We start from the raw sequence: 72089 nt of genomic DNA, 5'->3' as shown, positions 1-72089 counted from the left end.
AGTTCCAACGATTGCATTTTCATTACTTTTATACAAGATCTTTTGTTGATTTCCAAATACTTTTCATATTACCTTTAGCTTCATCAAATATCCTATTTCAATAATCTCTTGCAGCCTGTAGTATCCTCATGGTTACATAATTCAGACATTTTTAAACACTTCATATCGATACAAAATGCCATGCGCAAATAATGAATTCCGCTCTGTATTGTATAATTATATAAACAGGTCTCTTTTTTAAAGCAGGCCTTTTGGCTCTGAAAAGACAAACCAGTTTCTTAGATAAGACTTAGTGAATAAATTAATTAATAGAGCCAGGTAAAATGGTAACAATCAGCAAGTGATCACTGAAGTCATTAACAAGAATACATGATTGTATAGGGTAGTAACATTGGTAAAGATAATTATCATCTAACATGGAAGCAGATGCTCGGGTAACACGCGTAGGACAATCGATGACTGGTTACAGATGAAAACCTGACAACAGATCTGAAAATAGATTAACCTTAAAACTAACATTCAGTTGTGTTACATTTACATTGAAATTACCCAAAATAAAACAAGAACATGATGTCAGGTCTATCTTAAAACAATGTTCACGCCCAGAAATTGTGGTTGCCCGATGGATCCGAACCACCAACATATATCATTTCTTCAAAGATGTAGGCCCTAGTGTAGCTTAACAGAGAGAAAGTCTTCACGTTCCCAACCAATGCAATACGTGCACTTTTTTAAAGAACCGTAATCTCATAATGTATATTCATGACACATGTTCAATCTTACCTCTGCATTTAAGTCTCACAGCCTCTTTCCAGGGACACTTAGTTTCCTGTAATAGACAACCCTGTACTCTTGCACGCTGACAACCTGTGCATTGATATTGCGAAAATGACGTAGGAACTGTTCCAATTTTTATAATATCTGCGATATGGTAAAACGTTTTGCCATTTAGTATCTATGTAAATTCTGCACGTTCCCAATGGAATCGGAAATTTGTGGGCAAAATTAAAACAACAGATTGGCAGCAATGTTATTGCACTGGCCATGATCTAAAGAATTGCATTCAATTGTTTCGGACCTTGGTTGGTTTACTTCAGTGTACAAAAGACGTCAGTTAAATTTCTTTCAATCTCAATTAACTAATGTAACATAGTGAAAACACCAATACACGCAAAATATTGCAGTTACCTTGGGAATATGCACGCCATTGCATACTGTTGGATTTTGCTGATCTTGGAATAGGTTGAGGCGAATAACTTTTTACCGCTGGGAAACCGAGCTCTCTGCAGACTGAATCAGCAGCTCTGACGTCAAATCCATCGTCAGAGCACACATATCTGTCTGACTCCAGGACCACTAAGCCATCCAGGGGAGAGGGTCCGCCAACCAACTTTACCGACGGTATTTCTTGAAATTCTATGAATATAGATATAGAAAAAAAATAATTCTAGTTTCAGACACTCTAGAGAAAATGTGCATGCAGGATCATCCAATCTTGAACTAGATAACGTACTTACGGTGTATTTCCATTGCTGTATGAACACCACATATATAAAGACTCTCTTTGGTCCACACAAAAATATTGTTCTATATTGTGAAACATAACATAACGGAAATCCAATTACACTAATAGTAGAAACTTTCTAATAGATTTGGTTTATTAGCCAAATGCTATCATAAAGCATAATGGTAATGATGATAAAAATGACACGACCAATATGACAGACGTTGCAAAATCATTAGGAATTGCACTTTTTACAAACTACTCGGTTTATCTTCACTTAATTACTCGCTTTTATACGACTTAATATATTGTCTTCTATCTGAAAAGTTCTTTCACACGTGCTGCAGGACAAAAAAAAAAGTTAGAGAAAGTATACAATATGGACACTAATATCTATCTGTTAAAGGCAATAAACACTTACCCTTGTAACACTCCACTTTCATTGTGAAATTAGCCTTAAATGTATTTTGATCCATTATACGCAGATTCACCTCATGCGCCAGTGATAAAAAAGGAAACGACAATATGTCGTTCAAAGGCAGAGGCTGAGTATGAATCTGAAATGTTCTCTTAGATGCTATATCCAATACAAGAAATACCACCCGCACATCGTTGCCAGTCTGAATTTCAATGAAAAATCGCCGTCCTAGAGGTGCCTGAATGACCCAACTGTTGTAAGCGATGCATGCTGCATCACACCATATGTCGAGGTCTGGTGGCTTCCCCAAGCAATTGAGAGTAAAATCTGCAGGCGCATGGTACGAGAGCCAAGGAAGAATAGCATGCAAATGGTAATGCTTGTGTCAGGTGAACAGAAACTAAAATATGAACATTTTTGCATGGCCATTCATAATTGGAGAGTGTTTTGCCATTCACAGTCACTACGTAAGAAAGAAATGATTTCTATCAATCATGCTTTTTCTTTATATGTTCGTTATCTTTACATAATCCAAGGTTTGAAAGGGGACGAATACATCTAAATGGTCATCCAGAGTAATCTAAGATATGAGAAAAAACAGTACTTTCGTTACTACGAAAATGAAGAAAAATTATTAGTAGAACAGAAAAATCAAATTTGCAAGCTCTTATGTATTTTTTTTCCTTCTCTCGCAAATGCATGCCTCAGCAAATTAAAGATAATTGCACAGCATGATAGAGAATAATCCAGATTTTTCATTAACGGAAAAAAAAGGAGAAATAATAAAAACTGATACATACATGTCGTGTTGCTTTCCGAGGTTGAAGTGAGCAATGGATCGTGGAGCAAGAAACAGGCAATCAACAAGACCACAAGATACATTTTTTATGTGTATTTAAAACACACACACACTGAAAAAAAAAATGTATCCGTCCCTCTTCAGCCGTAGAATGATACACTGCCTCAAACTCAATTAGAAATGCCTCTACGCAGATTGATACATTTCGTCTTACCTCCAGGTGTAAAAGCAAAACACGAAAAACAAAACAAAACAAATACAAAATCATAGGTCCAGTTTTGAATGCGGTGTGAGTTAAGTTCAAAGTAAAATTTTCAAATTCGCCGTGAAAATGTTAAATGATTATTAATGGTGGTAAAGGATGGCCTATTGGGACAAAAATGGGGAGAGGTATCAAATCTTGCTCGCACATTTTCTTTTCAGACCCTAGCATGTTGCTGTCTCCTGTTGTGTGAAACTGAGAGTCGGTCCAAGATAAATGTTGCTGTGACTTTCTAATTTCCTACCGGTGCACGTAAGCGGTAAGACAGGACTTATAGAAAGTATATACGGATGTAATTAATTTGATATGTTCAGCAATATATGTCAGCGCGGTCTTTCAATCATTTTGATTAATTGATTCATTATTTTTTTCCCTGCGATCATATTGCTCATTCTTCGTGTTCTTACGACAATCCTCATCAGAGATTCGCATCATTATCTCGTTGGTCCCCTCATTACTTTACATTGTTTCAGTTTTGAACTTAGTAAATTTATTGCGATTACCAGTATCCTTTACACTTTCTCATTAACTACAATATGTAAGCATGAGAAATATGATATATATTAATTTTTAAGATAAAGTATCATTTTGACAAGGGAATGAAGGAACTGCCTCATATTCCCAGGGATGTAGTCATTTGCAACTGGACATTATATTGATTTCCACTCATGTGCATGAGTCTGTGTGTATGGCCAGCCTAAGCTTCTGAAAATATACATTGTCACAATGTTTTTACTTTGTACATAGCAAGTTATCATTGTTAATGAGATTTTATGATTTCAGTGAAAACTGAGTATCATTATCTCTATGCACATTGTTTAAGGACCTCGATTGGTTGTAAGGATACCCTCTATACCTGTTCGCGCAAGGAATTCCCTACTGTTCGAAAATATTTCTTTTAGATGATTTAGTCATACTTGCTAGTTTCTTAGTTTGCGTTTTCATTTTCCATTTGACAAGATGGATGAATACTGTAGCCCAAAGTCAGCTGCACTGTAGGCCTAGATGGTTTTACGTAGTTAAATATCCAGACCAGATGTGAGTACTTATAAGTTGTAAACTTTACCGGGTGATGCACCAGGCCTGCTCTTTCTTGATGCTTTAGTGATGGGGATCTTTTATTCGTGCGTGGATTTCGACTCTCAGAGAATGTTTTGTGGATTCAGTCGACTTACAAAATCCATATTGATCTCAATGTTATTTAGATAATCTTTGAACTAGTTTAGAGCTTGGCCTCAGGTACCATATTTTTCCAGGTCATTGATATCGATTCCTTTTTAATACTCAAATTCATAAAAATTCCGATGGGTAAACGATTGTCTCAGAGTATTGTAATGATAAAGGAACAATCATAATTATGACTGAATAATAGCATAGCCGATTGATTGCCATTTCTTCATATACAAAACCGTATACAGACTAATAGTGTATTATGCTGTTTTACTTTCGTACATTACCCTCTCAGTGATACTTACAAACGTATAGGATTTTAAAAATATAGAGATCCTTTCCTGACGTCCTCACCGCACACACCAGCGACCCCAACACTGCAGCGCCCTGGAGTACTAGCAACCCAGAAACTCACTGTATAATTCATCAGTATGAAATTACTGGTTGCTTATAGTTTATTTCTCGAGCTTACCATTTAATATCGTCCTATGAGTATAGATGGGTAGTATAAGACTGCTCTCCAACCCCAGTAAAATGCCCTAAGTCATTCAGTTCCAGTTCCATGTTTATTGCTAAACCGTTCATGTAACATACCGCGTCATGTCCCGTTTAGTTGTAATACTTCGTACCTTTAAAGTCAAATCAGAGAACAAAATTGTTCAAATACTATAATATCTATTTGGAAATAATTTGAAAGTAATGGGATCCAGCGTTTCCCATTATTCGTAAATGTGACAATTTATATTATGCAATGAAAATGAGGTGGTAACAATTCTCGGTTCGATATTCTTAGACCGGGGGCCCAGAAGATTTATTCAGCTGAAAAGGGTCACACTTTTTAATGGTCTCATCATATAAGGATGTGTCCAAGGGTCAATAAAATGAATTGCTGGCAAGTCACATCCTGTACCGTAAGCCTAGGGACCACAAAAAGGGACCCCGAAAAATGGATTTATTCAGCCGAAGGGGGTCACGGACAAAAGTTGGTGGATATTGTTCCTTTGGGTGTACTTATCATGAAAACAGCAATGCCAGCTATTTTATCCTGTACGGGGCCCCAGAAATATGGTGTTATTCAGCTGAAAAGGGTCACGGCTAATTTCTTTTGCAATGGAAGTAGTTCCCATCAGAGATATCCAAAACACCAATGCCAGCTATTTTATCTTGTACGGGGCCCTAGACAGTAGCCCCAAAGGGCCCCACCCCCCATAGGCCTATGTACAAACACACACAAACATTGATTTTATTCAGTTGAAAAGAGTCACGGCTAATTTCTTTTGAAATTGAAGTAGTTCCCATCAGAGATATTCAAAACACCAATACCAGCTATTTTATCCTGTACGGGGCCCCAGACAGTAGCCCCAAAGTGCCCCACCCCCCATAGGCCATACATACAAACACACACAAACATTGATTTCATTCGTGCAGCTGAGAAGAATCACGGCTAATTTCTTTTGCAATGGAAGGAGTACCCATCAGATATATCAAAAACACCAAAGTCAGCTATGTTATCCAGTACGGGGCCCCGGACAGTAGCCCCAAAGGAGCCCCCCCCCCCCCCAACACACACGCACATTAGTTTCATTCAGCTGAAAAGAGTCACGGTTAATTTCTTTTGCAATGAAAGTAGTACCCATCAGAGATATCCAAAATACCAAAGCCAGCTATTTTATCCTGCACGGGGCCCCAGTCAGTAGCCTCAAATTGCTCCCCCCCCCCCCCCCCACACACACACACATTGATTTTGTTCAGCTGAAAAGGGTCATGGCTACTTTCTTTTGCAATTGGAAGTAGTAGGCATACTCATCAGAGATATCCAAAACACTAAAGCCAGTTATTTTATCCTGTACGGGGTCCCAGACAGTAGCCCCGAAGTGCACCCCCAACACACACACACACACACACACACACACACACACACACACACACACACATACACACATTAGTTTCATTCAGCCAAAATGGGTCATTGCTAATTTCTTTTGCAATGGAAGTATACCCATCAGAGATATCCAAAGCACCAAAGCCAGTTATTTTATCCTGAACGGGGCCCCAGACAGTAGCCCCAAAGTGCCCCTCCCCTCTCCACATACACACACATACACACACACACACACACACACACACACACACACACACACACACATATTTGTTTCATTCAGCTGAAAAGGGTCACGGCTAATTTCTTTTGCAATGGAAGTAGTACCCATCAGAGATATCCAAAATACCAAAGCCAGTTATTTTATCCTGTATGGGGCCCCGCACAGTATAGCCCCAAACACGGGTAATTTCTTTTGCACTGGAAGAAGTACCTATCAGAGATATTCAACACACCAAGGCTAGTTATTTCATCCTGCACAGAGCCCCACACAGTAGCTCCACAGTGTCCCATCCATTATACATGTACTGTGAATCAGCTGAAAATGGTCTTACAAATTCTTTTGTAACGTTAATATCAGGGCCTACTGAACAGAGATGTCACAAACACTAAAGCAAGTCATCTTATCCTGTATACGGGGTCCCATAGGTTACAGTAGCAAAACACTCAAGAAATTTGCAAAGGAAGCATACTTCTGTATAGTGCACAACCAAGATGACCATATTACGAAAACCAGTCATTTCATCTTGTACTGGGCCCAGGTTACAGTAGCCATAAAGTGCCCCTCCCCCACATGATTATTATGACATCATTTAGCTGAAAAGAGTCATAGTTGTTTTTCTTTTACAATCGAAGTAGGCCTTAGTTTACATCATAGATACCCAAAACATCAAAGCCAGTTAGGTTTCCCAGCCAATTTCACACTTCTGTTGGTTCATTAATTTTGATAGAAGGTTCGAATTCGTAAAATGGGTATTCAAATTGGCTGGTACCCTACGTTCATTCAAATTCGCCTTGACTTGCCGAAAAGGGTATTTCAGTCATTAAATTTCGCGAAAGACAGTCAAATTCCAAACGTGTTCATTCAAATTCAAATCATGCTATTTCTTTGTTTCATCATTTTAACATGTCTTTCTATGTGTGTTTTCGTTTCATCTATAAACTACTGTTATAAAGCAGTAAAAGTATCATATTTCTTATCTAGTATAACTGGATTTGGTTGTTCTGTAACCAGACTGGTAACGCTCCTTCTCTTTCATAATACATGTCATTATAGGCCTATACGTGTACCAGTAATGCAGATTAACTTCATTTTTTATAGTCATGACAGCACAATAGATACAGACGTATATCTCTAGAAGACATAGAAAGAATTATTTAAAAAAAAAACATGTGAGGATCATAACCTTGACTTCTTGGAACTGGCCGACCGCTCGTAATAAAGCGCTCGTAACGGCCAGATAATTTGTGGCTTCTTACTTCTTTGGATTCAAAAAGCACGTTAAAAAAATGGTGTCAAAGTCTCTTAAACGAATACGAAAACATGAAATGCTATGATGCTTACAAAACAATAACTACGACGAAAGAAAATAAGGAAAGAGGCCAAGCATGAACATATCTGTTTAATTGACTGCAGAACATGTTAAATTAGATGGCCAGAAATCAATTTGAATGAACGAGCGCAGCATGTAATCACGTGACTATATCATTATGAATTTATGAATGAACGGATAGTGGAATGGTACTTGTCATTATGGATTTCAGTTGAAAAAGTGTTATTTAGAATAAGGTTAGAGGTAATGTGAATGTTTCAAAATAAATTTGAATGAAGAGATTAATATGACATTGAACTATAAAACCATGCCTTCTAGGCGAAATTTTTGCTAAATTTAATTCAACATTAAAGAATTCGATTAAAAGAGGTGCGATATTGGCCCGGATGCAGGGCCCTTGACAGGTATAGCCCCAAGATATTCCCACCCCATATGAATTAATTGTTTTTAGGTGAAAACAGTCATGTATGCCTATTTTCCTTGGCAGTGGAATTATCAAAAACACCGAAACCAGTTATATAGCTGTACGGGGCCCCACGGAGTGTTCCTAAAGTGTCCCCACATGTAATTCCACTATCAAGATCTGCATCCCGATCTATTCAATCTGTCAGATCGGGAGAGAGCGGCAAAAGTGTACGGGGACCGGGAGCATCGTAGCAGCAGCGTTTGGGTGATGGGGTTGGATCTGGCAATTTTACAGATCGGGAAGAAATTTTGAACTGGTTCAAAATTTCTTCCTCATCTCCCCATCAAGATTGACCTATTTTGAATCGTAGCTCAAACGGGGAGAGAGCAGTGACAGTGTAAATACCGCGGGATGAGCGTAACAATTCCAGGTTTTTCTGACCGTAGTAACAGCGGCACAAGAACGGGAAATATAGTCTAAACTATAGACACCGACGACATGGTCCCGCTGCTGCGCCGCTTTCTTGATCAAAGCACGACCTTCCCGCTTTAACGACGCTCTCACTAAGTTCTCTACTCTCGTATAAAATCAAGGCCTGTTCCTACGACGCTTCATTCCTGCTTCGATAACGCTGTTGGCCGCTTTAGCTACGCTGTTCCTACGCTTTCCCAGACTCAATTATGCACGTCTTCCGCTCTCGCCGCTCTAAAATCGAACGTAGCCGATACGCTGGAAAATGTTTGCCAGAACAGTAAAACTGATGATGATGAGGAGGACGCGTTGTCGTTGTCGCGAAAATGAAGACGAAGGAGCGCATATTTAAGAAGAAGAGATGCAAACAATAAAGAGAATAAAGCAAAACACTTTGGAGCTACTGTACGGGACCCCGTGCAGGATAAAATATCTGACTTTGGTATTTAAATTTGATATCCGATGGATACTACTTCCATTGCAAAAGAAATTAGCCGTGACCCTTTTCGGCTGAATGAAACCAATATGTGTGTGTGTGTGTGTGTGTGTAGGGGGCACTTTGGGGCTACTGTCTGGGGCCCCGTACAGGATGAAATAACTGGCTTTAGTGCTTTGGATATCTCTGATGAGTACTACTTCCGATTGCAAAAGAAAGTAGCCGTGACCCTTTTCAGCTGAATGAAATCAATGTGTGTGTGTGGGGGGGGGGGGGGAGGGGGAGGGGGTAAGGGGGCAATTTGGGGCTACTGTCTGGGGCTACTGTCTGGGGCCCCATGCAGGATAAAATAACTGGCTTTGGTATTTTGGATTTCTCTGATGGGTGCTAAGTCCATTGCAAAAGAAATTAGCCGTGACCCTTTTTCAGCTGAATGAAACTATTGTGTGAGTATGTGTGTTGGGGGGGGGCACTTTGGGGCTACTGTCTGGGGCCCCGTACAGGACAAAATAATTGGCTTTGGTGTTTTGTATGTCTCTGATGGGTACTACTTCCATTGCAAATGAAATTAGCCGTTACTCTTATCTCATCAGCTGAATAAAGTCAATGTGTGTGTGTGTTTGTACGTAGGGCTTATAGGGGGTGGGGCACTTTGGGGCTACTGTTTGGGGCCCCGTGCAGGATAAAATAGCTGGCTTTGGTGTTTTGGATATCTTTGATTGGTACTCCTTACATTGCAAAAGAAATTAGCCGTGACTCTTTTTAACTGAATAAAATCAATGTTTGTGTGTGTTTGTACGTAGGCCTATGGGGGGTGGGGCCCTTTGGGGCTACTGTCTAGGGCCCCGTACAGGATAAAATAGCTGGCATTGGTGTTTTGGATATCTCTGATGGGAACTACTTCCATTGCAAAAGAAATTAGCCGTGACCCTTTTCAGCTGAATAACACCATATTTTGGGGGCCCTTTGGGACTACTGTCTGGGGCCCCGTACAGGATAAAATAGCTGGCATTGCTGTTTTCATGATAAGTACACCCAAAGGAACAATATCCACCAACTTTTGTCCTTGACCCCCTTCGGCTGAATAAATCCATTTTTCGGGGTCCCTTTTTGTGGTCCCTAGGCTTACGGTACAGGATGTGACTTGCCAGCAATTCATTTTATTGACCCTTGGCCACATCCTTACATGATGAGACCATCAAAAAGTGTGACCCTTTTCAGCTGAATAAATGCTCTGGGCCCCCGGTCTATCTACAGTGCGCATCAAAAACAATGTTCCAAATTTGGAGGAATGTTGTTTCATTGTTGTCAACTATGGAGAGTGCAATGTTGGTTGTGAGGAAAGAAACCCTATTCCTCTTTCCATTGATACTTGATTATGTTAACAAATGTCTTGCATGACTGAGCACATGAACTTTTACGACAACACTGACAAATTGCCCTTTTCCCAAGTTTGACTGTTGCCAAAGAGGAACAATTAATGTCTCACGGAATGGATGAGATCTGTGGCTCCCGATTCTTTTGCACTGAAGTGGCCAAATGAATAGGGCAACCCTTACGAATGCAGTTTGTGTGTGTGTGTGTGTGTGTGTTTTAAACAGGTTTAGGATTTTTGTTAAGGTTTTCTGATATTTATGGTCCGCAAGGTGCCCCCCCCCCCACACGCACACACACACACTCGATCCGCCACTGAGAAGAGTTCCTCTTTCTTCACAACCAGGATTGCGCTCTTCATAGCTGAACGTTTTGAAATAGTAGCGTTCTAAATTTGGATCACTTTTTTTTTCATACCCACTGTATATAGACGAGGTTCTGTGACGTCAAAAAACGCACTGCGTGAGGGGCAAAAACAATTTACGTGTGTATCATTACATTTGGCTCTACCGCACGGTGCGCGTACCGCATAACAGCCTGCCGGGCTAACCTGATAATGTTGCATTGATGAGACGTCATGGGATGTAACACTTAATTCGCTTACCCATGCTGTTTTTGCCCCTCAGCAGGGCTTGATGACGTCATTGGAACCTCGTCTATAGATTATTAAAAACAGGGGGAAGAAGTGATGCGATGCTTTCATCTGCTGCTTGTATTAAAGTGTATTTATGTATTTATTTTAGTTGTCTGTGACGAACAAAACGAACAAAAAGTCGCCCACACTGATTTTGTGTGAGGACTGAAAAATAGGTGAAATGGGTTAACCTAGCCGATCTTGACTTTTTCATTTTTTCTGAAAGAGCAAGTCTTCTCCTACATTGTGCTAAAATTCGGGATCGTAAAATGGGCAGGAAAGTTGGTTGTTGTTGTTGTTGTTGTTTTTTTTTTTGCAGTTAATATCAAACAGTTTTTTGGTAGAATAGTGTGATTAGGTATGTCTTTAGAGCCCCCTTTTCCTTTCTTAAAAAAACATTGTACACACTCTTCACTTTCAAATCTATATGACTTTTGAAAGGATGATGCTACGGCTTTGAAAGTTGGCACTGATTATGGACAGAATGTGTTAATAAAACATGCTCAATTTCAATTTAATTTGATAATTACTGCATTGTTGTTACTCTGGGGGTTTACATTCTGTTGTTTGTTTGTTGTTGTTTTTTTGTCCCATATATCGCACAGCCAGCACGGCTTGGTAAATATTTAGCCCTTGAATGGGCACCCTACTTCAGGGCATCTTTTCTCAGTTCACACATTTCCCGAGTGTGTGTATTCTTTCCAATGTTTAGATAGGTTAGGAGAGTCCATTTGATTTGAATGATACATTATTTTAAGGCTTAAAGTCTGCTTTTTTAGAATATGCTCTTAACTAAAATTTCATGTGTGGCCACTTTGTGTTCGTTTTGTGATGCAGGGTAATATATTTACCGTGATACCCATTGATGCAATAAATTTGATGCAATCAAAATGTCTAAAACAAAATTGATCACTATGCTGTTATCTAATATTTATGAGGCTACTGTATATCAAGAGTTCCAGTCTACGCAAGTACTCAAGTCTTACCTGTTATCGTCAATGGTCGAAGACGTTTCAATTGTTCTCACGACAGTCTCTACGACTAATAGATCAGGGGCGGATCCAGGAATTCCGTAAAGGGGAGGCGTCTTTAGAAAATTAAAGGGGGCACACGCGCCCATCATTTTTCTTTTTATTTCTTTTGTTTCAACAAAAATGAAGAGGGGCGCTCGCCCGGAGAGCCCCCTCTGGATCCGCCACTGTAGATAGTGCTTCTTAATCGGTTGGGTTCATCTTTGAAAATGAAATCTGCATTTAATCGTTAAGGGGACTTAAGGACAGCGAAGGAGATGGGGGTGTTGTGGAGAGCTGATGTTTCACATTAGTGCCAAGTGACTATTTCTATTAGCACTCGTGGAATATGTAAACAATGCAAAAAGTCATTAAATACTTGGCAAACTGACAAAGCATAATGAAGTGAAGAGCAAATATTCTTTGCTACTTTGAGATGCAGTCATCGGTGATTGAAAGTAATTATAGTAATTTCGCCTGTTGGAAATTATCTTTCTTTGAAATTATCTAAACTGAGAGATCGCATCAAACTGCTCTCGGAAGCGGAGCTTTAGAAGCGAAGCGGAGTCTTCCTCTGTCGTTATGCCAACACCAAGAGACCCTTGGTCGTGAAGGTCGCCTAATACATCTCTCTATCTTTTGTCCCAGACGGGATTCGAATCCACAGCGCCCTCATTGGCATAACTTGCTTCCCCCGACTGTCTTGGCTCTGTCAATATTGCAGACTCTGAGACAACCCTCATCATGGACTTTTTTTAAGGCGTCGGAGTGTCGGATCTACACTGTCCATTACATAGCCGACAGTCTGCACATGGCAGGACCTCATCTGGGGAGAAGAGACTGGTCTCACGTCACCGTCAAAGTAGGTGAAGGACTCCAAGCCGTACATGATTGGGGATGTTATTAATGTAATGATTAAAAGAGGATCAAGTATTGGTTATCACAAAAGAATGAATTAGGGGAGAGAATTTATTTGGGTTTACAAATTTAATAATATTATATTATACTCTCGTTAATGTACCGGTAGACGATGAGCTCATGGAAAAATATCAGCATATTATTGCTTCAGAATGTTTGCTGATACAAAAGTCGTCCTCAACGTACAGAGTGTCGTCTTTGCTTTATTAAAGTTTGCTGATGATATTGGGCGAGAGAGGGCGCATTCTTATTCACTGAGATATTATGTAAACTTTACAAAGAGTTCAGTGGATCTGTGTCATGGAATGATTTGAACCGAAGACTTGGGGGGGGGGAGCCGACAAGGAAAAACATTTACTTTTTCAAGTGTTATGCAGGATTATTGCCATGTAACAGTATACAAATTAAAGTAGATATCAGCTGGCAACTCGAATAAAACTCCAGATAATCAGATTCAGACTCCACGAATTTTCAATAGGGTTCAGAGAAAAAAAATGCTGAGAAGATTACCTATGCAAACGTTAATATAAAATGTTAATGTCTAACACTTTGAATACAGTCATATGAAAACCAGAAAAGGGAGCACAATTATTTTATTTTTTTTTAATGCACAATCGTTCTGAAATTTACTTGAAAACGAATGTTAGCTTTTCTTGGCACCATGACTGTGTTGATGTGAGTATGTCCCAACATCCTTCGTGTATCCAATATGAAGTTTGTAATGTATCAATGTTGTTTCAGACACATACGCACACATGAAAGAACGGAAATTGAAAAGGTAATTGAAAAACGATTTCAAAACAAAAACAAAAAATGCGTAAACTGTACCCAGTAAAAGCGCAACTAAAATCAGGAATCTATATCAACATCTGTAAAAGAGTGACTGAGCCAAATTTTATGAAAACTTTAGCTGTTGGTTTTTGTTTTTGTTGGTTTTTGTTTTTTGGGGGGAGCTTATGGGCATATTCGATGAAGACGCCCCTCTCGGGTGAAATGCCGTCATTTTCGTCCAATACATGTAAAACAATGTAAATGATTGTAGTCGAGGTGGTGACTGCTGTATAAAGAGACGCACTTTTTTAATGACAGATTTGGCTTGAAAAAAAAAACCAACAACACACAGAAACCAATACACCTTCACTTTCTGTTGTAACAGTTGAGGGTATCGATACGTCAATACAAATTATATTACACACACATGTACATGTGAATGTATTTGTTTTTCCAAATATATATATATATATATATATATATATATATATATATATGTGTGTGTGTGTGTGTGTGTGTGTAATTGAAGGTAACGAGTCGGACATTATGCTTTCCAATAGCTCATGATATTCTGCAAAAAGGAACTTGCTACACCCATGCGCGCACACACAAACACACACACACAAACTCAAGTATACATCTTTGAAGACATCGAAGTCGTTTTGTCTGTTTGTTTGGTTGGTTGGTTTGTTTGTTGTTGGTGGGTTTTTTTTTTTTTGGTAGTTTTGTTTTCAATCTGAGAAGACGTCGACATATCCCATATTCATCAGGTGCGTTAAGTGGTCTCCAAAATGGGGTCAAGTTAGATGTGAATCGACGCCATTTCACCTGGGTATGCACCGGGCTCTTTAGTTTCTAGGGTTGCTCAGTGAGATTCGGGAATGGAACCCGGGTCCTTTTAGCCTATCCGATAGGCGTCGGGCTGTATCTATACTAGACTTATCGCTATGGTGACAGACATGCGAGGGCTTGGCTGAAGCCCTCGCATGTCCGTCTCCATTTTTTGTAGCGATCAGTCTAGTATCGATACAGCCCGACGCCTATCGTATAGGCTATAGGGTCCTTTTGATCTGGAGGCAGACGCGCAACCGACTGAACTAAATCTCAATTTGAATAGCTTATATTTGCTTATTTCAGCACCTTCTATCTCACTTGTCTCACATTAACACAAATTGATAGATCAATTTTTGCGTTTAAAATCTTTCAACATACATTCTCAAGGTCAGACAGGAAGACGTTTGGATGTTATTGAAATCTAGTTTATTTCAAAAAATGAAAACAAAAGATAAAACTTTCGATATATATATATTATATATGTGTGTGTGTGTGTGTGTGTGTGTGTGTGTGTGTCTGGTGCATCATTACAGTAGCCATTTGATATGCATAAATCAATTGTAAGTTTTTGCCAGATATGAATTTTAAGAAGAGATGCCAAGAAACGAAGCTTTTTTGTGATATATAATTTACCCACATTCCCCACTCCCCCATCCCTTGAAAAAAAAAATGAATGAAAGTCAGATATTTGTTAAAGACATTGATGTCAAAATTCGATTTCCGTGCAGATATTTTTCATCTTCAAACGATATCCGACTTCATTCCGGCAACGTAACACACGCACATACACACGAAAATAAAATACACACACAATAGCTCTGTAGCTTTCTTCGTTAGATGTATGTGGTGATACCTGGTAGGTATCCCTTAAGTAATCATAAAATGCATTCATTCATATCACATAATGTCGACGCAAATATACTTTAGATTTCCCCTTTACGTAATGCATACACACATTGAGTTGCAAAGTGTGAAACACAGTCAAACAAACAAAAAAAAATACTGTGAAGATAGTTGTATATAATTTAATAACAGTCAAACAAACACAAAAAATACTGTGAAGATAGTTGTATATAATTTAATAACAGTCAATGTTCTTTTACCATTTTCTACATGACTGTACACTAGGCATCAGAAAATCTTTTATTTTTGTACTTTTTTATGTAATGTCGTCATCAAAATACTAGAGAAGCTCTTTATCTCCTCATTGACTATGCACATGTATTTTTGAAGATATTCTCACAATGTGATTCAATCTTAAATACCTCAAGCTCATTAAAATAGATATATTGGTTTTTGCGTTTTATCTTTGTACAAGTGACTGTGAATTGCAAAACCACTTTAAAGTCCGACGACGCTATCATATTATTATCTGACAGATCAATTTCTGTACATTTCAAAACTTCGGGATCATAAAGCAATGGGAGAGCTGCTTTATGTATTTTGTGAAACTTTTTTGTATGACTCAGGCCTTCTCTGGTTTATAGATTCGAAGAATACTTTGAACGCTCTTCGCTCTCAGGTCAATTAACTTTGAGAAAAAATAATGACGCCATTGTATTGAAAGTTAGTACTAAACAATCAAAATTAGTGTGTGAACTTTCAGTTCCAGTTCCCTTCATAATGGTTTCTATTGAGATTTGTATCCTGTGCTTTGTTCCATTCATTCCATAGAACAATCAAGCGCGTGAAAAGACCCTTATGACTTCAAGATCTCCTTTCTTAGTCCACACTTTCCAAAAGTGCGTACTCTTTTTCCATTATACTCGTATAATTAGGATGGAATAAAAGGCTTTATTTTCTGTCTTCTCATTTTTTTTTTTATTGTCTCCCAATCTCCCCGTATGTACATTTATTTCCCCAGGTCCCTGTTTCATAAAGCTGTTCGTAAAGTTACGAACAACTTACGAGTGACTGGCGATCAGTTCTGGGCCCCATTTCATAAAAGATGTTAGGATGGCAACTCTTGCTGGAATGACAACTTCCAATAGCAACAGCCAATCAGAAAGCTGCATTCCTGTCGTTACCATGACAATTGCCATTCCAGCAAGAGTTGCTATTATATCAACTTTTTATGAAATGGGGCCCTGATGTGCTATACTTATCAAAATTTCCATAATTCAGCACAAGAACTGATCACCAGTTACAAGTAAGTCGTTCGTAACTACGAGCAGCTCTATGAAACATCCCCAAGGTTTGGACTCTTGAGGCTTCGCCTTGATCATCGGATTTGCTAACTTGGAGCGGAGCGTCGGGAGCTGTATTATTCTTTTATTTTATTTTTCTTCATCTACACCTACACTCCAGTGTTGAATTAACGACGGAAGCTTCTCAACATGGCTAGATACTTCATCTTGTCAAGTCGATTTAGTGTTCTTATCAAGATATGAAACTCAGTATGTCGACTTATTAGTAAATCGACTTAATGACATAAATTGTGTCGACAAGTTGACATCCCCAAAAAGTGTGTCGACATGGCGATATCTCGCTCGGGAACTCCCGAATACTCAGAGTATCCATTTCAATCTATTAAGTGCTGTACCCCTGAGTATTAATAGTCATTCTCTTTTGTTTATCCTTTACTTTTGGTCTTTAATTGTACCCGTGCTCCTCATCCTGTTCCCCACACTAGGATTTTGTTGGGACCTACACTCAACAAGCTTTGCTTTTCAGTAGGTTCCATCGTATATCTCTTTGCATCCTTTACTTTGATTTAAAATGACACATCCACCGCTATGTATTATGTTTGTATTCCTATTTCTTTATGTATATATCCAAGCTGGACATTCTGTATTATTGTATTTTGCTATATATCATGTGTTTTCCATCGAGAAATACGAAAATAAAATTGAAACTGAAATTGAAATTGAAATTGAAAATTTTGATTCCTTCTTTTCTCTAACTATCGCATTTCTTGGCAGGCTACATGCTATGCCTGTGTATACATGTAATCTTTATTTAATACGTGAGCCCATGAATTAAAGTGGAATATTCCCATCATTATAACAATCAATATCTCGAATACATCTTCATTTTCATTTTTGGTTCCTTTTCCATTTACCATAGATGGCAAAAGAAATCATTGTAGACTTGCTACAACCAGCAGCGCAAGTTATGATATTTCTTAAGTTTGATGGTACTCGTTTTACTCAATAGGCTGATTGCACGTGTGAGTCTACCCATCCCTGAGAGGAAGCAGAAGTAAAGTGCAGTATAATGTATGGGCTTAGGTTGATTTTGTGTTTGATGAGTGATAAGTTACCTTATATATTCGCGGCAACATACCGTCTTGCAAGATGTTCCAACCAACGGAACGAGCAGGGATTGGGTTGTTAATAGGAACGTTAGATGTATTATTCCAGTGTATGAAATTCATAAACGCTGCCTAAAGTCCGGAAGGGTTCCACAATGATGCTTGCAGTAGACCAAACTCGTGTACAATGGTACACATTAGAGCTGCGTCTGTGTAAGACACATAATGACACACATTCAATAATTATAATCATTTACACGTCTGTGACATTCATGTACATTTTCCTCCAGCAATGCTGTCAGAGATTGTGTTAATGCACGATTCACGAGATTTGTCTACCTCTGCATACAACCCTTCGCACATTACTGGCTTAGGTGCCAAAGCTGTTCCTATTCTTTCATTTACCCGTGAATACACTAGATTTCCTCGCTTATCAGACTCTCGGCGTTCACCGACGTTATCAAATTCCCTCACAGCAGGAAGAAGACTATCGACTGAATCTTTTCCAGGATTCAGTAAACTGTATTCACTCGAGTCAAAAACGTCAGGGTGACATGGCCTGTTACTGATTTCTATGTTCTCATGCATCAACGGATCTATCTGATAGCTACAGACATCTCCAAAAGGCGCAGTTGTTGGGGAACCCATATTCGAACAAGGGATACTTTCTATTCTAGAGTGCAGATCAGGCTGCGAAGTCGGACAGATAGATGGGACCCCGTGCGCTAGACTGTGAACTTGAGCTCTGTCGTTGTGAAAGGCCTGATTGATGTGATCGTGGTCACTGTCTCTTGAGATATTTCTGGACTTGGCAAATTCGCCAGATTTGCGTGACTCTGCACATTCGTTTTCCAGCTCCCCCTTCCCATTAGGCACCGACGCAATTCTGGAATCCTGCCCTGGAGAGTATGTTTGAGCGCAAGCACTGTCGCATCTATTGTCGAATATCAGTGAATTGTAACATGTGTCATCAAACAAGCGCACTTCACCAGGTGATCTAGGGGCAATTTCTTTAACCCCATTGTTTTTACCAATGTCTACAACTTCGTAGACACAGTCCTCACAGCCACTTTCCGTTTGATCTATTGACGTTTCCTGCATGCTGTTATCATCACGGTCTTGAATGTAAGGGATATTCACTGAGGGCAATGAGGTGCTGACAATGGTATTGATGTTATTCTGTGAGGAAGATGCACGAGGGAAGATTCGATCTATTCTTGAGGGATGGGGATTCCCCTTGGATACCTCCGCAGCATTCTGGTAGATGATGTATGAGTCATCTTCATGAGCAGTGGCGTCTGTGAATGTGTGGCTAGGGTGATTTGGGAATGGCTGATCCTCAGCTCCAGCGGCAGTTCCCGTAGTGTTCAATTCAACATGATCGGCCGACCTCGGACTTTGGGTGGAAGTGTTCACAGGAGACATTTGCAATAGCTGGTTCGCAGCTCGTGAGGGCATACGTCTGTTAATCAAAGAATAAGAAAAAAACAAGAAATAAGAATTGTAATTATGTATAGTAATGGCTATGATTTCAATTCTTAAGATTTCATAGAAGATGAAAATCATCGAATTGATATTGATTTCGTGGATACGATCACATGTAGTCGTAAGATATATTCACTCGAAGGCATTTAACATTATCAATGTACATGACATTACATTGAAACAATTATATCATTGATTATAAAGTATTCATACATTTCAAGTGTATAACTTTATCAAGACCTACGATGAAGACATCCCAATTAAACACCCCCCCCCCCACACACACACACACAACACATATAAACACAAGATACTAAATTATGCAATATCTCACCTTTCCTTGTGATGTTTGTGCCAAGCCAGAGCAAGGACAACAAGCAATATGACACCGACAAATAGAAGGGTTCCCAGGATGTAGAGCTCGACAGTAATATTTATTCTAAGATGACCAAACTCTGAAATACACAAGAAATTAAACCTTCATCACAAGAAGAAAAAAAAATGTCTGGAAAAACGTTAAGAGATTTAAAAGCAGGTCTTACATACTTTCTTTATGATTTCGCCTTAGATCATGATTAAAGTAATGAAATGAGAGCGCGTAAAATCATTCAGTCAATGTTACTTTGAGAAACTTTCTTTTTTTTTATATCTAACTGCGCCAGCTAGGCAGCATAATTGTATACGAATATAAAAAAAAAAGAAGAAGGCTCGATGATCCAGTATTTTTTCGTATATTCATACAATCACATTTTAGAACCAATGTTGCACAAGTTGTCGCACTAGAACTCGAGTAGATATAAGAATACCGTTTATCCCAGAGCTTAGATGAATTCATCTAATCTTCATCGTTGAACACGAGGATGTGATTAGATACGGGTACTTGGTTGACCTATGATTATAAGTATGTAATGATGGGGAGAAAATCTGGTAGTAATAAAGACTATGAATTCATATCGCCATCCGCAGTGTTGTTGTTAACAATTGGATTTTTAAAAAAAAAGAGAAATAGAAAGGGAAAAGGGGAAATAGACTAGCCTCGTTTATTTCATAGTTAGACACGAAGCTTACCGGAAGAAGTCGTAATCCCTGTCTCTCTTAATGTATGTACTGTTGTCGTCCGTTTGCCTATTCATAAGAAGACAGCAGGTATAAAGATGATTGGACGATACACATACAACAGAAATGTCAATTAGATTGGCTTAGCCAGTTTTAACCTTTTCTTTTTCAAGTCTTCTACATGCACATACCCGTTGACACTTAGAAAACAACTTCGGATATAATATCTTTTCTATAGTTGTTATATTGCCAGAATATACACGAGGTGATAAGACATAATTATAAACTTGATTTTGTGTTTCAGGATGATGAAATGAGTAAATGACATTGTATACTGAATAAACTAGAACTATCACTCATTGTGATTAATATACCCCCAGCCACAACTGAGAGAATTAGCTCAACCAGGACTAATTTCTTTTTTTACTTTTTAATGGATAAAAAATGTTACCATGGCAATGCACTGTTCAAAAGTGAATAAATGTATTACTCACTGTTAGTCACATGTCCAACATCTCAAGTCAAGTGCTCAAAAACTAAGTGAGCAAGATATAGACTGATAATTTGTACGGTTTTCATCAAAAACTGTGTTATCATGGCAACACAATGTTGCAATTAAGAAAAAATGAAGTTTGCACAATAGCCATCACATGTGCCAAATTTCAAGCCAAAAGATAAAAGGCTAAGGGCCTTAGTTGAATTCACAATATTAGTGTATCATTTTCATTCAAAATAAACTGTTACCATGGCAACACATTTTCAACACTGACAAAAGATTTTTTGCAATAGGTAATGTAGAGGTAACATGTGCCAAATTTGAAGCCAAAATGCTCTAAAACAGAGAGAGTTAGGAGAATCGAAATGTTTGTATGATTTTTCATTCAAAATGCACTGTTACCATGGCAACACATTGTTCAACAACGATGAAATATGAAGTTTGCATATCTCTGTACTATAGTGGTTGCATGTGCCAAATTTCAAGCCAAATGCTCAAAGACTGAGGGAGTTACCTGAATCCACAATATTTTTGCATGATTTTCATTCAAAATATGCTGTTACCATGGAAACTCATTGATCAACAATAACAAATGGATAAGTTTGCACATCTACGTACCATAGTGGTCAGGTGTGCCAAATTTCAAGCTAAATGCTCAAAGACTGAGTGAGCTAGCTGAATCCACAATACATGTATCTTGATATGCTTTTTGGTGACAAAAATGCTGTTACCATGTCAACGCATAGTTCAACACTAATGACAGATTAAGTTTGCACATCTATATGCTATAGTGGTCACATGTGCCAAATTTCAAGCCAAATGCTCAAAGACTGAGGGAGTTAACTGAATCTACAATATTCTTGCATGATTTTCATTCAAAATATGCTGTTACCATGGCAACACACAGATCAACAATGGCGAAAGATTATGTATGCACATCTACGTACTATAGTGGTCACATGTGCCAAATTTCAAGCTAAATGCTCAAAGACTGAGGTAGTTGCCTGAATCCACAATATTTTTGTATGCATTTTAGTGAAAAGATGCTGTTATCATGGCAACGCATTGTTCATTACTGATGAAAGATCAAGTTTACACATCCATATGCTATAGTGGTCACATGTGCCAGATTTCAAGCCAAATGCTCACAGACTGAGGGAGTTAACTGAATCCACAATATTTTTCTATGATTTTATGCCGTTACCATGGCAACACACTGATCACCACTGATGAAAGATTAAGTTCACACATCTTTGTACCACAGTGGTTATGTGTGCCAAATTTCAAGCTAAATGCTCACAGACTAAGGGAGTTAGCCGAATCCACAATATTTCTGTATCCTTTTTGGTAAAAAACCCTGTTGCCATGGCAACGCATTGTTTATCATTGACGAAAGATTAAGTTTACACATCCATATACTATAGTGGTCACATGTGCCAAATTTCAAGCCAAATGCTCTAAGACCGAGGGAGTTATCTGAATCCACAATATTTTCGCATGATTTTCATTCAAACTATGCTGTTACCATGGCAACGCATTGATCAACAATGACGAAAGAGTAAGTACGCACATCTACGTACCATAGTGATCACATGTGCCAATTTTTTGAGCCAAATGCTTAAAAACTGAAGGAGTTAGATTAATCCACACATTTTTGTATGATTGGTTAAAAAAAAACTGCCGTTGCCATGGTAACAGATTTTTGAAAGCACACACCAAAGATGTTTTGGCACAACTATATATTACATTGATCACATATCCCAAAGTCAAACTGAATTGTTACAAAACTGAGAGAGTAGTTCGATCCACATTTTGTAAGATTTTTATGAAAATCTGCCGTTGCCATGGCAACACAGTATGAAATACTCATGAAAAAGGTGTCTTGCACATCGGCCTGTGGTAACAGTCACACATGCCAAATTTGAAGTTAATTGCTCAAAAAATGAGAAAGTTGTTCGATCCACAAGTTTTTATGAAAATTAGCCGTTGCCATGGCAACGCATTGTGCGATATTAACGAAAAAGGTGTCTTGCACATCAACCTTTGATAGCGGTCACGCATGCCAAATTTGGGGTCAATTGCTCAAAAAATGAGAAAGGAGTTCGATCCACAACATTTTTCAAGATTTTTTAAAAATTTGCCGTTGCCATGGCAACTCATTGCGCAATACTAACGAAAAAGGTGTCTTGCACATCTTCCTTTGATAGCGGTCACACATGCTATATTTGGGGTAAATTGATCAAAAAATGAGAGAGTAGTTCGATCCACAAGTTTTTATAAAAATATGCCGTTGCCATGGCAACGCATTACGCGATACTAACGAAAAAGGTGTCTTGCACATCTACCTTTGATAGTGGTCACACATGCCAAATTTGGGGTCAATTGCTCAAAAAATGAGAGAGGAGTTCGATCCACAAGATTTTGCAACGGACCGACCGCCCGACCGCCCGACCGCCCGCCCGACCGACCGACCGACCGACCGACCGACCGACCGACCGACCGACCGACCGACCGACCGACCGACCGGCCAACCGACCGGCCACCCGACCTCAGAGTGATTCCTATATACCCCCCCCCCCCCCTACACACTATGTGTGGGTGGGGGTATAATGACCCTTTTCCACTCATTTACAAACTATAGTTGCTAAAGGATGTCATACGTTTCTATTTTTGTCCATAAGAAACCTCGCATGTACACATACGACATGAAAACTTTATTTCATATGCATATTGTTTACGTGTGCACCTTGCAATACTCACTTGACATGCATGTACTGTCGTCCATGATTTGTGGTGGTTTTGTGTTGATTAAGGAGTCATTCCTCTCAATACCTGTTTACAAAACGATCACAAACGTGAACTAATGGAACTGGTGCAAAAACAAAGAGACGCATGACAGTGAGGTATCAAAATATGTAAAGTTAATGCAAGTTGTGGGACCCGCTCTTCTTACTCGAAATTAAATAATGCGTTCCTTGGGGAGCTTGACAGAAGGATAGTATCAAAGTTGCACATCTTATATTCAACTTTATTGTGGAATTTCGTTGTTGAAGGTCATATATCCCTTTTGTAAACGTCACAAAAGTTTGCACGGTCAAAGAATGATGTCTCCGAGCACTGTACATGAAAGTTTCCTGTAATACACCACAGAAAGTGTGTATTCTCTTTGGACCGAGAAGAGTTGAAATTGTTTCGGCTTTCGGAGTCTGAATCAATTCACTCGATAAATCTCTGGCATTGTTTCACCTCCATCGTAAAAAACACAGGTTTCAAGTTTTATCATTCTGCGGATAGTTGTGAACTACCTATTCCTATGATATAACAGCTTATGACAGGAAACTACTTTTACTTGTTACAAAAAATGGACATATGAAATTAAACGGAAGGAAATGTAACAAAGAAGACATCTTTCAGAAGGACATTAAGAAACAGTTAAATTTTCTATTCTTCTTTGACAAGGAATCATCGCATTAAATGAATCATCACTCGCTACGTAGCATACCAGCACAATTAAGGGCACATTTCATTTGAAATGACTAAATCATGGCCATGATTTACCAGCCCATTTCACTATCTCCTTAAAATTTTGGCAGTGGGAGATATTTTAATCAATATGTTGTTTAATGTGAATTAAACTAAAAACGTAATGAATTAAAAACTGAGTGAATAATTGATTTAAACAGTCAGTCGCAAATTGATCGTTCAGTAAAGTGACACCATGTCGTAAAACAGGCGAAAGTCATCATTGTTGCGCTGTAGTTTTTTAATCATATTATGCATTCGCAGAGTTTTTAGTGAAATCATTTTCATTTTTTCTTTTCTTTTCTGCTTTTTTTTTTGAAGGAGGGTGGAATTAGGGATATTTGTTGTCACATGGCGTGATCAAGTCATGAGACCGGCTCAATATGATTATGATCTTCTCATACATAGCGATGAAAAACTGTCAAATGTCTCCTTCCACTTATAAATTTATAAACGGTTTGCGTCTAATTATATAATTTCTTACTGCAAGATGAAATAATTTGTACGACAGACCATTTGTTGCATTTTCGACTGCCCTGCAAGAAGGGACTGACGCGTTCCAATCCGGGAAGTAAGTCGACCATCCAGGTAGTCCCACACACTGCAGTGTCGCGCTGCCATTTAACATGAACCCTTCGCCACAAGTAAGAGTTATCTCGGATCCAAAGCTCGTAATATTAGAGTCCCAATAACCATACGACACTAGGCCTGGGTGCTCACAAAACCCCACAGAAACTTTAGATGAAAGAGAAAAGTCGTGATCTTCAGCAAAATATACTGAAAATAACGAAACAATGTAATGTATATATATATATATATATATATATATATATATATATATATATATATATTTAAAAAGTAAACACTTTTCCAGCTCATATTTCTCATAGAAGAGTGACATAAAAAGTGACATAATGAACTATATACCATTTTAGAGGTAATTTAATTGTCTATCTACCTATTAGGTTGATACTGAGGGATACTCTACGCATGATTGAACATATTCGTTTTTGTCCTCCAAAGCACCAAAGTAAAAATTGCAGAGATTTACATTTTGTCATTAATTTGCGAATATACCCTTCAAGAGAGCAATGATTTCAAAACACGGGTAATAAGACTTTTTTTTCTCTTGTATCTCTTTATTTTCTGAACAAAGAACAAAGTGGGAAACTATGAAAAGAAGAAAATGAAAATTTCCTGTCAACTCGAACTTCAAATGACATAAAGGAGTACTAGCAAGCCGCAAAAGTGATAAAATGGACAGAATTTCCTTATTTCATTCTGTTAATTTAGGTTAAGAATTCCTGAAAGAAATAAGAAACCAAATATTGCTTTCAATTTCCCTAATTTAAAATAGCATTTCAAATGTCTAGCACTTCTGTTAATAGTGTTTCTTCTCAGATGTCATTTTGATTCGTCTTCACTCATTTGTAAAGTTTCCCTTTTTATTGACTTAAATTACCTTTAACATAATATAAAACATTGATATTTAGGTAAATGTTATATGAGAAATATCAACTTGAAGAAAGTGTTTACTTTCTTTTCTCTTTTTTGGTGAGTGTATATAAATCTTATAAATCGACAAAATAAGCCTATCACCACAATAAAGATTACCATTTTAAACCCAAATCTGATATCATCGCCCAAGTAAACTTTTGACACGTGACCCGCATGATCACAAAACCCAACCGACATTGTATAAGTGAAAGGAGAAAAAAAGGAAATTCTTGTGAACTGTATATCAAAAACACAAAATTGCACCAAATGTAAACCCATAGTTTTTTTAATCGTAAAATACGGGGAGAAATTGATATGTCTGAATTCTTCAAGTTCTTGAAAAGTTCTTTCTTATCAGTGATTGTGGAGCAACAACATATTACTTTACATTATATTATTTATACAGTGACAACAATGTTAGTTCTTTATCCCAGGAGCAATGATAAATAAAAAAAAAACAGTTTAAAAGAAAGACTGAAAATCAGTACAATACTGCTGAAAATGTTATCACCATGATCAAACATAATGATATTTAGAGAATAATGAAAAAAAAAGTTTCTTACTGTCATGGATCGAATGCTTGTGATACTCACGGTTATAGAAACAATGGACTTGCTCGCTGGATCCTGCAGGTTTCCAAGAGTGAGTAGAGTTCACACTAGAAATGAAGTTGCTATTTTATTCTTCTGGTCCATAACATCTACAATTTTTTCCATCACTCACAGCCTTGTCATAGCTTCCGGTTATCACTCTACAGGTGGATACACACTCTTCATTAGAATGGACTTTATACCCGGAAACATATAAAGTATGAAAAGCGTCATTATCGTCCTGGTAGCACCCAAGGAATCCAGGTTCTGCATGCATATAAAAAAAAAAATCATTTAAAAATCTGAAAGCTATTTCTTAAAGCTGAATAGTAATTGATCAACCCCAGTGATACTTTCCAGCCTCAATTAATCCCTTTAAAAGTTTCCGATTGTCGAAATAGTATAAATTCCCCAACCACAAAACTGCAAACGATACGTGTTTTCATGTAGACCAAAAAGTTATTTTCTTCTACAATGTACATATGGTATTATAATACGTCTATATTGAAGACCTGACATCAATTATCAAAGACGAAGGAGCCTCAGAACATTGACAAAACATGTAAGACGGACTAATATCTTCGAAACTATGCAAGGGAATCATACAGGATCTTGAGTGAAGTAGCTAGCTGAAATGGGTGTAGTCATCAAGCACAGTGAGCTCTTCTCCCCTGTTATATTTTGGATAATAAAAACACATGATAAAGTGTAAACACAGATTTCTGGTGGCACAATCGGGCCATCAAAGCATATCATTTAATCAAAAAATGATGGCCCGACTATCGGGCTACCAGAAAAGATGTCCAGCCTTGTACAATAAATAATAAATCGCTTGCATCTTTCATGTTTCACCTCACCTCTGCATATGAGTCTCACAGTCGTGTTTGAGGGACACTTCGCTCCTTCTGATAGACAATCCTTTACTCTTGCACTTTGACAACCTGTGCATCGATATAGCGAAAATCATCCACGAACTGTTATTACAAACTTATCAAGCATTATCTTCGGTACGAATAAACGTTTGTCATGTTTCTGAAACTTCCAGAGGATCTTTAGTTTGTGAGAAAAACAAAATTCTAGGCAATGATTATATATCGTATTCATCTATCTCAAGAATTCGTAACTTGAGTATTCCCAACCTTTGCTAAATGTGTGAATGTACTTATTTATTTGTCTCATAGTTCTATTTCGATTTCATGAAATACAGAGGGAGCATATAATTAATAAATATGTGCATTACATTTACCTGCAGAGTATGAAAGCCAATGAGTCTTGGTTGATGTTCCTGTCCTTGATATCATTTGAGGCGAATAATCTTTTACTGCCGGGAAGCCGAGCTCTCTGCAGACTAATTCAGCAGCTAAAATGTTGAAGCCGTCATAGCACACCAATCTGTCTGACTCCAGGCCCACTAAGCCATCCAGGGGAGAGGCTCCTTCAACCAGCCTTACCGGTGGTATTTCTTGAAATTGAATGAATATAGATCTTTAAAGTTAAATTTTGATTTGTTGAGCTTTTACCAAAACATTTGATGTGATAATGGTATAAACGGTACATTATTCTAATAACAAAATAATGAATAATATATAGTCCGTAGGTCAAGTAACGCGTAGGCCTCGTTCGAGAACTAATAGTTCATCTTCATTCAAATTACAGAGATAAATTACTAGTTTTACTCTTTATGTCAAAAACTTGAGTTTCCTTTAAATATGCGTTTCACATATTACAAACTATTGTCAAGAAGCATTATAGAGCCATCATCGGAAAAATTCGTTTGTACTAGGTGCAACCAGAAAAAAAAATCCCACTGAATTTTCAAGTGAAGTTCCAGATTTTGGTCAAATTTGAGCCCTCAGTACAAAATTGAACTCTACACAGAAACCAATGATGTGTAAAAGGTGAGTGTGTGCTTTGTGTAATTTATGTAACCGACCATGACCTGTATCAACTGTCCACCTGTACCTCGTTGAAGAAATATTTTGTCATGTCTTGCTAATCAGTGATACAGGTGATTTTATTTTGTATAAACCTTTAGTGAAAGCAGACAAGCCTCCCCCTTCCCTTTCTCCTTTCAACTATCCTATCTCTATGCAAGTCATCCCTCCCTCCTATTCTCCTTCCGATGTATGCTACGGGGGCTGCACGCAAATCAAGCTATACGCTTATGCTGTAGCCCCTCTGTATTATTCATTGTAGTATGTTTTGTTGTACTTTTGCTGTACATTGTACACAGGCAATGAACAAGAAAATACTTATATATATTATCATATTTATGTTTGTACATGAATGTGTATGTGTACAATGATGATACAGAAACCAATAAATCAAATCAAATCAAATAACTCTGAACGACAGACATGAATACAGAATACCAATCTTTTCAGAGTTCTGCTGACTTTATCAGCTTCTGGTCTCTTGCTCCAAGGCACATGAATGCTTCATCAATAATTCATAACGAATTTCCCTGACACTGCAAGTCTGAATTCATGGTAGAAGGTAAAATGCATGCACATGAAAAAATAAGCACATGTTTTCGTGTGATGCTTGCATACACCACATTTCAGGATGAAAAAAAAAAATACTTGTGAAAGTGGAATTTCTAATGAGTGTGTAATAGAGCATTCAAACCCTGGCAACTGTTCAGGACATTCCCATACACACCATTATTGACCCCTGTACAAAGTTAAAGTTTTGTACAGATGGTTGGAAATAGAGCAAAATCTGAACCCTGACTTAAGATAAGTCGTGATTTTAATGAAACTGGTTGATGCTTTCATTATTTAATTACTTCCAACGAAATTGTTCACTATTCACCCATTGTTCATAATTATGTTAGTGTTATTTGATATACACTTATAAGCTATCACGTGTGAGTCCTTCAAATGTAAGTAACGCCAATTCAACTGCCTGTCAACACCTCACAATTTTATATACACGGTAAATAGTGTACAGAAGAAAAAAAACCCAAAATGACGAAAATTCAGTATTTGTGTAATTGACGTATAAAACATGATCGATATTCGTGAGTGAATAATGAGACTAAAGACTGTGATCCTTTCACTGGACACCGATATCCCCACAAAAAAAAGGTCCCAATGAAAGGTGCATCCCACCTCCTCTTCTTAGTACTACTTTGGTTTTGGGTACCTCAGTCATTTCAAAACCGATTGTCATTAAATAGACTTGTAATTCCTCTAAAAAAAGGTATGCACTTTAACATTTGATGGAAATTATTTCTAAATATTTGGCAAAGCAGCGTTAAAACCTAAATCCCGATCTCAACTAAAAATGTGGCATTCCTTTGGCCCTCCAATTGCTACGACTCAATATATTGTCTTTTATAGTCAACACACGTACAATGTATAGGGTCACCTTTTCTCTAAGAAGAAAAATAAGATTAAAAAGTCCTACCACACGTTGTTCAGGGATAAATGCTGTTAAAAATACATGGAAACTGTATTATTGTTTATATTGGCATGAAGCAGTTATACTCACCCTCGTAACACTGTACGTTTATCATGAAATTCGCCAGATTTGTATATACCATGCTCCCAATATATACGCGCACTTTTGTCTGATGTGCCAGTGATAAAACGGACGACATAACATTGTTCCCCGTAATAACAGTCTGAAATGTTCTGTTAGATATTACATCCTCTATATAAAATGTCATCCATGCAGTGTTGATAGACTGAATTTCAATGAGAAATCGCCGTCCTAGAGGTGCGTATATAACCCAGCTACTGTTGGCGATGCATGCTCTATCACACGATATGTCGAGGTCTAGCGGCTTGCCCGGGCAGTTGAGAGCAAAATCTGCAGAAACCAGGAAAGGGATCAATGAGTATTCGATGTCAATAATTATTTAATCTAACATCATGTGAAAAGGAGAATAAAATGTTATCATACTTGAGCATTCATAACTGGAAAGTATTTTGCCATTCACAATCATCGCCCTACAAAAAAAAAATGTTATAACACTATACATTTCTTTTTCTATGAAATCCATGTACTGTTCCGAGTTCCAGGGCTAAATAGGGATATTAAAGAGTACAATGAATAAACCAACAGTTCTAATCAGTTGATTAAAGCATTAAAGGCATAATTTACCATTTGCAGATGGAACAAAAACCCAGCTTTAGGTGCTTCAAACTATACTTCGAGAATGCATGTTTGTTAGGGATAGAAACAACCAATGTTAAGATTGAAATCAGTATAATTGTTAAGCATTATCAAATATACATGTGAACAAAAGCTATAATAAAAAATGTTTCAAGACTAAACCGTCTATAGTCATGGCTTATTGAGAAAAATAATGATATCTCCTTATATTCTTAAGCTTTATTGCGAAATTTTTACATGCTAGGATGTTTTGTGGTACACTGATCAACACATATGCATCAATGTAATATCTCGAACATTTTTTTATCAAGTTAATGCTAAAAATGGTAAACAGTACCTTTAAAGTATATGATGAAACAGATCCTTATTACAATAAATATTGATGCAATTCATATTGGAATAAGAATAGAAAATCGGAATTGGTAAAATGTACTTAATTTCTTTCTTTTTTGTCATACAAATACAGGCGTGCCTCAGTAAAAAAAAAAAATCAAAAGCATATAAAAATACGATAATTTTACAAGAAAAACAAACAGTAGGAAAATACCTACACGTCATGTTGCTTTCCGAAGTTGAGGAAGAGAGTAACGACTCGTAGAGCAAGAAACATACAACCAACAGGACCGCGGGAGGCATTCTTGATCTTTGTCTAACAGAAGAAATAAATTGTGTATCAGTCCCTCTTTATCGGCATATAAGATTAAAGAGGAAATCCAATTTAACAAGGAATATCCCGGCCCAAATCAAGAAACCATGGGTTTACATCCAGGTTTTGAATTAACGTGAAAGTATAAGTCCAGTCTTAAATACGGCGAGAGTGTATTGTAGTTCAAAATTATGTCTTTCCGTGCGTTGTGGGAAAGTTTGATAACAAAACAAAGCTGATAATGTCATTCTTGGTGTCATTACATAGAGGAAGGCGCCCGAGCTTGCGCGAGCATCTGAACCATGTAACTCATTAGGTGTAGCTGTATAGCTGTGTGAAACTAAAAGTCGGTGGCTTTTGTTCAGTAGGCCCTATGTAGTGGATGGCTGCTGGGGTTATAAGTTTGCTTTCCGAGAGATCATTATTATTATGTTTCGTCCTAGGAGTATTTAATTTTAATAATTCAGCGACAAGGCTGCCCGCCCACCCCAACATCAACTTAAGATCTTTCAGATCTATTGTTCTTGTCCAGCTGCCCAATTATAATAGCCCATCATGTTCCAACGGATGCAAAAAAAAAAAAAAAAAAAAATCCATGTTAAGCCCATTACATTCGGATACAAATCTAAAGTCATGGAATATCAACGTCTCACGTAAAAGTGACATCAGTCGCAAAACAGCAAAAGAATGAAGATGAGGTGGTGGTGTAATGTAACAAATACCCGTTCGATTATTATTATTATTATTATTATTGTTATCATTACTATTATTATTATTATTATTATTATTATTGAAAACAGGGTTGTTAAAGACACAATCAAATAGAGGGATGAAAATACGGGATATGACCTCTCCCTCTGTTCAAATGAAATTTGTAAGATGGCAGTTACTTATCTACATTAAAACAGAAATGTCGGGGAAAAGGGAATCAGCGGGAATCTATAATCATCAACTGCTTCCCGGGCAGCGACACTACCAAAAGGCTATCCGTGGTTGCCGACGGTGACATTAATGGGAACAAATACCCAAGCCCCCAAATTCCGACTTTGTCATGCTCAGTATAGTTCAAGGCGGACGGACAATGGATATCAAATGAAAGTAAGAGATCATTAAGCAGAGGTTGAAGGTATGAGGTATGAGTTTTCCTCAATTTGTCTGCACTCTCTAGAAATGAATATCATAAGACTGCAACTGCTTATGCTCTACATTTTTCCAGAAATATTTGTTAAAATGTAGATTATAGCATTTGCGATCTTGATACAAATTTCATTTGTACAGCGGGTAACAAATCTATATTATAGGAGAAACTCATACAACCAACTTGTCCTTTAACGCGCCGGTTAATGTGAGATAAGACACATGAATCCATCTTCTTTTCTTGATGTATTTGTTGTTTGTTTTTTTTTTTTTCTCGTGATGACCTTTGCTACGTCAGCCTTCATATCCTAATACCATTTAGATGTTGAAAATAAAATGTATTATTGTGCTTCTGTCTATTCGTGAGACTAGACTATCTTCAGGAGCATTGTCAAGCACGTTACAATATTGCTAAACTATTATACGTATAGTCCTTTCCATCTATTCAATTTTGATCTTCCGTGTGATCATCGTTGCTCAAGGACATTTTAATTGTTCATTAATATGATTAATGTCTTTGAAGCAAGACAATCCTCATGACTGCCATTTCGTTGGTTTCACTTTTGACAAATAAATCTAAATTACCGCTATCGACTTAATCCTCAATAGGTTAACGAGGTGAAATCGGCGGAAGGCTATAATGATTGCCGCCATTTTTGAACATCTATTAACAATGACCTTTCATTAAATTGTTATCACTTTTTGAGGGGGTATCGACGAAGTCAGCTGCGCTAAGTAGGCAAGCGTGGATGGCTGCTCACTGGGCAATGCTGGGTGCACGTCAAAAGACCGACACTCACGAATGATACAGCCCATGCATGAGTTATACAGTCCACAAGTCATAAAGTCCACTATAGCCATGTGTACATATTGACCGATTCTGTGACGCGCTATGTGTATTTTTGGCATGGGCAGCGCCATACTGGGTGTATCATCCGACCCCCCCCCCCCCCCCTCCGCACTCCCCCACCCCTCTCCCTACATTAGCACGCGCGCAGAATGAAAAACTGCTTTAGCCAATGGGCGTCTCGTACTGAGTGCGCGAATGCTTGCTTAGTGCGCGAACCTTTGTTACAAGTGCGTGATAAACATGTTGCCCGGGGGTGGGGGAGAGCAGGGGGGGTCGGCTGATACACACCGATACACCCACTATGGCTGCGCCCTGTGCCGTAAAATGTCTGCTGCCCTCAACGAACCCGAATCGGTCGTTCTCGTACGTGAGCCTCCTTTGCGTAGTATCGAACTCATGGGCTTTATAATATTTGCCTTATAAAGTGCCAAACTCATGGGTGGTATATGACTCATGATCTCTATATAACTCGTGAGCTGTATGACTCATGGACCTATTTTCAATGTCGGTCTCGTGGGCTGTATGACTCGTGGGTGTCTGTCTCATGGGATGACTCCTACTCACTACGCACCACCTCTTTTGCATTCATTATTTTTCAGCACTCATCGAATGTGCGAACAATGGAAAAATCACCAAACATTTTAAGGGACAAGTCCATCAAGTGAGTACAGCAAAATGAGTATAATTAAGATTGGACAATCTGTTGAAAAGTTATGAATTTTTGAAGTTTCTGCACAATCACTGTAAACACTGCTGGATGAGAAGACTACTACAGCGTAGATGTTTCAGTAAGTTTTTTTTATTTTTTTTTTTAGTAAGTTTCATTTCTCCACTTGTAGCCTACATAACAGAGAATAAGTATAACCATATCAAACATATTTTTCACAAGTCATGAAAATATAAACAAAATTTAACATTGCAAGTATATTATCTTGTGAAATGATACACGAATTTCATGGTACAGATCTTTAAGTGTATGGATGGGGAGACCGTTATCAAAAAGGAAAATGCATGACTTGGGTAACGGCCTCTGCACATACATTACTTGTTACAATTGTTTGGGGTTTTTTTAACTAAGGGAACGGAACACACACACGTAGAACAAATAATGTAAGTCTTACAGTATTTTTTTTTTACATTTCATTTGACCGAAAAGGACGAGGTGGGATGTATAAAGACGAAAAAAAAACCGAGAATAAAGGACCCGAATAGGAAGAGTAGAGAGAAGACAGGAGAGAAGAGAAAAGAAAAGAAGAAAAGCGATGAGATGTCACAAGCGTAGAACGATATAAAAAAAAAACTATAAAGAGATTTTCACAAAATGTCACTTTTTGAGAAAAGTACAAATTCCCTCCATTCGCTACTGACATATGTCAAGACTAATACATGTATTATTCTCCCTGACTTCTGAAAGAGGCGAGTCAAATGTTCTATTTCCTTTACATCGTTCTACACAATCATGAAAAGCTGTAGTTAGTCTTCTCATTCAGCAGTAACTGAGCAGAAACTGCAAAAAATCATAAATTTTGAACGGATTGTCCGATTTTCCTCAAACTCTCACTGATGTGTTCGACTAATACTGCTGCGTTCATTTAATCCATATAACATATGGAAAAGCAAAAAACAATTATTATATTCAGTATATTCCCTGAAGAGGTCAATGGTGACTGAAGAGAATATCTATTTCCTCTGATGTAAATCATCCTGTCTTTAAAATTATCTAAAGTTCTTGGAAAGTTATGTAGGCATACCATTCAGTTTAGTGGGCATGATTGTTAGTCATACCCACTCTTGTATTATAGGCACCTACTTTCGCTTTTCTTTTTCTGAGGCATGTGAATTCAAATTCCTTCTGGAAGAGTTTTCAAACTTATATCGTTGGATAAAGATTGATTTATATATATATATATATATATACAGTATATATATATATATATATAGTCAAACCTGTCTATAGCGGCCACCCAAGGGATACGGAAAAAGTGGCCGTTATAGACAGGTGGCCGCTATAGACAGGTAATCCAACTTTGTGTACATTGCCTACATGTACATGTATCATCGTTGTATACATCTATAAACACTTACATGTACATGTATGTGTGTACGTATGCACACGTGTGTATCATGCATAAAACAATGCCGGTGTTTGTGAAATTGTTGCACAGTACCGTAGCATGTGCACAGTCATGAAGAAAACTTAACACTAGTGCATTATTGGGACTGAATAATTGATGAATGCAACGATGGCGATCACTGAACGTTGCCCAGGAATGACTGGCACGGCTAAAAAGCAGAAAAACACGCTGAATTATCGGCTCGGCTACGGCTCCATCAGGTTTTTGGCCGCTATAGACAGGTTAAAATCTACCACGGGAAACAAAATTTGTGGCCGCTGGCCGCGTTAGACAGGTGGCCGCTATACACAGGGTCTTTAACATGGCTTTTCTCTCGGGGGGATTTTTCAGTGGCCGCTATAGACAGGTGGCCGCTATAGAGAGGTGGCCGCTAAGGCAGGTTTGACTGTATATATATATGTACACCAAATTCTATGGAAACTGCTTAAATGCAACCTTTGCCCGAAAATATATATATTTTTTCATTGTATTTTACAGAAATCAACTGGGCATAAATTGCTCCTTCAAACATATGGTGGGCCTATATATATTCTATTCTATATCTATATAAGATGTGATTTCATATCTTTGAACTTGGATTGTACAGGACCTTGATATCAAACAGCATTGACCAACCATCTGCCAACTGATCTTGTTATCCTGTGAAAATTTGTGGAAATAGATAAATGAATATAGTTAGCATATGCACAAGATTTACGGATACAAGTCAGGATAGCAAACTGTACCTGGTCGTATAGCAGTGCAGCATGCTGTCATGGAGTTTTCTAAATGATAGATGCTATCTCATCGCATTTTAAGCCTACTTGTAGTGAGAATATTGAAACGTATAGAATACATCGAGTCATTAAGAGACCTTCTCTCGGTACAGATATGATTATGTAATTCTTTTCATTTTGTATACTGCATTTTATAGAAAGTACTAATGTAAACAGCATACCAACTATATATCACTGATTTATCCCGGTTTACCCATGAACAACAATCTTAAAGTTGGCCTCTGCAAAATGACATCTGGCTTTATGACTTTTATTCATTTCTGTGAAAACCACATAGTACATTGATGTAGCTGTAACTGGACAAGTTGTTTTGACAAATTATATTCTGCAGTTCTCAGCATAACTATACGTTCTTGAGCAGGTTTAGGTACACAATCAGCAGAACCTGCATTAACTTCGAAGATGTACTTAGTGCGTGTGAGAGTTGGGAGACAATACAGCTATGTATACATGTAGAAATAGTTATAAAAGAATTCGAAGGATTCTCATAGTGTGTGTGAAGGCATAAATAAAGGCATGGTTCTCTCAATGATACTTGGTTTTCACTTTGTAGGAGTTGCACATCGAATTTTGAAAACAATTCTAAAAAGTATTTTATGTAACCGGAGATTGATGGCTGGTAGATTTTGCTTGTGCCTATCGTTAACAAGGCTTCTTCCTTGTCTTTAATCTTGTTTCTTTTTCTTTTCTTTTTGCTTTGTTGAAAATACTTTACTGCTTATCCCTTTTATGTCTTCTTCTTTATTCTTCCTTCTCTTCTTTTACTCTTTTTTTGTGATAAAAACGCATTTTTCATTTTTCATTCACTCACAATAGACACAATAGATCTCAAAATAACTATATTTTTACAAAATTAATGACTTAAGTAATCTACTTTTAATACACTAGCTGTAAAAAAATAAATCCTTTGAATAATATATTGTTTACTCATTATCTATCTAGCGATCCACGTCCCACAAGGTTTGCTTTTTAGTGGATCGCTATTTTCCATGATTGAAGTTATTTTCCGAACGCTCACGAAGTATACATGCATTGTGTTCCTCGTAATTATTGTACATTATGTTGTTATGTATAATTTATTTCATATACTACATGAATCTTTTGTAAACGTTTGGACAATTTCATTTCATGACATGTATACTTTGTATTATGTTTATGATCTTCGATGATTGGAAATGATTGCATTGAATTGACACAATACAAACAGATGAAGGCAAAAGGCACTACGTGTACTTGGAAAGCTATTCCCACACGTGCGAACTCAAGGTTCATTAGCTAGGCTAATTATATTCATGACGTAATCGCTGTTGGGGTTCTTGTAAATATGGCGGTCCACCATCGACAACCGAGCAACTCTCGAAGAAAAGTTCAGGTAAATGTTATTCATTCAGCAATGAGAAAAGAAACTATGTGGAAGAGAGCACTAAGCCATTATCGGATGATACAATGTATGATATGTAGGGGTTGAGTTCAGAGAGTATTCTCTTCGTCTACGAAACATCGAACGGTTCAAGTGCAACACCTTAAGTGTAGTCCCACCTGCCCATATTCATGTTTGTTATGAAACCAGCTACTACTAGTTTGTGCTCTGTGGCGAGTATTCGCGTGCATTCTATCATGTCTATGAAATTAATAATAAAAAGAACTAAATATTGATTGTAATATTCACTCTATTGGTAGTGAGGTCTAGCGTTAGAAATCTAGTTCCGGTGATCTAAATCGATGTAATACTAGAACTAGTCTTGGTATATAGCCTAGATTGAAATGTAATTCTACTGAAAGTGGCGATTGACTGATGAGAGAGGAGAGTTGAGACTCGAGTTTAAATTAAAGAGCAACAATGTTGGGTGTCAGTAGCCTAGATCTATAAACACCAAAACAGTAGAAATCCTAGGCATCTAGATGTTGAAGATTACAAACACTCTTTCCCCTACATAAGATAAGTCAGATTGAGATAGGCCCTAATTGATAATCTTTTTGAGCTAACTTAGTATTGAGAAAATTAACCATTTTTGGACTTGCTTGATCAGCTGGCTGTCTTTGGTTTGTTCGGTCGTGCTCATCTTGCCTGACAAGTGGCACTTTGGTTTTCCCAATCCTACACTTTGTAGTTGTTCATTTCTCACATGTACAACTCAGGCGATATTCAGCCTGCTGAATAAGTTCTCTAGATGAAGTAGAGTTCGAGATTCTACAACTTTACAATACAAGGCTTACATTTTGTAGCTTACTACTGGAAAAGTGGAAATTTTCGGAGTGTTGCAATTTTCGCACATTTCGCACAACCAGAACCTACTGTGAAAATAAAAGCACACGAATATTTTTTTTATGCTGTCTTTGGTTTGTTCGGTCGTGCTCATCTTGCCTGACAAGTGGCATTTTGGTTTTCCCAATCCTACACTTTGTAGTTGTTCATTTCTCACATGTACAACTCAGGCGATATTCAGCCTGCTGAATAAGTTCTCTAGATGAAGTAGAGTTCGAGATTCTACAACTTTACAATACAAGGCTTACATTTTGTAGCTTACTACTGGAAAAGTGGAAATTTTCGGAGTGTTGCAATTTTCGCACATTTCGCACAACCAGAACCTACTGTGAAAATAAAAGCACGAGAATATTTTTTTTGTGCCGTATGTTCCAGTACCGGTAGTTGAAGTCTTGATTCGGCAGAATTAAAAACATGCGAAACTCTTCTTGCCCGGCCAAGCGCGAAAAATTAGTTGCTCGAAAATATCCACTTTTACAGTAACCATTTCTGAATTTATGTGAATGTAAATTCAAAAAGGGGCATTTCAGATGATTTTCATAATTTCACATCATGTAACAGCGTACATGTGTTAATTTCACATCATGTAACAGCGTACATGCGTTAATTTCACATCATGTAACAACTAGCATGCGTACATGCATTGTAAATCAACAGCTCCAATGTATACTACAGTTGTAGATTTGTGGAATTTATTGTGGTCCTTGAGCAGAGAAACCAATGCTCTGAAAAATCTTTAAGAAATTACACTGAACAATGTTGTTAACATAGCCTATACATAGGAGGGTTCATACTGTATATTTCAGAAATGTACCAGTGGTATTCCATTACCGATTAGGCCTACAATACTGCTTGCATAACAAGTTCAGGTGTAGAATCTAGGCATGCCTTCTTCTTGTGTTCTGTTTCCTTGAAGCCCCAACTCATGCATTCTTATAATGGTGATGCTGACATGTCATCATCCATGTCAGTTGCAATTTGTTAAAATTTTGAAATGTTTTCTTAAAAATGTTTTTTGAACATTTTATTCCTCATCCCAATCACTATAAATTATGAAGCTCTATAAAAAAAACACACATAATTTAGTTGTTCAAATGCAAGTCTTAAAATCATTTGAAGGTCTCCTTTAAACTTAAGCAGACAAATACTTTGCTCTTCATTGTTCCATATACAGTCAAACCTGCCTTAGCGGCCACCTCTCTATAGCGGCCACCTGTCTATAGCGGCCACTGAAAAATCCCCCCGAGAGAAAAGCCATGTTAAAGACCCTGTATATAGCGGCCACCTGTCTAACGCGGCCAGCGGCCACAAATTTTGTTTCCCGCGGTAGATTTTAACCTGTCTATAGCGGCCAAAAACCTGATGGAGCCGTAGCCGAGCTGATAATTCAGGGTGTTTTTCTGCTTTTTAGCTGTGCCAGTCATTTCTGGGCAACATTCAGTGATCGCCACCGTTGCATTCATCACTTATTCAGTCACAATAATGCACTAATTCATGACTGTGCACATGCTACATCTAGTGTACTGTGCAACAATTTCATAAACACCGGCATTGTGCTATGCATGATACACACGTGTGCATACGTACACACATAAATGTACATGTATACAACGATGATACATGTACATGTAGGCAATGCACACAAAGTTGGATTACCTGTCTATAGCGGCCACCTGTCTATAACGGCCACTTTTTCCGTATCCCTTGGGTGGCCGCTATAGACAGGTTTGACTGTAATTTCATTAGAAATAGAGTGTAGAACTTTTGTATTTGCTCAATCCAGAGAGAATCTATTACACTTCAAATGTGGCGTTTACCCCCAGATGTATTTAAAGTTAAATGTTGAAAGTTCAAAGTTAAATGTGGATTAAGTGAATTTATTGTTAAACTAGAAACATTGTTTTTATTTTTATACACACACCAGTGTACACACGTACAATTTGTACGTGTAGTGTGAAGTATAATTCGTTTAAAAGTTGCTGTTGATGCTGTCATCACTGGATTATATGGAGAAGACTACATCAGCGTTGTGATGTGAAAGTTGCACAAAAGACTTAGAATATTCTGAGTACAATGTATATGAAACTTTTACTAGAATTGCCAGGTATTTGAACTCAAGGGTTGATATCTTTAGGACACCTTCAAATCTTATCAATAGTTTTACACTTCAAGCTTGATAATATCTCAGCTTATTTGACTTGTTCTGCAAAGTCGGAAAAAACAATACACTTCTATCAGATTACTGAAAAGAGATGATTTATGTGACATTGTTTGGTTATGTTACATGTAGTTTAGTCAGGTCGTAATCATCTCTTCAAAAATTTTGTTTTCCATAGAAAACTACAAATTTTCTGTCTTTGCTGTCATCGTTGGTGAATGTAGTTATCATTGTATTCACTGATATTCTGTAGACCGTATGTGGTGGCTGTAAAATTGTCAAAATGAATTAACCCTGTCTGTCTTGTCATGTGCCTCAGGTGTCCTACGTCATCCGAGATGAGATGGAGAGGAAGCACAGGTCAGGGGTCAACGCCCTCCAGTTTGACCCCTTCATGAACAGACTTTACTCTGCAGGCAGGGACTCAATCATCAGGATATGGAATCTTGCCAGTGAGAGGGTAAGTTGAGCCTAACACTATGGCCCGAATTCACGAAGGTGGTACAAATGAAACCATGGTTTAAACCATGGACAAAAACCATGGGAGCGCCAAGTGTCACATGGAATATCTCGCTACGAAATCGGTCATTTCCTCGATGAAATGATTATTTTGTAACAAAATGGCAACATTTTGTAACTAAATGAACATTTCGTCCTCGAAATGATAATTTCGTTAACGAAACGGTCAATTTGGCAATAAAATGACCAATTTCGCAAAGAAATATTCTGTGCGACACTTGGCACTCCATGATTTTTGTCCGTGTTTTAAACCATGGTTTCATTTGCACCACCTTCGTGAATTCGGGCCAATCAGTATATGATACTCACATGTGAATGGTTGTTGGATGCACAAGTTACCAAAATGGAATACTGTAGCCCCATTGGGAATGGACTGATTTTGCTATAACACACATTACCCATGTAGACACCTGCATGAGTATACTCGGGACTCGTCTTCAGCGGGTTAACGACTTGTTAGTGCGGACCTTCATGGATGACCCAATTTCATTTGCTGCCCACTGGGGAAAGTACTCGTACAAAAACCACAAATAGCACTGGTCAGCGAATATGTGCATTGAAGCATTTGCTCATTGGTAATAGTCAACTCACATCAAGATTCTGCAGCTGGGTGTAATGTGTACTTTAGGTACAGAAAGATCAATGATAAAGCCGTAAGCAATTCGTGATGGGGATTCGCGAATGTGTATGCAAACAGGGCCTGTCTTCCCACTCCATGATATCCCAGTGCTACCAGCTCTTTAAGTGAAGCTGGGCAGGTGATTAGCATGTTTCCAAAGAATATGAGTGCACTCTGTTTGACAGATTTTTGAAATACACGTATATATATGCTGTAGGTTGTATGTCATATATGTTTTGTAGATAGGGCACATGAAGTTAAAGAAATTACTCATTTAACTTATTTGTCTAAATATGACTCTGATTATGGTTAGTCATGAATCCAGTGCAAATATTTGCTAGAAGAAATTCACAGTACCCACTGCATGCTATAAGGATTAGAACCAACACTTGCTGTCGGGCGAAAGCTCGGTGGTCTAACGAGTGGAGAATCCACGCCTGTCCGTTGATCAGGACGTCGTGGGTTCGAATCCTGCTCAAGTATGTATACCCATGATTTTTTATCATGGCTGCTACTAAAACACTGATTAATTCAGTGCTTATTTACGTCGCTGTAGGGCAATTTGTCAATCAGTTGCAATGAAAAACATCTTGACGGAAGAATTTCATGAATTTGAATAAGAAATTCACAATATTACAAATTGACCAGGAAATATTACCAATGTTATTATACGTACACGTAGATCAGTAATCAGATTGCAAGGATTTGGGGTCTGATATTATGGTATAGATACACACTTATATTATGCCACCTGAATGTCACAGTCAGTGGTTATCATCACTTTGTCAGTGAGTGGATGATTTATGCACAAAAAGAGCTTGACAATGAGGAAGATTTTACAAGGCTCATGAGCTATTATCAGTGATCTATGGATGTTTACTTCTTGCATAAATAGCCTAAGTTTCAGTGCACATGATGTATGGCTGCAATCCTTCATTTAATCAAGTCATTGCCTACACAGAGAGACTCGAACACAAGTCTCACCTAACCTGAGTTAACAGGATGTGATCTCTGTATGTGCATAGAAATGCAATATGATCTTTATGTGCATAGAAATGCAATATGATCTTATTATCACATGTGTTCTTGTAATGGTTGATCAGGCTGAAAGAAAAACTGATACTGCAACCTTTATTAACCCATTGGGGACGGGCTGATTTCACTACAACACGCATTTCCCATATAGACACTTGCCCAAGTACCATACTCAGGACTTGTCCTCAACGGGCTAAAATGCATTCATGTACATTTACATGTATGTGGTTATAACTGTCTTGAAAGCTGTAATTTCGACATGGAGCTCCTAAACTTGACCGTATCCACATGAAAGTTGTTTCTCCTTGTCATACACTTGTATTTGTTTGTACATTGTATCTTCATTTGTCAGGAACACTTTGCACAGTCCATGGAACATCACACAGATTGGGTCAACGACATTGTACTTTGCTGTGGAGGAAGAACACGTAAGGAAGATTCAATCTGTGATTATTTGATGCCCAAGTTCGAGTCCTATTCAAGAAAAGTGTACTGTTCACACCAGCGTCCAAACTCCACCAATTAGCACCAATTCCATTATAATGTATGAAACCTGCTAACTAGAGAAAAGTGACAAGGAATTGAAAGTAGGATAGCTACCAACATACATGTAAGCTGTTTGGTTGGAATGAGTGCAGCAGTCCACTGTAAACGTAATGCTGTATGTTGATCACACATTCCATCCAAAATTGGAAAAACACCTCTTTAGTGAAAAAAAAAAAATTGGATGACATTTAGTTAAAATATGATGTAGTTATCTGTTTCTGTAGAATCAAACTGTCGTAGTAATTATAAGACAAACTGCCCAATACAATTCGCAACCCTTGTCTTAAATTTTCATTTGCAAGCTAATATATTGATTGGGTAACCTCTATTTGAAAAATGTGATGCTGCTACTCAAAGAAGACACAGAAATCCACACAATTTCTATCATGATTTCTATCAAATCCTATCATGTTGACATCATACTCATGTTCACAACAAGTTAGCAAAAATGAATTCTGATCCGAACCCATTTTCAGCACATGAGATGTAAGGCAAGAGTTGATGGGTTTTTTTTTTTGTTTTTGGTTTTTTTTGATGGTATCAATCATTTGTCATTTCAATTTCACCACTGCAGTAATTTCAGCATCATCAGACACAACAGTAAAAGTATGGAATGCTCACAAAGGTTTCTGCATGTCAACGCTAAGAACACACAAGGTGAGTGGGACACTTCTTACTCTGCCAGTCTTTAGACTAGATTAATTTAATGTAAAATAAAGCCAAAGTGATCAAAGAATTGTGTTATTATTGTAACAGATTTAACAACAAGAAGAAGCTGTATGAAATGTCTGTCAGTGATCAAGGAAATTATGGAAAGTATGAAATTAGAATTGTATGTCTTATATCTCAATGCCTGATACAGTGTTTGCTGAGAATTAATGAAATATATTGGCGGGGAATTACTGTAAAACATGATATATTCGCGGCATGAATATTTCGCGAATTGGAGCCGATGGCCTTTCTCGCAGCATGAAATTTTCGCGACTTGCCACTGGCATCCAATGCATATTGTGTAGGCAAAAATTTTCGTGTGCATTTTAATTTCGCGAATGTTGCCGCTCGCGAAATTCGCGAAATTAAAATGCACGCGAACAATTCTCGTTTTACAGTATTAGCTCCCTGTTTCATATGAGGTATGGTTCATCACATTGAAAAAAAGTATAATTATGTTTCCAACATCTTTTGTAAGACAATATCAAAAAATTGCTGCTAAGATGGAAAAAGGATCTGTTGTGATAGCCTGAAAGACAAAGGGCACTATTCATGTGAGGTGTTTCTTTAATTTTGCATCTATTTCACAAACTCAACAGCAAGCACATCTTTAAATTATCATGTTGTAATTTCTCTGTGTGATTCTATGTCATTGTTTCAAACAGGACTATGTCAAAGCATTAGCGTACGCCAAAGACAAAGAGTGGGTGGCGTCAGCCGGCCTGGACAAACAGATCTTTCTGTGGGATGTGAACACCCTGACTGCACTCACCGCAACAAACAACACCGTCACAAGTAAGATAAATGCAACCATTGTCGCAAATTTAGTAATCAGAATATTGCTTTTTAATAGCGGCAATTTAAAGTCCCAATGGCACTGGTGCAACGATCCAGACCAGTAGAAGTCACTGTCGGACCAGTAACTTTTCAGGAATGGACCAGTAAAAAAAAAAAGGCAAAACTGGGTACCTATTGGTCTGACATCAACAGGTCCGACCAGTAGAAAAAAAAAATATGTTAGTGTGCAGCCTTGGATATTACAATGTGAACATGGCATTACATCTCTTGCAATGTGTTTGATGGGTTTATTATAACCTCCTGTTCTCATTTACTTCAGCAAATGCGTTCTGGATATGTCACATAATTGTCCTTATCTTAGTTCTGTGCTATCATGAGACATTTTGCTATGGTTTTGGGTGCTTACAAACTCTTTTTGTAAAGATATTTCTTGGTTGATATTGGCGTATGGAATCAGAATGATGTGATCAAATTGTTAGATTTTCTTCAATTAATCAGTAAAACTTTGAACTCAAGATGACTCTGTGCTTGTGGAAACAAAACAAACAAACAATAACTGAATGACTTACTTTTGATGGGAGTTTCCATCATCATCATCACCATCTCCATCATCATAATCATCTTCACCATCATCATCATCATTATTACCACCATCATCATCATCGATCATCATCATCATCATCATTATCATCATCGTCATCGTCGTTATCATCATCATCATCATCATCATCGTCATCATCATCATCATCATCATGCCAGGGGCTGTGAAATGAGTTTTGCTTCTTCTTCTTTTTTTCTCAGCCTCCTCATTAAATGGCCAGAAGGATTCCATCTACAGCCTGGCCATGAACCAGTCTGGTTCTGTCATCATCTCCGGCTCAACAGAAAAGGTGAGGTGGGAAGTCTCTAATGATGACATTCAGTGTCCAGTGGAGTCTGTTGGTCAGATGTCCACTCCCTGTCTGTAGGGGATGTATGTGGTGTTCAGATGAACCTAAAGCCATAAAAAGTGATAAGAATATTTAGATTTGTCTACTTGTTTGTAGCATCTTCACCTCAGTAGGACATAACCCAAATTACCTGGATTTCCTAGTGATGCCCACTATTAAGTCAAAGACTTGCAAAGGGCCATTCAACAAGTCTTATTATGATCCTGGAAAGTTCAAGGTGATGTACATTAAAACTTGTATGTATGGGATGGTCAGGTCGTGCAGTCTGGAGTAAATTTAATTAACTTCTGTTTGCAACGGTCATTGTATTTGATCAAATTGAAGGTGCTATACTGATGCCTCAACAGTAACAACAGAAAGTCTGTTCCAGGAATTCACTGATCTCTGGCTGAAAGAGTGTAACCTCTTACTTGTAAAACATCTTCCCTTTTAGAACTGAAATCAAAGACTGCATGTAACTTTATCATTAAAAGCTGGATCAAAATCTTCCATATCATGCAATATCTTGTTGGATGAGACTCCCTTTGGTTGACAGGGCACAAGCAATTTTTTTTTCCCTCACCATATTTTCAATTTTACATGCTGTGATAGTTTATAGAGATCTCTACCATCCAAGCATGGCTCATCATACAATGCAAGAAGAATGTGAACTTTGTATGGACAGAGACTTGTCCTGGGTCCTAAATCATGTACATATTGCATCATTCTGCAAACAAAGAATTACCAGCTGTATTTTGATACCAAAATTGGTGGTGTAATGATGTGGTGTAGGGAAGCGTCATATGTCACCATTTTACTTTAGAGTGTCCCGTAGTTGTTGTTTTTGTCTTTTTGGAGGGTGTTGGGGTTGTACCCACCAGAGCACACACCACCTTAGCAGCACTCCCCATTTGCAAACATCAGCCAAGTCAATGCAGCTACACAGACTCGGCCAAGCAAATCTTCTTTTGATGTTTGTCAGTAAACGAAACATCGTCTGTGTTTAAGTGACCTTTGACCTAGCTTGCACAGGCTTGATGGGTAGGCATGTCTGTATTATAGGGTGCTATTCCTGACACGGCCTTATTGTGGCAAAGAGAGAGAGAGAGAGAGAGAGTAGTGTTGATATGACATGCTTGCATAAATGCCCTGCATGTTGTACATAGTGGTAGCTTTGTTTGTGTGTTTTTATTTTTTTTCTCTCTCTCTCTTTTCGTCACACATTCTTATTGATATGACACAGGGGACCCACATTCCACAAGTTTCTGACCCCTAGCTAGCATGCATTGTATGAAGCAAGTGAAGTTTGTCTGTTTGTTTGTTTGTTTTTGTTTTTTTGTGTGTGTGTGAATGCTTGTTGATATAGCAGTGAAGACATTTTGGATTTGGTACCAAGGTATGAGTAGTGTGTGATTGACCTTTGTCCTCCTACATGTACGTATGACGTTTGCATCACATCATTCAAATGGTACATTGTAGATTGTAACACTCGCCTCAGTCAAGGTGTATGATGATGTGATATGATTTATTAGCAATCATTACTGAGAGTCTGTTGTTGCTGTGTGTCTCCAAAGACACCCCAAGACTTACACCCTGTACTTCAATGGATTGACATGCTGGCATGTGGTAAATGAGTGATGTACATTGTAACTATGAAATGAGATGTGGTTGTTTTCTTGGCATTTAGATAAATTTTGAGTTTGCAGAGTCTGGGATGATGTATCATTTTGATACAAAAAACAAAACAAAACAATGTCTCTCCTCGCAGAACCTATTTTCCTCACATTGTTACCATTATGTGATACACTTTATTTGTATATGCGCACACATGTGACACACACATACGCACACATATTTGTACACTGTACATGACATATATTTTAATACATATATGTATACATACAGTGTTCATACATAATTGTACATGTCTACAAGTACATGTACATGCATGCAACATTATATGTAAGTACAGTGTATTCATACATTACTTGTAGGGCCTATGTATGCATACATACATCATACACCTATTTTTGTGTACATTGTACATGTACATACACACAACTGCATTCATGTACAACTGTATGTTCATCTACAAGTTTTGAAAGTATGAATGGTTAATATCACCCTGCAGTTTATTGTCATTCCTTTGAATCTGCTCCTTAGGTTGGATCTCCACACCCTGTAGTCTATGCAAACAGACTCTGGACTGTTCACAATGGCATGCCATGCCCCAGATAATCCCTTTGTGGTTTAGAAATCAGAATAGAATGCCTTCTTGTGGTATGGCAATGGAGCAAAGTGATGTTTTAGATAGGCAAACAATACTTTGTGCTTATCATTCTGGAAAGATCTGGGACTGATACTTTCACAGTAGTTGATGTTTAGATGAAAGAATACAAGTGTGCTTGTACCAGATGATCCAAAATGTAACTTGTTGTATATCATCATTTAGTATGTGTTCTGAAATTATGTGTATCAAATATGTGTCAAATTTAACCCTATTCTAACTGGGCTATTTGAGACCACGTTTTTACTGAGGGGGGGTCAATTTGACCCCCCCTTCAGATCTCGGCCGCCAATTGCGCGATCGCCGCGAAATTTTGCCTGAAGATAGAGCTGGATGTCAACTACAAGATTACATGGTCATACAATAGAAAAATATTGCCGTTCTATTTTTAATAAATTAAATATGCAAATTTGTGCATGAAATCATATTTTCACCTATATCTCCATTAAAAAGACAGAAGGATTGCTAAATTTTTGTGTCAGAATTCCTCAAGACACATCAAACAATTTTTGTGTAAAAAAATAGCACAATCGATATCAATTTCTTGTTTTTTATTGTTTTTTTAATTTCTTATGTATTTAATTGTTTTTCTCGATCTTTTGTTTTCTATTGTTTTTTTGCCAAAATTTGTTGGCACTTTTTCAGGCTTATCTACACTAGAATTGATTAATTTCAATGGTTTAAAGTTGAAATAATCTGATTTATATCAGTTTAACCAAAAAACACAATTTGCATTGGATTTGCACACGAAATCATGAATTTTAGCTGTTTTTTGGTTGACATGGATATGCAAAACATTATATAACTTCAAAACGGTGTACCCGGACGTCGCAAATTTGGTCTCAAAATATGCGGGAGACTTCAAAGAAAAAAGTCGTGAAACGACGCGGCAAAATCTTTGCGCGTTGCGAAATCGTGGTGCGAAACGTCGAGGGGGGGTCAATTTGACCCCTCCCCCCCCCCCCCAGTTAGAATAGGGTTAAGGGAGGGTATAGTTTCGGTTGAGATGGGCTTCAGGTTTCCAACTCTTTTTGATGGTCATTTTTTTAGATAATGAGAAACCTCTTGTGAAGTATAAAAGAGCATATCATTCTAAGACGGAGAAAACTAAGTTTATTTGATGAAAATTGGTTTTGAAATTGCTGAGATATGAAAAACAAAGTGATCCTAAAAAAAGGTGGGACCCATGTTTTATTTGTATGCATTGCTTTTTTTTGTTTTTGCTGATCTCAGCCATTTCAAAACTGACTTTCATAAAACAAACTTTGAATTTCTCTTAGGATTGTATGCTCTTTGACATTTCATAGAGTGGTCTCTACGTGTAAGTATCTCACAAAAAGTTAAAAGCTGAGTCCTCATCTCAACCAATACTATATCATCACTTTAATATCTTGTAAAAGATGTATGAAGCATGACAGAATAGATAAACAATGAGGACATGCAGTTCTTTGTGCTTTGAAGTTTGTATTTATAACCTTATATCAGAGCTGACCATAATGTTGTTCTCTTCTTCTAATTTCTTTCTCCCTTTTACTTCTCCCTTCTCATGATCATGTACCCAAAAGGTTCTCAGAGTGTGGGACCCCAAGTCATGTGCCAAGATTATGAAGCTCAAAGGCCACACTGACAATGTGAAGGCACTCGTCATTAACAGAGACGGCACACAGGTAGCCACATTTCTTGTTCATTTATTCTGCAATTTTGTTATTGTTCTTTCCCGGTACAAGAGAGTGTAGAGGCCTTGTAGTAATTTCATTCAGTGCATTACATGTATTTTATTATACATGTAAGTAATTTCCGTAATAATGTCATGATTATATGATTTCCATAATGATAGAATTGAGGAAATTTACTGTGCTGACATGACATATTAAAGATGCATACAGAAGGCCGACTTTCGATTGTAGTGTTGGTGTCCCACAAGGAATTGGAAGCTTATCTTGGTGTTGTATGCTTAACCCCTTTTCTCTTAGAAAAAAAAAATCCCTGTAGAGCTACAAATAGTATGTGTCACACCACACTTGGTTTCATGTACATGTCACGGAAGATGTCATAACAGCAATTTTTGCAAGAATTGCAACTTCTCGTAGCAACAGCCAAACATGAAGCAGGATTCTTATGAAGTTTAACTTCTCTGCCCATGCTTAGAAAAGTCTGGAGTGGCCTGAACAGCTTATGTTAACAATATGCACCCTAGACAGCCCCATCAAAATAAGACTTATTTGTTACAGCAATAATTTCAAGTATATTATTTCAGTGATGGAGTAAGATCATTGGTAACGAATTCATGAACTGGACATCCCTATCGGAATGAAATCAATTTTTGCAGCAATAATTTTGAATCCAGTTGTCTGTATATTTCAATGATAGAACAAGATTACTGGTAACAAACTTGTTCTCCAGGCAGTTTAGGAGCAAAGATTTGTTGATTGTTAACATCTTTCCAAGTGTGCTCAGCTTGTTTGTATACTTGTATCCTGTAAATTCATAACAGACTCTAAACAATATTGTTGCCCACTTTGCTACCATACAAAATGCATGAAACTTTCATGGGAATGGGATTTAATCCAGCTTTATAAGCGTATTGAAGAATTATTGATTTTGTAAGTTTCTGGTAATGTCATCTGAAAATGTCATGTACACAGTTATCAGTTTTACTCTTCTTCTTTTTTCATAATATGAATGATCCTTTTTCCATACAAGTATTTGATTCTTTATTTGTGCTGTAAAGTGCTTCTCAATAGTACAACATAAGTTCACAGCAGCTCACCAAAGGTATTGGTTTTTCCTACCATTCTATTCCTACAGTGTCTCTCAGGTAGTTCAGACGGTACTATCCGCCTGTGGTCACTGGGACAGCAGCGCTGTGTAGCGACATACAGGATACATGAGGAAGGTGTCTGGGCGCTGCAGGCCAACGATGCCTTCACCACGTTCTACTCGGGCGGCCGCGACTGCTGCGTGTACCAGACAGACATCAGGAATCCGGACGCCAGCCAGCTGGTCTGCGAGGAGAGAGCGCCGGTCTTGAGAATCGAGCTGCTTCCAGACGAGAGCGGGCTGTGGGTCGCAACGACGAGGTCACATCTCAACCAATGGGTAAGAATCCTCTCCTGTGCATCTTATGGTAAACACAAAGGCTTGAATCCACAAAGCCAGCATGAGTCAATTTTTAGTCCACTGACAAAAACAAGTATGAAATAGGCATGCATGCTAGTATCAGCGAACTTTCTTTATTGGATGTCTGTTGATGTACATGAACTGTCACACACATTTAACAGACAAAATTTCAGTGTCTTTGGGCTAAAATTAAACTTCCTTTAAAATTGAGGCCATTAGGCATGTGAGCATGCAGTCGTATAATGAAGAACAACTGATCATGCATTGTCACTCAGTCACGTCAGAGCTGTTATTTTACAGAGTAGTAATTAGTACATTTGTGACATGATTTTTGTAGAATGTTGAATTGCTCTAGTGTGACAATCAGTGTCTTTGTTGTGACATTGAGAATCATTGTTACACATACACTTCAGTTACAAACTACATTTATGCCAAATTGTTCCAAACAATCAAATGGTAAAGATGTTTTTATACATGTATCTTGCCCTTGAATCTGAAGATGATTCAAAGTAAAAGATGATGAAAGTCCTTCCGTAGTTTCAAATGCTACCATAAGCAAAGTTTAGAGGAAATTTGTAGGGTTTACTGTTAGCACAAAACAGTAACCACCTATGGAAGAAGCTATCTATGTTACTGTAATTTCAAATAAAAAAGCCCCAAAATTATTCTCTCTGGTCTGTGCAGAGTCTTGAAGGCAGAGGGTCGAGATCATCGGTGGACTACGACAGTGGGGAGATGCTTTCGCCCAAACTCAAGCAGACTATAGAGGGCGGCAGCAGCATTCGACAGTACCACATTCTCAACGACAAGAGACACGTCTTAACGAAGGACACCGACAACCGGGTCGTTCTCTGGGATGTGCTGATGGTGAGTTGCCATTTGGCAGACAGTCAGAATGTTTGAGTTTTAGGTGTGTTATTTTCACATTTGCTCCAAAAATAGAACTTCTGTCTTGAATGACATCAGCAAATTCACCAAAGAAATGGGTATCAAACTTATAAAACAGTATGGTGCATTACAAACTTCTTGCAAGTAATCTTGCACTGAGCTAGTGAGTCCAATTAACTCTTTGTGTGCCATGGTGGAAACCCCCTGTGTCCCATGTTATTCTGAGACACGAAGATAGTCATGCTTAGAGAAATAATTCTGTTTTTCCAATCTGTATAACTTCTACAAATTTCTGTTAAGCTGGACATAATAGTTAGCAAAGTTAAAGAGGAATGCCAAACTTTGCTTCCATATACAATGTATGACAGTTATATTTTCAATTTTTCTTTTGAATTATCAGTTGCTACATTACTGTAAAGGAATGACTTTTGCACATAAAATAGTGACAGAAACTTAAAGAGTACATGCAAAATCTAGTGGGGAACACCGCTTGATAGTCATTCACCACATAGAATGCAAGCCGTATGTGAGAGGAACAAAAGCACGAGAAACGCTTTGATTGTACCGCAAGATTAGCGATTTATCGATCGGTTTTGGCGGCTTTGTTTGTTGAGCAGAATATGCAAAGTTAGCACGCCATAGACCGAGTCGGACGTGCAAACGTGGCACATAAAGAGTTAAAAGTTTGGTGTGTGTTTCCCATTGTAGTCCCCTTGGATCCATTCATGTGACTCAGACTTATATCCAAGGTGTTGGAAATCAGAAAAAAAAAAAAGAGACATTGAAAAATATGTCAACAGGGAAACAAACACAAAATAAAGAAAGATTATTTGGACCTGCTGTGTCACCATTTCTCAGTGCTGTACGTTCATTTGTGAATCATCTGAAAAAAAAAAATTAAGAAATTGACAGCGATACTGTCATAGCTCTTTGGATGGGACCAGGGACTATCAATCATGCAGTTCTTGGTTCAAGTTCCCCTGGCAAGGCACTTAAAGGGACATTCCGGACGATTTTCATAATTTCACATCATGTAGTACATAAATCAACAGCTCCATGTATAGATTTGTGGAATTTATTCTGGTTCTTGATCAGAGAAGCAATACTTTGAGAAACCTTAAACAAATTACACTGAACAAGGATGATGACATAGGAGGTTCACATATTTCAGAAATGTAGCAGTTTAATTCCACTACAATACCACTTGCTTGCGAGTTCACCTGTGTATAATCTATGCAGGCCTTTTTCTTTTGTTCTGCTTCCATGAACCCCAACTCATGCATTCTTATGGTGACTCTGCCATGTCATCATCCTTGTTCAATGCAATTTGCTCTAAATTTTGAAAATATTCTTATTCTTCCTCCCAATTATCACAAATTCTGTAACTCTGTCCTCAGTATAACTAATTTATAGTCGTTCAAATGTAAAAATCTGAAAATCATCCGGAGGTCTACTTTGATTCTCATTGTGTTCTACTCTGCAGCCATCAGTTGCTTGCTTACAAACATTCATTGGTTTTCTTATGGGCTATGTAAAGCAAGTCATAATTCAAGTTCTATCATTCAAAATCAAATGTAATGATAATAATAATAATAATAATAATAATAATACATTTATATAGCGCAATTTCCATAAGCATGTATGTTCAAATACGCTTTACCAGTGGACTATTGATATTAACGGAACAAGTGGGTTTTTAGATGTTTTTTGAAGGTGACGAGAGATTGCTGGTTGCGGAGAGTTTTGGGTAGTTGATTCTACAGCTTGGGAGCAGCAGATGAAAATGCTTTATCAATAAGTGTGGCCAGCATCTTGGAAGTTTGGTGATTCAGTGTGATACCTTGTGAGGAGCAGAGGATGTACCGGGATAGGTGACGGATGGTTATGAGTTCAGATAAGTAAGGAGGGGCAAGACCATGGATACATTTGAAAGTGAGCAGAATTATCTTGTAGTGGATCCTGGGGCACGTTTCATAAAACTTGTCATTAGTGACAAGTTGTCATAGATGTGACAAGCTACTGAAATCCTTGCATCTGATTGGCTGAAAGAAAATTTGTCATAGAAATGTGGCAGTTGTCACTGATAACAAGTTTTATGAAACGGGCCCCTGGACCTGATGGGAAGCCAAGATGTACAAAGAGATATCACCTGTTGGCAATGGTAATGAACAGTAATGTCACGCATGCATTGAAAAAATGTCTTATATGTGACCTCGCACCACAAAACGAACATAAAGTACTGTATACGCTATAATTTTCGCGTACATAAATTTTCGCGAATTGCTGCTGTCACACATTTTCGCGAGTGGTTAAATTCGCGATTGGGGGACCAGAGAAAATATGAAGTGGTAAAGAAAGTGTGAATTTTCAACTTACTAGCATATAAGAATGATACTAGTTATACACTGCATGAAAAAGACTTGCCAAACTCTGCGAACTAGTAAGTTAGAATTCAACATTTTTGAAGCGGTTAAGTCCATCGCGCTAGATTTCTGACGAGTGGTCCCCTTGCGATAATGGATTGGCTCTCTACAGTATTTGTATAGTAGACGTGGACGTGCATAAACAAGCTTAGCCAGTATGGTCTGTTCGGTAAGCCGTGACATGGTATTCTAGTACTGAAATGTTTGTATCATCAAGGCAAGGAATTCATTTTGGAAGGTAATATTTTCGCGTGTTGTTAATTTCGCGAATAGCTCCCGACTCGCGAAATTCGCGAAAATAAAACCCCCGCGAAATATATAGCGTATACAGTAGCACACACTGATTTTGTGTGAGGACTGAAAGTGTAGCGGCCGTAATCTGGCAGAACTGCGTATCTCCTTTAACACATTACGCCAGAAATCGGGTTTAAAGATTCAATGTTACACCTTTCTAAACTGAGATACGATGAGTTGCATTTTTCCTCTTTTCTCGGTCATAATTGGTCTAAAGAATTTATTTCCAGCAAAAAAATGACAATTTGACCTTTTTAAGTAGTAAAAATTACCAATTTAAAAAACTTACGCAGTTCTGCCAGATTAATCGTCGCCAAATTTTTGCGATCGTAATCTGGCATAACTGCGTATCTCTGGTCACGTGCCCGGGTTGATCAGCCAGAACTGCGTAAGTTTTTGGCCATGCGGGGGGTTTTTCAGGCAGAACTGCGTATCTCTAGGAGATACGCAGTTCTGCCTGATAAGCACGTGTTTCATCAGGCAGAACTACGTATCTCTTTTTGTCGTCAACCACGTGCTTATCAGCCAGAACTGCGTATCTCCCAGAGATACGCAGTTCTGGCTGATAAACACGTGGTTTATCAACCAGACTACGTATCTCGGTCTATTTTCTGCGGGTTGTCTATCGTATTTTACCATCCACCCTCTTACTATTCAGCGGATGCAGTGTCAAAACAATGAATATTTTAGATCGAGTACAATTTTTTTGAAATATTTGTATTGTATAAAGTCATCATTATTGATTCACATTTAATTTCATTTTATCCATTCATTTGTATATGGAAAATAACTTGCTTTCCCCAAATGTTGTCAGTCTGTGTTCATGTTTCAGTATTATTTAGCGGCACAAGAAGTACTGCTACATCAAAAGCCTGGCTGCTGCTTGGGTTATTGTCGATCTCATGAAGCATTACATTTGGACTAAGAATAATATTAGACTAGGTTCTAGATGTTAAGCTATATTGTTCATCAAGACTACAGGTACTACACTGTAGACCGTCTAGACCGTAGTCTATTCAGGCCTAACGATACACTAGACATCTAGAGACTAGTACTAGTAGAGCGGTACGTAGGAATCTGCATACGATAGGCCTACTGATCTCATCATTATCCTAGTATTCCTACTCTATGCCCAAAGTAAAAGTAAGCCTAGACCCTTTTGGCTGAAGGCCTAAACTCTATTTAAACTAAAGAATACGAGGAGCTAGGCCTGACTAAAAGTTTATTCACAGCTTTATTAGAAAATAAAAAAATAGACCCTAGTTCTCGTTTGTGTCGACTCCTAGTCTTGACCGAAAGATCGGTCTGTATCTGTCCGTCGGGGAATGTTCCGCGGAGACTGCGTCTGGCTTCACGGATCCCCTCCGTATACAGACCGAAGTCAATGATTGCGGCTCCTGTGTGGAGCAGTAGCGCACAGATCAAACGTTACGATAAACCAAATTTCAGACAGCTTTTTTACGTTCAAATAAGTTTGACATGACATGACACATTATGCAGCAATATTTGGGATAAATTTCTCACATTGTGCAATCGAAATACTCACATAAACTCGGTTATAACGCAGAAATTTTATCGATATCGCAATATCGCCGTTCGCGAGCAGTACATCGCCGTTCGCGAGCAGTAAGTCGCCATTTTGAATCTGTAAGCCAATCACATGCGAGGTACGTGTTTTAGTAAAACAAATACGTAGAAACTACCTCGCATGTGATTGGCTAATAGATTCATAGTGTATGTTTCTGCAGTTTGAATGTGACGACGCGACAGACTGTGTTTTACGTTGGAAATTCTACTAAAATGTTGGATTATTCATTAATCTGGTGAGTTTTATGTATTCTTAAAAAGCTAATTTCACCATACAAGCTTAAATTTGCCGACCTAGGGCCGTGAATTAGACGCAATCGAGAAGGGTGAGGTACCTCACCCAATTTTCCATAGAGACAGTGGTTAAGAACATCCACACAGCAATGTGTACTGCAACCTTCCGTCTGTCTACGGAGGACAGCGTCAATGGCAAAATGTAAAAGAGTCCTCCGGACAGACGGATCTTTCTGTCTACTCCTAGTCCTACTGTAGGCCTTATTGTCACTAACTACTTACAGTACTAACGTTAGGGTAGTAGTGTTCTAACCGTTACTATCTATTTCTACGCAGGCCTATTAAAAACGTACGAGAACTCTCGAACTCTGTCTACTCGATTGTCTAGGTCTATGTAACATCCAGACGTCTATTTTGGGGCGTCATTATAACAGACTAGTAGATCAATGAAAATTAGTTTCTAGATTTTCTAGTCTAGACTCTAGATCTAACGCTAGACTCTATATCCAGGTAGGGGCTAAATCTAGCGTTACAGCTAGACTGTTTATTGGGGATCTAGGCCTAGAAGGTACTAATGTTGTAGATCTAAGAACAACATAAAGCCTAACATGCCTATCTATAATGACTAACGGTAAGTCTATAAAGTCTATAGCCTATAATGTCTAGTAGTAGGCCCCTAGTACTAGTAGTAATGTTTAGAACACAGATCTAAATCTAAGTTTCAGATCTATTTCTAGGGCTAAATGTTTTTAATTTAGCGTTTAACCTGTAGATTCTAGATTCTTCATATTACAGACTTCAAGAATGTCTGGCCGAATCAAATCTAGAAAAATAGAAAACTGAGTAAAGACAGAATAACCGGCGATTCAGCCTAAGTTAAGTAACGGTAGGCCCCAGTAGTCTACTAGTAGTAGGCCCCTACTGCACAATTTACTGGGAGTACCGGTACGGTACCGGTATTAAAAAGTAAACTGTAAAAGTGTTAGTATTGGTCAATTTCTGACGTCTGTAGGATTGGATCGAAAATGCCATCGTTATAGACGGTATCCTAGATATTCATTAAACTTCTCGAGATCAATCCCATAGATCCAAGCCCACTAACCGCTTATTACAATGAAAAATAAAATAAGAAGCTATGGTCAATGGATTACAGATATTGTTGTTCGCGTGACCTACGCTACCGCACAGTACATTGATTTCACGTACACTAACAATGGACAAGTGCTGCAGCAGTACCAAGTAGGCCTAAAGTTGACTGGAGCGTGATGTCAGACAAGATGCAAACTATAACGTTTGTTAGATCTAGAAATGCTCTAGGCTTAAAAAACACTAGATTGTAGCAAAACTTAATAGTAAGGCATACCGCATATTGACCTGTTTTGAAGCCTGCCAGTCTATGAAGGGAAAGAAAGTGGCAATTTCCCCCAAGAGTAACGAGGGTTATTGCTTTAGCGTGACTGTCGTCGTGTACAATACACGTAGCCGCACGACGTGTCTAGCTAGCTAGCTAGCTAGCTAGGCACTGCTAACCTGATCGCGCAGCGCGTTCGTCACTACCAAGGTCGCGCACGCGCGTGTTAAGATATACCATGTCCGTGCGGGATGCAGGAACACCTTGGTCCAAGCGTTGTCGTAAGTCGACTTACGCAGTTCTGCCTGATTAACATCGGAAAATTCATTTCGAATCTCGACTTACGCAGTTCTGCCAGATTAATCGCCCTCTCTCCTCAGGAATTTTGCCAAAATCACTTTCTAAAAATAACTTTCTGTACCGATTCACAACTTATTTTTTGGCCCACTTGAAAGAGCATGAGAAAAAACACACAAAACACTCAAAACCTGAAAATCGACCAAAATCGACTTAGGGAGTTCTGCCAGATTACGGCCGGTAGGTGAAATGGGTCAACCTAGCCGATCTTGACTTTTTCATATTTTCTGAAAGAGCAGGTCTTCTTTTACATTATGCTAAAATTTGGTATCATAAAACAGGCGGGAAAGTGTGTTTTTTAGCAGTTTATCTCGAACATTTTTGGTAGAATAGTGTGATTATGCGTGTCTTTAAAGTCCCTTTTTCCTTTCTGAAAAACTTTGTACACACTCTTCACTTTCAACTCTAATAACTTTTGAAAGGATAGTGCTACTGCTTTGAAAGATTGCATCAATTATGGACAGAATGTGTTAATGATGCCTGCTTAATTTCAGTTTAATCCAATAATCCCTTCATTGTTGATACTCTGGTGGTTTACTTCCTGTTTTTTGTCCCATTCATTGCACAGCCAGCGCGGTTTGGTAAAGATTAAGCGCTTGAATAGACACTGTACTTCAGAGCCTCTTTTCTCAGTTCACACTTTTCCTGAGTTGTGCTTTCTTTCCAATATTTAGATAGGTTAGTAGAGTCTATTTGATTTGAGTGATACATCATTTTAAAGCATAAAGTCTGCTCTTTCAGAATATGGTCTTAATTAGAAATTCATGTCTGGTGACTTTTTGTTTGTTTTGTGGTGCAGGATCACATATTATATTTCTTCTTAATACACTTTTGCTTGTAAGCATGTTTTCTCCCTCTTTCTCTCTATTTCTTGTGCCAGGCCAAGAAAGTAGAAGATCTGGGCCATGCAGACTTTGATGTTGAAATCAAAAATAGATTTCAAATGATCTACGTACCAAATTGGTTCACAGTGGATCTAAAGATTGGGGTAAGTGCAGTACCCTGTACTAACAGCCTGTGGAGACAGTATACATGTAGTTTTAGAGACTCAACTGAAAACAAGAGTTTTAATTCAGAGTCAAAGAAATGCCAACATATTCAAAACACCTAACTAAATCAAATTTCTTCTGTTTTATTTTGTTTTGTTTTATACAAAGTAATGATAATCACTCAAAATGCACTATTTCTCAAACTCTATTATTCGAGTTATTAACTAGTTGTGTACTAAACAGGAAAGGCTTGTTTCATTTCCTATAGCAATGGCTACTGTTAAACATGATATACATGTGTAAGCGGCATAACAATTTCGCAAATTAGAGCCAATGGCCTTTCTGGCCGGGCAGCATGAAATTTTTTTGCGAATTGCCACTGGCAGCCAATGCATATTATGTGGGCAAGAACTTTTTGCGCGCATTCTAATTTCACGAATGTTGGCACTCGCAAAATTCGCTAAATTGAAATGCATGTGAATATTCCTCGTTTTACAGTAATAACCTTGCCATGTCTAAAGATCATTCTTAAAATGTTTGACTTAATGCTATGAGGTTTGACAAATGAATGAAAGCTATCAAAGAAGTTCCATTGTGACCAATTCAGACCGTGATGCTGATTATTTACTACCAAGTACATGTACAATGTACACATATCTTTCAATATAAAAGTGACAGGTGTGAACTTAGTGTCATTGGTCACATTTACGTCTTTGTCCTACACTGTACCATCACAAGATGCTGTACAATACATGTATCTGTATGTCAGTCAGATACCATTCATGGATTTAAAAAAAAAAAAATGATGGCATGACAGTGGAACGTTTGCTCATGGGAAAAGCATATTGTTATGTTCTCCCATCTTATCAGAGGTCTCTGAAATTGCAATTTGAGGACGAGCTCAACTTCTTGCTCAGCAGGATTTGTGTGATGAGCTGAAAGTTATGAGTTCTCAGAGCACTGTATGTATACCCCATATGAGATAACAAATGGTGCTCTGTGCAGTCAGGAATAGTATTTAAACACTGATGTTTAAAACATTATCTGTTTGTTTATAGCACACAGGATGTTCTAAAACATCAGTGTTTATAATGCTCTTTGAAGTAGGCTGTGAATCTCTCACTAGCATTTCAATCCCTGCAGGTACAATATTCTGTATATTCCCTTCTACACTAGTCTCTTTGGCCCGAATTCACGAAGGTGGTACAAATGAAACCTTTTTTTAAACCATGGACAAAAACCATGGAGCGCCAAGTGTCGCATGGAATATTTCGTTACGAAATTAGTCATAATGACAACATTCTGTAACTAAATGAACATTTCGTCAGCGAAATGATAATTTTGTTAGTGAAACGGTCATTTTGTTGACGAAATGACCAATTTCGTAACAGAATATTCTGTGCGACATTTGCCGCTCCATGGTTTTTGTCCACGGTTTAAACCAAGGTTTCATATGTACCACATTCGTGAATTCGGGCCTTTCTGTTCATGCACCATAAAACATAGCCTTTATGAAGACTCCCCCTTCATTCTCTAATGTTGCCTTTCCACAATGTTTTGTCGTCAGATGCTGTGTATCCATCTCGAAGAATCAGACGCCTTTGCAGCATGGGTATCCTCAAAGGACAGTGAGCTAGGACCGGCTGATGCACCGGACACAAAGGGTAGGTAGCTTGTATTTGTAGTGGGTAACCCTTAGCCTCTTATTTGTTCAATAATGTTTGTATGTCTATGTATGTGTGTAGGGGGAGAGGGGTCTTCGCATACACTGTCGTATGGGGTGCAAGAAGCAATTTGAAGGGATCGTATAGTTTTGGCTGAGACTTAATTTCAGGTTTCTAACATTTTTTGGTGACATAATGACAAACCTCTTATGAAATATGAAACAGCATGTATTTCCATGAGGAATGCAACGTTTATTTGATGAAAATTGGTTTTGAAATGGCTGTGATATCCAAAACAGAGCAATTCTAATAAGGTGTGGGACCCACCTTTTATTACTGTACGATCGCTTTGTTTTACTTTGTTTTTGGATGTTTCATTCATTCCAAAACCCAGTTTTCATCAAATAAACTTTTAATTCCTCTTAAAATGGTATACTCTGTACTATTTCATCATAAGTGTTTTCTTGGTATCTCACAAAAAGTTAAAAGCCTAATTCTCATCTCCACCAGTACTGTACTATCCCTTTTAAGCACAGCAGTGGATGTCTTTTTTGATATCTATTAAAGCTGGGAGTTTGGATACATGAACCAGAACTTTTCAGGTACACAGGAACAATATGAGTAAATAAAAGAACATTTAATTATTTCTTTATTCTTTTTGCATTTGTTGCAGACTTTTACGATTTTTAAAACCCATCTTAAGCAGTACTTGAGTGACAGACAATCTTTAGAATAAATGTATCATAGAAAATATTTTTGATAAGACGATATATATACTTTTTGTTTAATGTGTTTGTGTGTCTATGTTTTTTGTGTGTTTTTTTTTTGTGTGTGTGTGTGCTGCTGTTTGCAACTTTGTAATTTATATGATATTCGTTTGGTACATTTTAAAGGACTTGGCTTCATATAAGGCACCGCCTTCCTGTGAAGATCCTAATGCTTCATGATTTCTTATGTTGATGTTTATATTTTGTATCCGTTGCAGTCATATCAGTTATTTTATACAAATTTAACGACATGAATTTGAATGTAATGTATTTGTACTTATATGTAGTGTATTTTCTCTGTTTGTTTGTATGGTTTTTATGGAGTATTGAATAAATAAATCCAATCCAATCCAATTGTGTGGATGTTGTCCTTATCATTATGTCATCTTCAAGTACAAAGTTGTGTAGATAATGTTGGAAGATACAAGCATTGTCGAGTTGTTGGATTGACTCAAAAATCCTTTCATTCTAACTGTTGAAGTGTTGTACAGCTGTAGCAGAATAAAACATACGACATTATCGTGGTTGTGAGTATCAATTTCAGAATTCGTCTAGAATGGACAGCTTGTGATGTGTTGGAAAGTATTATATATGAACTAATCGTCAGTATTTCCAAGAAAATTTCTCACAGGAAACTTTGTATAACTATACCTGCACTGTAATGCATTAGACTGCATTATTATGTGCAAAAAGGGGGGGGGGGAGAAAAGAAGAAGAATCAATGAGTGATCTTGGCTTTTAAAGTATTGTTGTCTCTACTGCTATGTAGGGCCAATTCTTATGTTTTCTTTTCTCTTCTTACTCTCTTTTTTGTCAGTCAACTTTGGAGGGCTTGTTCTCCAGGCATTACTAGAACACTGGCCGAGAACGCATGCCTACGATCCAGACAGCATTAATGGGCATGGTAAGAGGCATTAGTTTTGTTGGCTGGAGGACTCAGTTTTGATAGCATATTTGTACAATGACACTACATAACTACAAAGTCTTTAACTGTCCCAGTTTTTTCTCACATGGCTTGCCTGCACCAAAATCTGACTCAATTACTTTTTGCCATGAATGATAAACTCTACAACTAAGCTCTGCTTTTTCATTCACAATTCACAAGTAATTATGCTGAAAGTTTTCTACTTTTGTTCAGTTGTCAGTTTTGTATTAGTATTTTCAAATGGTTGCAGGGTCAATGTCTTTCCTGTCATTTCAAAATCGCATCATGTACAATAACTGTAAGGGATCTCTGTATCAAATTAAATTACACATTTTGTGTTTTTATGTGGCTGTTGTGCCTCTTTACGAGTCAAGATTGCAATGTCACTGCAACATGTACATTGCTAAATTGAAATGCATGCCTAGTACTGTCTTCTAGTCTATGAGCTTGCCATTATTGTGAGTAGCTGTTATGTGATTACAATTCTCAGCTCGACAAAGCATGTCACAGAAACAAAATTGTTGACTTCATGATGGGCTGTCAATTTGTAAAACTTGCTACAAAAATGTAAAATGTGTGAGATGTACAATACACTATTAAAAGCAATGGCATATAAAAGTAGTAATATTATGAATTTGTATGTTCAGTGTTTAGGTAAGTGTAAAGATGGTTTGAACTGCAAGTCTCTCACCTCCCTTCATTACACAGTCAAGTTATCCTCGCATGAGTCGAAACATTGGCTAAGTCGAAGAAAAATTCTACCTGGGATGGATGTAAACATGTCTTAATTCTATAGTGTAAGTTAAAATTTACACTAATCAATGAATATTCTGCAGTCCCTGTGGATTTGACAGAGGTGAAGTTGACTACAACGTAAATCAATCCTTTTGGTATGATCGCGCCTATTGCCATGCCAGTGCTGATAAATGTTTCATTCCTTACAAACCTCATTCCATAGCGGTCAACGGGATAGACACCAGTACAGACGACATCAACCTGACGGTGGACTCGTCGTCGCCGACCACCTCTCACCCGCCGCACTCGGTCATCAACAAGGGCAACAGCTACTTTAGCGTCCCGCCCCACACCCCCGTCATCTTCAGCGAGGTCGGGGGTCGCACGCTCTTCCGGTTCCTGTGCCGCGACGCCAGCGGCGACTCGGAGCGGATGCTGCTGAATGAGAACGTCCCGCAGTGGGTGGTCTCTGTCACTGTTGAGGTATGTTGATCACATGACCTAGGAAAGCAAACTCTAATATAAAACTTGATATAATTTTGCTATTGAGATGACGTTTAGATATCACTACCTTTTTTTTTTTCCTTATAGAAATACCCAAGAGTATTAAAGCAGTTTATTTGTTGGCTTTGTTGCTGCCAAGGATATGTTGTGAATCTAGTTTTTGTGTGTGAACAAAGTTTCTGCGGACACTGACAGCTGTCTTATGCTGAAGAAGGACTTTAGCTTTATTAAAGTGATTGTAATATTGAAGTTTACTCTGAATTCATCTCTGAATAACTTCAAAGTTATCATCTTTGTGTTTCTTACTTGTATATCTTTGAGCATGATTCCTGTTTCTGCAGCCTGAAGTAGTTGGTGCTCAATATAACATAACATACCTTCATGCAAGTCGCAAGGCACATATTTTTTTTTTCTTTTATCCTTAGGATGAGGAAGTTTGTCATATTGCAGTCAATACAATACATTTCATCAATGCAAAATCACTGTAGTCAGTTGAATTTTTGTTTTACAGCTGCACTTTAAGGGCTATTCCTGATACCTTTGAAAGAAGTTTATACAGAAGAGAATCTGAATACCTGATCTATTCAGGTTGAACAGTATCAGGGTATGGTAAGTGATTTGTATTTCATGTGGTTGTTTTTTCATTTGCTTCTGTCTTTTCTCTCGTTCTCTCTCTGCAGCATACACAACCAAAATTCAACAAGATTTCATTCTTCCTACAACCCCAAAACCCCTCAGGCAACAGGACTTTGAAGAAGTAAGCTTGAATGAGTGCAGTTGAATGTATCCTGGACTAGCAGATTTATTCATTCCAATCGATTTGATAGAGGTTCTGAAATTTCCAATCTTCGTTGCATACAAACTTTCTCTCTTTGACTAGATATCAAAAGATGAAAGCACATTCACTTTACTTTTCCGATTGGAAAAAAAAAAACCCTCCTCTATGTTGAGGAGATTCTATGTGATGTATCCAGTTTCCAGACTTCAGGGAGAAGACTAGCAACTGTACAATAGAATGTAGATCACTCAAACTGTTTGTTTTTTATGTCAATGCAGGGTTGGGGTGTAATTTTTGTTTGAAGGAAAACTGCGGGTGACTTTCAGACTTACATTTGAACAACTATAAATTTGTAATACTGGGTACAGAGTTTAAGAATTTATAGTGATTGGGATGATGAATAAGAATGTTTTTTAAGATAAATGACAAATCACAATGAAAGGATAATGACATGGCAGCCTCACCATAAGAATGTACAATTGTATGAGCGGGGCTCATGGAAGCAAAACAAAAGATTAAAGCATGCATGAATTCTATACAGGCACTGTGGACTTGTTAGGCCAGTGGTATTTTATTGGAATTACATTGCTACATTTCTGAAATATGTGTGCCCTTTATGTCATCATCTTTGTTCAGTGTACATGTAATTTGTTATGGGGTTTTAGAGTATTGGTTTCACTGCTGTAGGACCGCAATGAATTCCACAAATTTATACATGGAGCTGTCCGTATAATGCTGTACTGCACGATGTAAAATTATGAAAATTGTCAGAAATTCCCCTTTAAACTAAGATGTTGTCCTTGAGATGGAAAAAGAGCACATTCACTCATTCTTTCATACTGTAAAAGTGGAAATTTTCACACCAGTATTAAAATTATTTTGTGTTTTTAATGCCATGGAAGCAAAATATAAGATACATTTTGTAGTAGAGAATAGGTAGGGTACGTAGAATATGCATTGTGATTGGTTAGATTGCATCACATGATTGCAGGAAAACTTCAGTATAGTGCACAGTCGTGCCACTATACCGAACGCTTACAGCGCGCATACGCCTTGTCTATGCAGAAATACGCGCAGCGAGGGACGTAGAAGGACAAGGCCCAGCCTTTCAACGTATGCGCGCGTAGAGCGCAGGAGGCAGCAAGTAGCAGATTATACGCAAGTCTGCTCAGCAGTACGCACATACGCGGCTGAGCTAGCTGTGCGTAAACTAGGTTATCGCTCTGCATGCAAGAAAACAGTACGGTGAGTCAAATTTTAGATCAAGTACTTCGAGGGTGAGAGCTATGGAAAATGTATGTAGATCGAGGAGCCATTTAATATAACAATTAGGGCATGTTCCATTGATGCACCAGTACTGGATTATAGAACTCCCTTATACAGTTCTCTTCACCCTGGCCTGCGGCCTCAATGAAACAAAATAGCACTCGGGATAATTTATTTAGTAGTTGTCTTTCTACAATCCAGTATAGTGCATCATGGAGCATGTTCGATTTGTATGATATTACAAATAACAAGCCAAAATTTTATGTGTTTTCATTATTGCCCTGGTTTCATGTTGCAAAAAATGCACGAAAACTTCCACTTTTACAGTATTTTTTGAGGGAACCAGCAGTGAAAAACAAGTGGGTGACTTACTGCAGAATCCTTTTTGTCTAGAATATTTTCTCTTCTTTTCTCTGAAAAATCTAAAGAGTCGCATTTTGTTGGGAAATTTCTTCTGTTTAGAGACAGATTATCAGCCAGTGACATGCTGCAGGTGAGGAAAGTCTTGGAGCACGTCTACGAGAAGGTGATGGGAGCCTACACGGCCTCGTCGACGGGCGGGGCCGCCACCAACGATTACGGGACGTCGCGAGACGGGGCCGACAGGGACTCGGAGCTGAGTAGCATCTCGGAGGAGAAGGTGGAGCTGCTTTGTCAAGACCAAGTGAGTTTTGGGGTACCAAATAAGGAGTTTGATCACAAAAGGATTTAATTCCTTTCTTGCTAAGTTGAGTTATTTGTGATAAAGTTGCTAAAACAACAAAGAAAATGATAAGAAGATATGGAAATTTTTTTTTAGTCATAACTTCAAGGATGTTTTATGTTCTGTATACAAATGTAGCATCACTGGAGAGGTTATGCTTTTTCTGATGATGGACTTACATTTAAATGTTTAAAAGTGGCACTTAGCACATTTTGCAGTCAAATTCTTCAAATATTACAAATTTTCCCCAGTTCTATCTGTAAACTGTCACTTTTTTTTTTCTTTTCAGATTAACTTTCTTACTGGTGCAGAATTCCCCTTTAGACTGTGCTATATTTCACTAATACCACGCATGCCACATCTCATACGTCCTGCAGGTACTAGATCCCAACATGGACCTCCGAACTGTCAAACACTTCATCTGGAAGAGTGGTGGCGACCTGACCTTGCTCTACCGAAGCAAGCAAGCCAGTGGGACGTGAGACTTTATCTCCAGATGGGACTTTTATAGTGAAGCTCAATCATTCTTCTTTCTTTTTTCTGTCTTTTTTTTTTCCATTCTTGTGTGCAGAAGTCCATGTCAAAAAAAAAAAAAAAAAAAAATCCCAAATCAAGGAAACTCCTGGTGTATCAGAGACTAGGCATGAGTCCAGCTCAGCCGATCATTGTATGGACTGCATGAAGTTTTTTTTTTTTTATTCTTCATTCAAAACTCCAGACTCCAACAAGTTCCATTTCACCGTACTCACTGGATTTGAACAGACCAACACAGAGGAACCAACTTTGGGGCTTATCTCGAATGATGAGGAGTACCAGTTCCAGCCTCCTCGCTATGTTTACTCCTTACCTCAAAGTTTTGTAGCCCCATTTGCAAAGCAAGGAAGGATCATCACAAAGGCTTGGACCGCCAATGCTCGTGTACATCACACACCCAACAACTTCTTCTGTGTGCGCAACCAAGTGCTGGACCTTTAGAGTGTCTTTTCTTTTTTTCAGTGCTGAGTATTGAACATAGCTAAAAGTAGTTTTCTTAAAAAAGCCACATGCTTACTATGTAAACTTGTTGTTTTTTTTTCTTGCTTTTATTTTGTAGAGGATAAAAATGCAGTTTTTTTTTTTTTATGCCTCCGCCACGAAGTGGTGCCGGAGGCATTATGTTTTCGGGTTGTCCGTCCGTCCGTCCGTCCGTCCGTCCGTCCGTCCGTCCTTCCGTCTGTCCGTCCGTCCTTCCGTCCGTCCGTAATAAATTTTGTGGACAGGGTAACTATCAAAACCTTTTAAGGTATCCTAATGAAACTTGGCATGTATGTGTATTAGGGGGTGAAGTTGTGCCTATCAACTTTTGGGTGCACATGGTCAAGGTCAAAGGTCAAAAGGTCAAGGTCAAATACGTAAAATTTCACTATTTCCTCCATATCTATGCAATGCCTGAAGATATTTTCTTGAAACTTAGTGTATACATGTATTACTCAATCAAGATTCTCTGGTGAAAGTTTTGGGTCATGAGGTCAAAGGTCAAAGGTCAAAAGGTCAAGTTATAATATTAAAACTTCGGGTTTTTTCTCCGTACCTTGGAAATTGTTCAACGTGTCTTCATGGAACATAGTATATAAACATGTACTGACTGGCAGTTATTATCTAGAGAATCTAGGGTTCATAGGGTCAAAGGTCAGTGGTCAAAGGTCAAGTGCAACACTTCAAATTGTTACTATTTCCCTCATATTTATGTAATGCCAGCAATTTTTTTTTTTTAACACTTGGTGTATGCATGTATAACCTAGATTATCTGGAAAGTTTCTTTTTCTCTTTTTTTTTTTTTTTTGGGGGGGGGGGGGGCGGGGGTTTGCCTCAAAGGTCAAAGATCAAGGGAAAGTGCTGAACTAACTTTTTCCTCCATATCTCAGAAGTGGCTCAAATTATCTTGAAACTTACTACATATTTATGCATGTTCTGCCTGACAGTGATTATCCTATGAATTTTAGGGTCAAAGGCCAAAAGAAAATGGTAACAGTGTACTTTTCAATACAGAAATTACACTTTTTCTCCATACCTTGAAAATTACAGTATTCATACACTTATGAATGGGTCAAAGTCAAGTTAAAGTCCTTGAATCCCCAAATACATGCTCTCCTATTCATTTAATTAAACCTAGGTAAAGGAAGGTGAACATTCAACACATTTGTGACAAACATGTAATTTCAATATTTTGCCAATATTGTGAAAATGTAATTATGCATTGTCCACATGTGCTATAGACCTGTATTAGGAGAATCATGCATTATGGCGGAGGCATAGCAGTCGCCTTAGCGACATTTCTAGTTAATCTTTTCTTTACGGCAAAGATGCATGGTTGGATTAAAGGTATCATTACAACTTTCCCAATCACCAATCATTGTGAGAGTGTTTTGGCAGTAGTCGCTTAATGTGGAATTGCCCCTGTTTTTTGGACCAGTCAGGTGAAAGATTATAGTGGAATTCCAAAAGTTTGTAGCTTCCTTCTCTGGTTATGGTATCAAAGTGAAACATGGTTTCACGTTCATACCTTCCATTATTTGTCTCATGTTTGTCACTTCTTGTCCAATATTCTAAAGCAAGTTTGAATTTACAGCGTGTTGAAGGGTGGGGAAAAATATGCCGTACTTCAAGAATGCACAAAGGAATTCAGGGAATGTGAAACAAGCTGTGTTCAAGATTACTTTGTGATCCTCATGTCTACTGCATTCAGTGGTTGAGAATATGAATGTACAACTACTGTATCTTTCTGCATATTCTGTTCTTTGTTTAATAGTGTTGAAGAAACTGATCTTAAAACATTTGGTGGTTTGCAAAGAAAAAAAAATCTGCAAGGTTTTGTTTTTGTTTTTTTATTTTTTTTGTTTTGTTTTGTTTTGTTTTTATACTTCACCAAAATATGTATTATTAAACAGCTGTGGTTTGTTCAGTCTTTGACCTTTCCACCCTTCAAAAAGCTGTACTTTATAAAGAGTCCGTTGGAACAAGGACCAATTGTACACATTGCTTCAGTCAACCAGCCAAGAAAGTTTGTTTGATACAGCAATCTGTACCAGTTTGTGTCATTACAGATAGCCAGCCCTCTGATGATTTCATAACTAAATGCTTTCCCATTAAACTTAATAACTCACTATCATGTTTTGGACTGATGACGCAGAAGATAATCACAGAGACTTTTTTATTGTTGTTGTTGTTTTTGTATGGGAGTATTTGGTTCTTCAAGATACAAATTTTTGAAAATTATCATTATTGTTATTATTATTATTATTATTATTATTATTATTATTATTATTATTATTATTATTATTATTATTATTATTATTATCATTATCATTATTATTATTTTGCTGTTGTCGGCGTTGATTTTTTGATGAGTTAAAGAGTAGAGGCAGAAGCACTCGCTACCAAGGGACTCAAAAGTGAGCGTATTTTTGTTTTGAAGGCACAAATGGGATTATGTTGTTTCACAGCAGCTGAATGATATTGTCTGCTCCCCAACCATGATTCTTGTTTTCACTCCCCATCACTCACACACACACACACACACACACACACACACATACAACCATGCATTTCCAATAACTTGAGGCCTGTCGTGGAAAAAGTGAGGAATGCTCTAATTTATTCTTTACAACTGTAGACTCATCAAAATATGCACCAGACAGTGAAAATAAACAGATGATTATGACCCTAAATGAATGAATTCTTTGAGAAACTGATAAACTGAGAGCTTTGTTGAACTGGTAATATTCTATCTATTTAATGATAAAGATGGTTTTGGGCCAAAAACTCAAATTAGTTGCCATATATGTACTATGTGTAATGTGTACATAATGATTATGTAAGTATTAAAGGAGCTTTGCTCTATATGGTTTATTCATGCATTTGTACCTATTATTACTATTGTTACTTCTCATTTTTCTTTTCTTGATTATCTGTTTATTCAATTTTTTTTTTCTTTTTAGGAAAGTGAGGGATGTGATGTTAATGAGTATTTAAAGATTCACTCTGCAGGATGTAAAGTCTTCAAAGCATTGTCATTATGGGTAAATCTTGGAGGGTACAATCTTATACTCATTAAATCTACCTACACACAAATATGGTTACAAAGAACTTTGTACAATGATTTCAGATGTTGGAAAATTTTAGTACCATGGTTTAGTAGTTAACTGTAAACGTAGAATCTGTGGCATGATTGAGATTCATGCCTCCACTACCAAGGGTGCGGGAGACATATCTTGCTTTGGGCCAAGTTCAGCAAACTCTGCACATAAATAAGTTTGAGGATGAGAGAGTATTTCTGCACTTTTTCTGAACCTTCAGAAAAGATTACCATGTTCCTATTCTTGCACCAGATCAGTGAGAACAAGAAGTTGCTAAAATTTCCGCACCATTAAATAGTTTCATGTTTACAGTAAGACTCGTTGTAGGCAATCAGCACCACTGTTGTCAATTTTACATTACGTGTGTGATGTTCACTATGGAATTGGACACACTTTTAAGGGTAGAAACGTACAAGACAATCAATGTGATCGTAGGGAGCTTCAGATTTTCGCACCATAGACGTTCAGGGGAAAAAACCTACTTTGCACATGCGCAAAATCGCTTTCAAAATTGCTTTCAAAATCAATCTATATCTCACGTCATCTGAGTTTTCATTGTGCGTGCTGGGCTATCTTTACATCTTTCTTTTTTTTACATCTATCTTTTTGTACGTCCATTCATTTCACGACGCAGAGACCTACTTGTTGATGCACTGATCATACGGGGGCGCCATTTTACTTTTTATAGGTTGATGCATCCTTGCAAAATCTAAAACTGTTTTGCAACATGACGCAGGGAGAGAGGAGAGCGGCCAATGCAATTGTTGTTTTAAACGTCCGCGTTTCAAATCTAAAGCTCCCTACTGATCACTGCTACTCTGTATTATGGTGTTTATCTTCAGAGCTGCAATGGGCAAAATATTTCACGTGAAAAGAAGGAATATTGTTGATGTACACAGTGTCCCTAAACAGATGGGTGGAATGCATCTTTCATGTCTCAACTAATGATTATATGTGGAGGTATTAAAGAGTAGTACCATAGATGCACAAAGATGTGGAATTTACAGACCGAAGAAAGATGTATCCCCAAATCTTGGATAGATTACCTTTGAAATGTGGTAAATTTTTGTTATCAGTTTGGGTAGAGGCAGAGACTCCAACTCTCCCGATTTCGACGGGAGATCTCCCGCCGAAAGCCCATTTTTGCTAAATCTCCCGTTCTCCCGCTTGAGATTTAATTTCTCCCGCCCTGGCTCTGTGTCTCCCGCTTGAAATTATTTCTAACTTACTGTCAAGGTATGTTGAAAAATAAAGCCTTATAGCACGGAGAGAGCATCTAGAATCCTAGAACTTCGCGCTTTGCGCACATCAAGTTAGAGTCTCCCGCTCGCTAGGGGTTTCAGGCGGGAGAATCTCCAGATCAGAAGGTGCTTGGGGTTGGAGTCTCTGTAGAGGGTTCTAATTTTTGTACTTGTTTAAAATGAAGAAACAGTATTTTCCATCAGCGAGATCACTTAATGTGAATACAAATGAGTATTGTATGTAGTTGTCTATGTCAAATGATTCCCAGAAAAAGG

General features: G+C 37.9%; 1 protein-coding gene across 1 annotated transcript; it reads left to right on the top strand.

Annotated features, from left to right (window-relative positions):
* The first annotated feature begins 37322 nt into the window (after positions 1-37322).
* On the top strand, positions 37323-67079 carry LOC139728059 (WD repeat-containing protein 48-like). Its single transcript, XM_071639022.1, has 16 exons — positions 37323-37376; positions 40748-40888; positions 42954-43029; positions 43722-43804; positions 44524-44653; positions 45458-45546; positions 49438-49539; positions 50681-50971; positions 51677-51859; positions 59007-59114; positions 60683-60779; positions 62364-62450; positions 63430-63689; positions 64391-64467; positions 66217-66418; positions 66835-67079. Exons 1-16 carry the CDS (start codon positions 37329-37331, stop codon positions 66937-66939), a joined length of 2079 nt encoding a protein of 692 aa, XP_071495123.1. The 5' UTR covers positions 37323-37328; the 3' UTR covers positions 66940-67079.
* The last annotated feature ends 5010 nt before the right edge of the window (positions 67080-72089 follow it).

Source organism: Diadema antillarum, unplaced genomic scaffold, assembly GCF_040938485.1.
Source record: "Diadema antillarum isolate AM-2024a unplaced genomic scaffold, OU_Dant_1.0 seq00000162_RagTag, whole genome shotgun sequence".
NCBI lineage: Eukaryota > Metazoa > Echinodermata > Echinoidea > Diadematoida > Diadematidae > Diadema > Diadema antillarum.
The sequence above is the reverse complement of the archived record's forward strand: the minus strand, read 5'-3'. Positions and strand labels throughout refer to the sequence as shown.

Coding starts and splice junctions, on each gene's coding strand:
- LOC139728059 (XM_071639022.1), top strand. CDS start 37,329: ATGGCGGTCCACCATCGACAACCGAGCAACTCTCGAAGAAAAGTTCAG. Junction 43,805..44,523: donor CAACGCTAAGAACACACAAG/GTGAGTGGGACA, acceptor TGTTTCAAACAG/GACTATGTCAAAGCATTAGC. Junction 60,780..62,363: donor TGATGCACCGGACACAAAGG/GTAGGTAGCTTG, acceptor CTTTTTTGTCAG/TCAACTTTGGAGGGCTTGTT.